Raw genomic sequence first — 72,089 nt, 5'->3', positions numbered from 1 at the left:
TGTTCCAGACGTTTTCATTGTTAACACTCTTTCTGCAAAATCATTCAGTTAGAACTGAGTGGCTGGATGGAGACATCATCTTGTTGTGCCAGACTTACAGAAACAAAAAAACTGCAGCAGCATATTTAGCTGCACCTGTCAATTGCTTCAACTTCCTCACTGACTCAAAATTATGTTCAGAGATGTTTCAGTCTAGTCTGGGTGTTTTTCATGAGGTAAATAACTGCCTGTCCAAACAAAAAAATGACTAATGGGAACACAATCCCAGACTGGACAGTGACGTCAGAAACTAAAAGGTTATTCGGTCTGAACTCCCTCAGTTTAGAGAGCTTTTTTCACTCTTTTTGTTCCATTAAGTTTTTTCTCGTTAACGCCAAAGAGAGGCAAACTCTCAACATTTAAGTGTGAATACAATACAGTCTTTTGAATTCAGTCAAATGTTCCTCTCCCTCAGAGACCTGACTCAAAGACTGGTGAGGTTGATGACTGGCCTGTGTCAAATCAAACACAATTATATTGTTTATAGTCTGACATGAAAACTGTGTTTGTTGTCACACAATATTAAGATTCATGGATGCAGTGAAAGAGGACATGTACATGGTTGGTGTGACAGAGAAGTTTATAAAGCGCAGGGTGAGATGGAGGCAGACGATCTGCTGTGGTGACCCCTAAAGGGAGCAGAAGAAGGAAAAGATTTATCAATTCATTGAAGAAAGTGTGAGAGGGGCTTTTTTCTCCCTTCCCCGCCACCACAACAAATCCAGTCGTATTCTGTGGGAAACACTGGGATGTTGTCACAAATCATGTGATGAAAGTTTCTTATTTATGAGTTACATCACACAAGTCAAATCACTATTTGCGTGTCTGTGTGACCATGTTTTGCGAGATACTTGTGTTTTTCCTGTGCCTGAAGACAGCTCTTAATGACTCTGGTTGCATGTTTGGGCACACTGTCATGTTGCAAAATGAAGTGGGGACGGATCACCTCCCTGATGGTATTGCATGATGGATGGGAATCTAAACATGGGCCTGAACCTTTTGTGAGTTTTTGGCTTTTTTCTTCTCCTGAATGACGTCTTGTAGCAATGCTGCTGTATTCCCAGAGCTCACCACGCCGGTGCACCTTTTTGCACATTTTCCATGTGTGCTGCAAGAGTTTGTCTTGCCATAGCAAAGGTGATAATAATAACATTAGCAATGATTCGGTTCTATTTGATGTTCCAATGAATAGATCCTGACAACCCTTAAAGTGGAATGCATGTAATGCTATAAAGTACACCTGTACTTCTTCTGTTAAGACAAGTTGAAATGTCTGCAGGATTTATAATTAGCAACAAGAGTGTCGATTATGGCTACTGAAATAAAAACTGTCCTCTCACAAAGCCAACTGTTTATTTTCAGCTGCTGTATACCATGAGAAAACTCACTCCGCTTCTGCTATTGGAAACATGAAGGATGACAGAAAACCTCTGGTATACAATAATGACAGGTTGAAAAATATAACTGTCATTTGGAGTCATTTCACCAGCCAATGACAATGCAGTGAGTTGAATTAGAACAGCAACCAAAGCCTATAATCTACATGTTCTCTTTGCATCTGACCTAGATCTGTTCTTTATTGGTTAACCACATGTGCTACAATGGCCAAACCACATGTAAGAGACTGTATCAATAAGAGCAAGTCATCAATCAAGCCTGAACGCTCAGCATCGTGTTTGCTGAGGTTTCCATGCCTTCAAATGAAAGGCGGGATCATTGGCTGACGAGGCAGTGATAGCTTGAAAAACATCAGAGCTTTTTTTTTTCTTCTTAAGTCTGAAAGGGGTGGATGAGCAGTCAACTGTGACACGATATGCCAAACAATACGGCTAATATTTAGAGCAACTCATCTCCCCTGAGGATCACAAAGCGATGTGGCACACTGAAAATAGGTGGGTTTGTATTTCATTCAGCGATCTCTTTTCATATCTGTTGAAATCTGTGTTGTCAAATTTGACAAGATATATGTAAATTCATACCAGTGATATACTAAAGAGTAGAGAACTCCAATGGAGAGCAAAGACGTGATAAAAATATCATTCTCCCCACAGTTTCCTCCCACAGGATTCCCAGTGATAGGTAGTGGATGGGAAGGAAGACTAAATGGACACAAAACAACCACAATAAGACAAAAAAAAAACTACATGAAGGTACTGAAGGGCTGTATAGAAATTCAGAATCACCAAACAAATGAAAAATGACCGCATTCAGAGGCAAGACAATCAAAGAGAGATGCAAAATGACCACAAAGAAACACAAACTGTCAAGAAAGAAACAGAAAATTGCCACATTGGGAGAAACAAAAAAACTTGATTTAAAAAAGACCACAAAGAGATCGCAAAACCATACCTAGAAGGAACAAAAAATCGTGTTTTCCTGTCTTAATTTTTAATTATTGATTTATTTTTTAACTTTTAATATCTTGTTTCTATGTGTGAAGGACAAGGAAGACTTTCTTTCGGAGTCTATCCAAATCCATATCCGTATTTGGATCCAGGGATTTTTGGAAGGATTATTTACCATAGCAAAACTGGCCCAAACTTGACAAACACAATGAAACTTAAGTAAGAAAAATAGGGAGTCATCATCTTGAAGTTCTTTTGGAAATATCACAAATGGATCCAGCTGCAGGGCTCCTCATGGAACCGAGACTTAATTCATGCACAGTGTGGAAGGAATTTTCAGCAGCGTTATAATCTCAGCTTGAATCTTTCGAATTTTAATGTTAAAATTTCAAGAATCTATATAGATCAGTGAATTGAACCCTTAATGTGATTCTCCAGCCCCTGAGTTACACCAGCCTTTTATAGCCATATCCTCTACATCCTGATCCAAACACTGAGCTCTGAAGTGTCTGGACAATATTTGTGTATGAAGAACTACCCAGGTTGACGGCTAGATAATAACCTACCCCCATTACCCTCATCGAACACACACTTTAGACCCTCGATGTGTGCTGTCAGCACACATTGAATAGGACGGATTAAACCCCTCTTTCATCCCCTTCTTACGGGTTTTATGTTGGTTCTATGGGTCGCCAGATCCAGCTGGGAGTCTTCACTTTGCCCAGAACGCCTCCCTGTGTTGTGACACAAACAAAGTACACACTGAGGAATCAAACTGCTGAGCTACTTTGAAGATCAGCAGCTATTATTCCTCAAGTACCCACATTGTTCTATGCTTGAATTAGTGCACCTGAATCCACTAATCGATGGCTGTTAGTTCTCTGTGCACATGAATGACATGTGAGGGCTGTTAAGTGATCTTTGAGTGCTTCACAAGGAAAGGCTGTCTGTGTGTCAGTGGACCACGATGCCCATCTGAAGTTAAACAAATCCATGACAATATATTTTGGAAGCCGTGACTTTGGGCTCTCTTATCTTTTTCTTGAGCTAACGAAAACCAAAAACTTTCCAGTGAAGCAGAAATTTTAGTCTGCAAAGTTCCTTCCAACATTTCAGGACTGACTAAAGGCCATTTTACCAGTGTGTATGGAAATACCCAAGAATGGGGGAATTTGTGCTCCTGGCCTCTGTCCAGAGGGATATAAAATTGAGGTCAGAGAACACATCTTTAACATCAAATTACCAGTACACCAATTATTTAGCAATGACTTAAGGTCTCGTTGTTTTCCCTTGGAAAAAATGACTCAAAGGATCTTTGTGTATTATATAGATCTATCCTTTATTTATCCAGCTAAAATGTCTAATTGGAGAGATCTAGCCTAGAGGGCAAGAAGTATAACAAACATAACATAAGAAACAAAAAGCACCCACCATTCAGTACAGGCCAGTGGACACAAACATAGAAATCAAAGATAAACCAATGACAATAATCAATTAATTTGAGATTACACTTTTGCAACAGACCTTCGGTTTTTCACATGAACCTTTTACTTTAACCAAAGCTTTCTCAAACAGTCTCAGTCAATACTATATGGACTACAAGTGGCCCACAAAAGGAAGATTAGTCCTTTTTTTTTTTTTTGCTCTTCAGCCTAAATGAGCTTGGTGAAACATGAAAAGCTCTCCCCCTGCTGCAGGATCCAGCTGGATCGAGCAGCAAGTTAAAGGTTTGAAGATCTGGAGTCTTAGTACTGCTGGCTTGCATGTTTACAGTGTTTAAAGATTCAAGATTCAAGAGCTTTATTGTCAATACAGTAGTATACACAGTATACAGTGTACCGAAATGCTGTTTCAAAGTTTATCATTGTAGAGATCTAAGACTCCTGAGGCTAGCCTTTGCAGAAACAGCCGTGAAACTGCAGTTTCACAGAACTCAAAGCTACTATGAAAAATATCTGAAACCCAAGCAAATCATTCACTGACAGTTTGATGGGTGTTCTTCCCGTGAAGCAGAATGCCACACACGTCTTTTCTTCTAAAACAAGTGTGAGGAAAAAAGGGATCATCTTCAAGCCACCTGTCACATCTACTAAATTTAGCACATGTAGCAGCAGAAAACAACTTTTACCAGAAAATGCAGTCCTGCTCATTCTAACTAATATACTTACAGAATTTTGAATGTTAATGTAATTTTTACTCAAATAAAGAGACACAGTTCTGTTGTACACAACAAACTATAAAAGAGCCCCAGCATACTGAACATGGCCACAGATGAGTGTTTGCTTGGGTTATTTGTTACGTCCACTAAGCGTGTTTTCTGCAGGATAAGGCAAAGTTTCTGGCAGGTCAGAAAACACGTTTAGTAAAGGTAAAAAAAAATACTTTAATGTAAAAAAAAAAAGCATTGACACATACCTCGGTCTGTATAAAAGTTGCACACTTTGCTGACAGACCGCACTGACTTCTGTGTGTTATGTCATGTAATTTCTGCCTTCAGGAGGACAGTAATTACCATTATGACAGTCAGAGGGTGTTTTCAGGAAAGCGTCAACACACTGTCGCTCATATTATGTGTTTGAACAAATGACTGGTGTGGCTGTTTTTGTCTGTGAACAACTGAGCTCATAACGTTAACGTTACATTAGAGCTTGAGGGTTTTTCCTATCAAACTTTGCAGAAATATTTCAGAAGGAAACTAAAAATTTAATGAACTATCAGGTCAGGTTTGGAGTTCATGCTAACATATGGCAGGAACAATGCTGGTGAATGTTAAATAAATATCCTTGGCCAGTAAAGGCTTTGGAGAGATCAGCAGGCAGGACCCTGCGGCCTCGCTGAGTAATGGACAGTTACAAATCTTTTCCATGGGGATCGAGTGAGGAAGGGCTAGAGACAGACATATACTGGGGAAAGTGTGGGGGAATCATTTGGTCGCACACCTGCACCAAGACTGGGTTGTGGTTTGTGATCCCTCCTGAGGGGACGATGAAAACCGCGGACTCCCAGTGAGATGTATGATAAACTGTTTCATGGTACTGTTCAATGATATGGGAAATTATGAGGTGACAGCGGCGCAGCGTGAGAAAGGTCAGGCAAACTAATTTTCCCTTGCGAGTTCTTTTCCTCTTCTTTTACTAATTCATCCTTGCAGTTTTGTTGCATCACTGCCCAGAAAGTAATAACATATCAGACCTTTGAACAATGAAATGTCTGTTTTGCTTTCGCTGATTCAGCCTACATCATGAAAGTGTTCCTCAGAAATGCAGTGGCGCATTTAAAGAAGATATCCATGTCTTTGCAAGGGATTTAAGTGGCATTACTTACCTAAAAACAGCCACAGATCAGTACAGGTTTTTCAGCATAAGTCTGTAATCAGTCATTTTGCTTTGTGGTTTTTACGATACTCTGCAGACTTTTGTTCACTGACTTCAGCCTTTAAGGCAGTGCCTTCTCCCAAGGCAACTGATGTACCCCTAAGAATCACAGCTCTTGCGGAAAATATCTCCTCTTTCAATTATCTCAACCGAGAGATACCCCAGTGCAATTTTGAGGTTGGAGGGTTTTAGCTGGATAACTCAGAGGTTAGAGAAATTTATGTTTAGCTTCACTCTTGCTATTTTACTTTCAGTTTCACTCACTGGCTGGGTTTATGTACTAATAAAATAAAAATTCAAAAAACATGGATGGATAGTGCTGTCTAGTTAATCGTATTAAAATGATGTTAACGCCATAACCGCATTAACATGGTAAATCTCTATTAACGAGTTAACGCGGCGCTAACGTGTTAACTGTGCCAACGGGTCGGTGAAGCTGATCAATGAATGATCTGATAAACAGAGTGAAGATGACCCGTCAGTCGTATAGATGTATGTGAGGATCCGAGGAGGCATCATACCAGCAATCGTGGGTTTGTGAACGAACTCATTTTCTGTCACATGACCTTTTTTTTCCAATCTAATACAAGAGTAACTCACACCTGAAATGAACAAATGATAAATGAGCTCTCTTCAAAATCTCCCTGCTCAAAACTGGTTTATAATAAAAAAAAATGATGAACTGACTCATTTGTTGACATCAGAAGTAAGGCCTAAATTATTTTTTCCAGTCTTGTTACGACACGTTGTAAATGAGGTCATGTTAAGGATCGCCTTTTTTCCACAGAAGGAAACGTGAGACACAATCATCTCTTCCCTAAATGCATTTGCACTGGCGATGTCTAACAAAACAACTATTGTAGGCTACCTCCTGCACTTAAAATAAAAAGCTAATAGAGGCAGCAAGAGATAAAACGCATAGATTGTTTATTCATTTCTTGAAAGGTGATGTAGCAGAGTGAGGACTGTATGGCAGGCTCCATGAAAAGTGTAATCTCATAAAATAACATTTAAGGATTAGCTTTAATGTGAGGTTATGCCCAGCACACAGCAGCGTCTGTCATCAGAGGCTTGACTAGTGTTGGCTTGAAGGCAGCTTTGGATGATCCACACTGCTATTAGATGATGATACAAGCGTGATTTAAGGTTCTAGAAAAATCTGATTCCTTTAAAAAAATTCAGAATTCTTTTCTGAAACATTTGTACACATTTTTTTATATATTCACTTCAAGTGAACATAATGTCTGCTCTTGTGTACCAAAATGCTTTGGCTATGTTAGATTTTTATGAAACTGGTAGCAGCCTTTTAGTTTAAAGAGGAGCTCATTTCAAAGACTTTCTTTCTCACGAACCCTCTGAGGTTTAAGTCATCATCTGTGACCCCAACCTGAGCCACGAATCCTCACCATATGTTTTGGAGACAAGCAAAAAGAACTTTACGGGGGGGACGACGACATGTAAACAAGTTTTTTATGTATGTAACTTAAAACTATATTTTTTCTCCCTGATTGCCACAACTTGGGTTGACTTTCTAATTTTGGAATTGAGCCAAACTCAAATACAACATCTTATTGTTTGAAAGTCAAGACAACATATAGTTTGTTTGGTTTAAGACGCTTTCCAACAATGGAGAAATTCCGCAATGCAAGAAAACATTCTTGCATTGTTTTCCACATAACACTGTCAGAAATTAAGCCTCTATTAACCTATTTGGCTTTCATCCATTTTGCATCCTTGTCAGAGCTACGAGTTTCCTCATCCCCATTTACTTGGACTTAAACTACAGCAAATATCAGCCTGCTCCCATTCTCAGACTGTCATAGTGCCATTTCTCACAGATATGCTAAGGTGTCCTTTGGCAAGGGACCTTGACACACAGAGTTATGTTATTAGTTAGACACGCATGGTTGCAGCTGTGATATTTAACCCAAACCACAGTCACATTTCACTGCGTGAAAACAAAAGCAAAAAGTGAGAAAAAAGCAAAAAAAGGTATGAAACAGAATCAAAACAGCAAGTAATCCATGTCTCGTGGTTGACAAACATGTGACACCCTTCTACTATCCTAATGAGGACTTTGTAGTGTCTGAAATGTCATCTTTTAGCAGCTCACTGCTCAAGAAAACTGAAGGAACATTTTGAAAACACATTAGATGGTAAATGGCCTGCATTTGTATAGCGCTTTACTTGGTCCCTAAGGATGCCAAAGTGCTTTACACTATATTCAGTCATTCACACACTGGTGATGGCAAGCTACATTGTAGCCACAGCTGCCCTGGGGCACACTGACAGAGGCGAGGCTGCCGGGCACTGGCGCCACTAGTGACCACCACCAGTAGGCAAACATGGGGTTAGTATCTTGCCCAAAGATATTTGACATGCTGCCTGGAGCAGCCTGGGATCAAACTACCGACCTTCTGGTTCGTGGCTGACCTGCTCTGCCACCTGAGGCACAACCACCCCAGATCTCAATAGGCAAGAAAAAAAATCACGCTGGACGTCATTATTGATATTGACTGGATAAGGCTACATTGTTCAGTGGAAATGAAAGTTATTGACCTACAGAGGAATTCAAAGAAACCCTGAAAATCCAAATGAAAAAATGATGCAAGTAGTCCATTTTGAAGAAATTACATTGCAGCAATTATATTCATTACTTCATTTGACTCCCATGTGCCTGTATGGATGCCTGAGAACATCAGGGCATTCTCCTAATATGAGAGCAGATGGTGTCCTGGGGGATCTCCTCCCAGATCTGGACTAGTTGCTCACTGAGCTCCTGGAAAGTCTGATTTGCAAAATAGTGACATCAGATGGACCAAAACACGATGTTCCAAACATGATTGTAATTAGGTCTGGTGACTGTGGGAGCCAGTCAGTGCTACCACTTCCTAGGGATGTTGTTACATGTGCTACAAAGAGTTTTCAGGTATCGGTGCGCTAGAAAGGGGAAAAAAATATAACAAAAGTGCTTTTTTCTTTTTGCGCACTTGTGCTGCCATCAGCTGGTTTCAGTTTGTGTGCAGGAGGAGGAAAACGGTGGTGAAAATGGTGGACAGAAATACAACTTTTGATGAGTATAATTATGGTCATCGCTTTTATTTTTATTCCACAAAGCACAAGACTGCAATGCCAAAGCGGAAATTGCATCCAAGACAGAAAGAGCCACATTATATTGCTAACAGACTCTTAGCACAAAGCTAGCCAAGAACAAAGCGTGATTTTAAAGCTTAATGCATGTCAACCCCAGCCCAACAGCCAAAGCCTGATTTTCAACATGTAAAAAAAGCAGTGACAAGCAGTCACGGTTGAAGCTTCAGTTTCTGCTTGTTCATTTTTTTTTTAAGTGGAGCCCCTGTGCAGATCACTTTAAAGTCTCTTTGGGCTTGTTTGGGCTTTCATACATGTTCATACGTAAAAACTAAAAGAAAGATGGTATGTGTGTCCTCATTAGGATAGAGATTTGTGTTTGTTTGTGGGATTGGAGCCTTATAGGTTTTATTGTTAACTAGTATTTGTGTGACAGTGCGTCTGAGGTCACTTTACAGAGTAATGAGAAAGTTTCGTAAGGTAAGTAAGGTAACAAATTACCTACGGCGTAAGGTCTGACAATAAGTCCAAGGATTTTATACTGATATTGAATGGCAGTCAGGGAACCCTGGCCTAGCCTGTAGAGGCCTGTGCGTCCCTCCAAACCGGTCATGCCACACAATGTAAAAGACAGTATACATAGCGTTCATCAGAGCCTTTCTCAGGGTGAATGCACTCTCATTTGTTAAAAGCACAGGGCCCCAGTAGTGGACCTATCAATTCTGTTATTCTATGGTAAATGCAGATAGAGCTCCACGGTGCTGGACAGTGAGCCCAGTACGTCAGGCCCTCGGGCCACCCTCATGAAGTCTATTTCTGATTGTTTGGTGGCCTGCTGGAGGTCATTTTGTAGGTCTGTGGCGGTGCTCATCCCGTTCGTCCTTGCACTAAAGAGCAGATAAGAGGAAATTTCCAATTTCAAAAACCTTGTAGATCAGATGTTCTGTCAGACATCCCAGTGACCCTGTGACAACATTTTTTGAACCCTGCACTGCATTCTAGACCCAACTGGATTCATACAGATTATTTCAAAGATGGAGCAACTGTGGCTCAGAAGGTAGGCAGGTTATTTACCAATTGGAAGGTTGGTGGTTCTGTCCCCAGCTCCTCTAGTCTGCATGTTGAATCAGGTACACTTATACTATACAACTAATACGCTTATACTCTGAATCTATCAGTGTATAAGTGTATAAAGGGTTAGGTAGGTCAAGTTTATGCTTAGATAAAGCTTTTCTACACTACTTGACAACTTGTACGACATTCTTACTGCAAGCCTCATTCACCTATGCACTTTCTTCTATTTACAAAAGCCCAATTTATCTACAACAAACAAAATATGAATCTTTGCTGAGACTGCAGCACTTGGTGTGCGATGCTATCAGTGTAAGTGTCCTGAGACTGGAACTTTTTTCCACAGCATGTTTATTACTGTGACATGGAGGAAAATCCCCAAACAGACCACACTACTTCATCCAAATATATGTAATGTAATATAGCGGTGGTAACAAATTTACAACATCAGCACAAACACTCAAAGAGCTTTAATGTATATATGAATGTGTATGCTGACCCTTCCAGCTAAAGGGCAGTGCGTGAGGTGTTCCCAGCTTGTTCTCACTGTCTCTGTGCCAGCCCTAAAGCTATGTAAACAGTCATTACAAAATTACAATCCCTAACCCAAACATTAGGGCTTGGATTTAAACACAGAAATCAGCTGGAACATACTCGAGCAACACTTTGCTTTCTCTTGACGTGACATATCGATGAGTGCCTGAGAGTGGGAATTTTTTCCCCCCCTGTAAACTATAAACTCTGTACCAGATGAGCCTGTTCACAGTAATGTCGCAACACAAAAACAATGACTTTTGTGTCATTCAAAGCCCATGAGAAAACAGCAGGCTTAAAGGCTGGCACTCAGATTTACACAAGGCAACAATAGAGGCATTATGTTTAAAATTGGTCATGGGAGCAGGAAAACACCAGTGTCCATCAACATCAGTAATATTTTCATGTATCAGAGTCTATTCAATTCTGTTCCAATTCTGTTTCCCATCATCACAAAAGACAATAAAGGCCAGCACAAAGCAAAAGCAGATTGTTCTTCCTCATCCACCAAAATAATCAAAGGATGATACAACAAGGAAGCTAAGCGCTTGCCACATTCCTAAAGCCAATTATGGCCTGTGGCCAGGGTTCATTTGTTTACTGTGAACACACATAAATATCTTTAAATTTGTTTGTTTGGGCTTCTATTGTGGGCTTTGATAATTGAGCCTAATCATCAGAAGATTGCACGCTGAGAGCATTTCCTCTGATTTAGGTTTCGATATTAAATTTGCACAGGAACTGCTGAAGACGACAAGTTGAAGCAGCGGAGATGAGGAGCTAAACAAACTTTAAATTAAGAGTTTGGTGGATGTTTCCTGTTTGTAGCCGCTTCTCACACTCATCTCATGCCAAGTTTTCCTACAGCTCTACCCATTAGCTCAACCCTACTGCAACCACTGTTACACGGCTACATTCACACATGGCTCTGCTTAATATTTGCAAAGGTTCAAGTAGAGTGCTGTGATTTACTGTATGCTGATACACACCTGACAAAGGTCAGTTATATAATCTCGAAAGAACTGAAGTCAGGACAGGTTCATGCAAGCATCAAACAGTAAACCCCCAACGCTTTAAAAGGTATTTATTGTATGTACTACTTTCTTGCCTCTTTACTCTATCTTTACTCTTCAAAGAATTTAAAGATATGCAAGCACTGAAGAGCGTAACATCAACCAGGTAGCCGGTAACTTGTTGAGGGTGATGATGAGGTACATTTTTAACCCTCACACTCATAAAATTTTCAGCTATTTGGTGTTCCTCAGTGGAGAGCATGTAGAACTTTAATGTCACAATGCTTGTAAAACACTTTAAAGGATCTTCTAGTTTCTGTTTTTTCAATTCCAATTTTACCCTCTCAAGGCAGGCGTTGCTGATTTGCAACAGTTAAAAACTAACAACCTGATTACCCCACATACATATTTTATGAGTTTTTTTTACTCAGAAGTACCACTGCAGGACTTGGTTGTGCATTAGCAACAAAAAGTTTAATTTGAGCCTGAGAGGGTTAAAACATGAAGGGGGAAAAAGAAATATATTAATATATACTTTTCGTAACCACTTATCCGATTCAGAGTCACGGGGTCTGGAGCATATGGCAGCTGTCATAGGGTAAGAGGCCCGGGGAGAGCATATAACCTCCATACAGAAAGGCTCCAGATAGCTGGCAGGTTCAAACCAGGGACCTTCTTGCTGTCAGATGATCAATGGTAAATGGCCTGTATTTATATAGCGCTTTTACTAGTCCCTAAGGACCCCAAAGCGCTTTACATATCCAGTCATCCACCCATTCACACACACATTCACACACACTGGTGATGGCAGCTACATTGTAGCCACAGCCACCCTGGGGCGCACTGACAGAGGCGAGGCTGCCGGACACTGGCGCCACCGGGCTCTCTGACCACCACCAGTAGGCAACAGGTGAAGTGTCTTGCCCAAGGACACAACGACCGCACAACGATCAATGCCAGCCAGTGTACCACGATACAACCCAAAGCTGTATTTTTTACAGTGTTTGACACTTTGTAACTAATAGGATTTGTTTTACAACTCACAAAGTGTCAAACAGGACAAAAACCATAGTCTACTAGCAAACATGTGAGTTTCTCTTTCCCTGCCCCTGAAAACTCCAAATTTAGACTGAGTCATTCTTTAAAGGGGAGTGTTTTGGAGCATTTTTAATCCAATTAAATAACAAATAATACACTGACTGTGATGGACTGGTCACCTGCAAAGGGTTACAGACTAGGCTCCAGCTCTCCGTTCACCCCATGTAACTCCTCCCACTTGATGCCATTTTTTTCTGATTGGCTGCCCCTCATGACCAAGAAAGACTCTGTGAAACTGATGTTCAGAGCAGTCTGAAGCACGAGCTTTCATTGTGTTGTGTCTCTGTCTCCTCATGTGTGTTTTAGGACTAGTTATTGTAATAATTGGCATGACATAAACAGAATAAAACCCAAACATGTGCATCTCCTGTGTCTCAAGGCACAATAAGATTAGCTGCTCAGCATGAAAGGTATAACTGTTTAACCTAAAGTTTTTGCAAACATATAATCTGTATAATAATTTGTTATGAAGACAGTGGGACAATTGTAAACTGAGTAGCCGCAAAAAGAAAGATCCATGTACGATATTCAGCCTGAGGGATTCCCTCGTTTGGCAGGAGCAGCATGCCTGAGAGACTGTGCACAGGGAAACATAAACCACATTGACGAGAACAAAGGTCATGACTCAGAGACTAAGGTGTAAACCCCCCACTCTATTCAGCCATGGTCTTCATCTTGCTTGCTCTTTGGCAGCCACTGATCCTAACCAACTCTCAGCTACAAGGTCGAGAAGCTAGAAACTGCCCCCCGTCCCCCCACTCGCTGTTCCTGCCTGCCTGCATAACTGAAAACTCTCAGCATAGGCTATGCCCTCCACATGTCACTGCCTGGGCCATGAGTAGTGGTGTAACAATGCCAAATGTATGCCAAATGTTTGTCTTTAATGGCGGGTAATTTATAGACACTGGCAGGAGCAAATTTGGACTTGTGGCCAAAGGTGTTGATTACCCTTTTTATCTGGCCGTTTGTTTGGGAGCGTGATCAAAGCCTCCCGTTAGCGATCATGCGCTTTTCTTCCCCCCACAACTCTGCCCCCCTCTGCTAAAACTCTGGCACACGGCCATGCATCAGCCTACTTTGCTTTGTTTTATTACTTCAAAAGGTTAGCGCCTCACCCCATTCATCACACAACACTGCTCCTGTCGAAGCTGTAACAGAGTCAAATTGTTCAGGCATTTGGGCATCTAACAAAGCATGGTGAGCATCTCAGAATCTGATGTAATTCAAGGAGGGATAATTCAACACTCCCAGAGTCATCTTTGATCTGTGATCTGTGCCATATCTGCACCCACAGTCACCCGTGGCTTGTATTATCATGCTTTGTTACTCTTTTGATATTTCATCTGGCCTAACCCATTTGAGCATATCACCACAAATTAGCACTGAGATGTGGAATACTCCTTGATGATGCCTTTGTTTTTCAGTCCCTCTTTGGAATAACTTTGATATAGATGCATCCTTGTTTATGCTTTTTTTTCTGTTTTGAAGAAAGGACAAAGAATGGAAAACATCCAGAAGAGCTCATGGCAGGGTGGAGAGTTTAGCAGTGTTCCCTCTCCTCCAGGCTTTCTTTCAAGCCGAGCTGTGGCTGCCGGATGGATTTGAGCTTATTTATCTTCCCGTTCAGGCCTGTGTTTGTGCAAAAGTTGGCTGTGGAGGGAAGGCACATGAGACAGAGGAAGCCACTCTGCTGCTTTCAGAGGCACCCTGCCCCTATCTTGAGGCCTAATCCGATGAGCTCACACTCAGCATGTTCCTCTCGTGAGTTCTGCATGACTTACGCTGCCCCCAGAGATAAAGGCTAGATGGGGTGCTGCTGTCCTCATGGGGAGGCCAGTGTGTGCGTGTGTGTGCGAATATGTGTGTATGTTGGGGGGTGGTGTTACAAGAAGGTGGGAGGGAGGGAGTGGGTGAAGAGTTAGGTTTAGATTGTGGGGAAAGGGGTAAGGGAGGGGCTGTCTCATCATCACCCAGCACCTCTCCTGCCCTCGGACACTGGCCTCGTTGTAAGATTCATATTAAAAACTAAGACTAATCCTGTGACCTCCAGCGCATTAGAGTGACCGTTAGTGGACATGGCAAGAACAGTCTGTCATTTTGGAATCCCCTTGGAAGGATGGCAATGTGTGTGCGAGTGGTCAGTACTTGTCAGGCCACAAGTACAAGGTGGGGTGTGGGGTCTGTTGGGGAATTGGGCTATTACAGGGGCCCACAACCAGACTAATGTGATGTGGTTGTTACGCACGCCTCACTGAGCCAGCATGTATGCTTCTTCTTATCATCCTTATTAACCCCTGAGCATCCACCAGGTCACCGGCGACCTGCATAGTGTTAGGGTTAGGTTGGTGTCTGCTGCTTCATTAATAATTATCACCTATTTTTAGACAGTGAAATGGATAGAAAGAGCTGTAAGGCCAAAATGCGTGTAAATTATTTGATTTAAAGGTGATATCATCCAGATTATGAAACAACTGTAACTTTAAGCAGTTTGCCAGGATTGTGGTGGATGTTCAATCCAAAAAAAAACAAACAAAAAAACAGTTTTAACTGCAGCAACTTCCTGGTATGTTAAGCATCGTCTTTGTTTGATCCATGGTCTGGTAATCCATGGCAGTTTGAACCTGTCCAAACCTTGGGTTTCAACAGATTTCTTAAACTGTGTGTTGGATTTAGTTTGCACAGTTTGGAAAATATCCCACGTGTCCTATCTCTGTTGTCCTTTGGCCAGCTTCCACATTTGTGATACATAAAACACTGGGAAATATTTAGTGTCCATTGAATTAAAATGTTGCAACAGTTTATCAAAACTAGCTTTGTTGTTGAAATTCCCCCAAAAGTCTGAACAACAGCCCAGTCATGCAGGGGCGTCATTTGGAAAAACCCTTGTGTTGTTCTTTCATTTCTGCTTGCCTACATGAACCGACATGAGAGAACCCTTTATAGCTTCCGAAGTCTGAAACCACCTGACCATTTGGCTGGTAATATTCAATAGCGGCTCAAAGCACCGACTTGTTGTCTCTGGGACCTGTGGACATCTTCTGAAGCTCTTGGAAGCAACTTTATGTGGTGATAAAAAAAAAAAGGGCCCAATAAAGCCTTCTCACCACCGGCAGATCCTCCCAGTCCAGCAGTCCTTGTTAATCACAGTAAACAGTTGGAGATCCTTTCAAAGGGGATTAGATCAGGGTCAGGAGCGTTTGGACCTTAATTACCCTTGACATAATGTTTGACCATTCTGTTACCACTGGGGAGGGCAACACTTATTAAGGAGACATGGGTCTAGGGGTCAACAAGGTTACTCAGGTCAACAACACAGCCCATCCCAACCCCCCAGCCAGCTTCTTCCATGTTACATAGGAGGATCCCTCTGCAACAGTGATGGGTGATGATCCCAGGAAGGAATCTGCTTACTTAAGTTAAACGGTGTTAAACGATGGGGATTGGGCACCAGTGTTGGCTGTTGTCTTCAGCTGGGATGGACCATGTATTGCAGGGCTGAGCCATGACGTGCGGACATATGCTCTGAGAGAGGGCAACTGCAGCCAAAGGGTTAGAGGTCACTGGCTCTAATCCTCAGACTATCAGAGTATATCTGTACTTTAGGATATTGCATCTTTGCTGTAATTGCTTCAGCATCCTGTGTTTTTTCTGTTTGCAATAGGAGTAGCACACCATGTGCTTCTGTTTAGTGTACCTATAGTGTCCAGTGTGTTTGCTCCTGGAGTAATGTGAGAAAGAATGTGTCCAGATTTAGCTCAAACTCTCAGCTCCACTGTTTTCTGTTACTAAAAGAACCTAAACATGAGGTGTCTGAGTCAAGTCTCTACTAGGAATACATATATACTTGTGCCCTGATGCTTTTCTGCTACTCTTGTAGATAACTACTGAAGATTCTCCCAGAATGTATGATGTTAATTCTTTCAGATATCCTTGCAGACTTTCGAAGTCTGTAAAATATAACTATGTCTGGGCGTAATCCACAAACAAGGACACTGAAGACCAGCATGGGAGCTTCTATCGCTTTGTGTGCTGACTACGCAGCATGCACAAGTCAGTAGACACAACCAGAATGTGAAGCAGATAATATATAACGAGGATGCATGGTATGCAGTCAAAAGCATCCAATCTCTGGGTGGCTACAGACTGTATACATTCTGTCAAGGATGTCTACAGAACCGAGAACATTTCCATGTAAACACACAATGCTGTGCTGTGTATCACGGGCATTTTTAGCTTGTTTTTTGAAGAAATATAAACGTCTGTGGGCAGCTGAATTGTAGCAAGAGCGTTTGACCTTGAAATCATACTCTGCTACGATATTTGCACTCCAGTTTTCACCAAAACCAAACCTTAAATAGAAAGAGGATATAAAACCTCCTCTTTGAGACGTCTTGCTGTTTGCCTCCCAGGCTGATGTGTCTTCACTGATTATATGGGGCCCCACAGCATTTGCACAAGTTCAATAATTTACCCAGAGTAAACAGTCTTTTGTCCAGCATCATGCTTCACTGGGAAAGCACAATATCCACCATCAACACATGCACACAACACAAAATCCCCACTACCACAAAATGATGTCTTTCTGTCAACTTCATGCTCTCGTCTGTCAAACTAAAAGTGTATGACAACATGTGTCTGTGAATGTAAAATAAAAACAATCTCCTCTGAGCTGACATGAGGGGGAGCACATAATTGAAGGAGTTACTGTAGCTGTAAGGGGGATTGAGGAAGGATTATGGAAAGGTAGGGAGGGCTGGGAAGGAGGGGGAGGCAGGGAGGGGGTAATCTGTAATTAGTTTGTAATTGCATCTTAGATGGTTCGAATTGCCTTTGTGCCATGATCCATGACTGACAGAGGGCATGAAGAAACTTAGTCACATAGAGTTTTTGCATAAACATGGAAAGAACCCATGACATATGACAGGAGAGCCATTAAGATCCATCACTTTACAGCTGCTTTTAAGCTTCCATAATAATTAACAAGACTGCGTGATGGATTTTGTTCACTCCATTTACTTACTCACCTTTTCATTTTAGAGTAGACACTCTGGAGCGCTGTATGTGTTGTGACAACAAGGTCAAAATCTTTCACGCAATGTCGCAGCCTTCCCTGAATTGTTGGGAACAAGCTAACGCAACCCAAGCCTGATGTTGGAATTATAAAGTTTATTTGTTGTAATATCATGTTCTTTACATAACCTTGACTATACTCTTGTCGAGAAAAACACATTAATTTGTGAATTATTGCATTTCATTGACTGGTTGTCGTAAAGTTGTAACTGGACTCAAACCGCTCGCTGCAGCCTTCAGTTCATACACAAATAAGCTGCCCGTCATCCTTGCTTTATAATGTGTTTTTTAAGATTTAAGGCAGGTTTTGAAAACAATTATAACAGCATAACTTACGATAATTATGTCTGTACTGGAGTAGCAGCGCAAATGTATCTTTTTTTCCAACAAGCTTATTGGTCGTTATGCTGAATGTGACTGTGAGCTACACAGTGTACTGTATATCCAGTCTGGCTCCTGCCTGAGAAGTGCGCAGTCTAAGATTAATATCACCAAATGAATGCTGGAACATACTGCAAACAAGTATGACAGACAGCTGTCTGTGTCCTTAAAAAGGGGAACAGTCGCATGATGCTGGAGTCAACCTCAGACATTTGTCAGGGAATCAAAATGAATAAAGGTTTGTATTAACCGCGCAATCACCAACAGGAAAACACTTGTAACCTTTATGGTGGTGCCACGGGGGATGTTGTTAACATACAAGGCATTCACTGGAGCCTCAAGAGCGTCTGTAGAAAAACATTTTCCCCTAATGAAAATGACAAAAGTGTTAGACGTGTACAGTGAGGTGCTGTTTTAGAAGCTGCTTTATGGCCTCCCTTGAGTTTTACATGAGACATGGTGGCTAGGCTGCACAATGAAATAATGAACAGATACTGGGACTGCATTTAAACTGAAACTTTGCCAAGACAAGAGTGGAGCTTTCACTCCTGTCCTCATAAATCTATCACTGGATCTATTAAATGATCCTAAAACGGGCACAGGCGTTTTGTTTGTTTTTTGCTGTAGGTTACAGTAGTTGATGATGCTCGCAAGTAGCAATTTGAGAGCGGCATAAATTGGGGAATTTTATGGACTCAGGTCTGCATGGTTTTATTGCAAGAGTGTAAATAAGCATGGCAATGTTTCCAATGCTACATTCTTCACAGGGTCACAGTGATGAAACACGCCACATCACAAATATTAATCTGTGTATGAATTAAATCCTGATGAGCTTTGGGAGAGCCAGAGGTGCATGGACGAAATCATGTTTTGTCATCAGGTTTTCACCAATAAAATAATAAAAAATAGCATTAAGAAGAATTAACATACTCTCTGCCAGCTCGGCAGTCACTGCAAAAAGATATTTGTTAGGGAGAAAAATCCCGCTTATGGTGAAATTCCACACGTGCTCTAAATCAAACATTTAAAAGGTAATCCACAGATGCAGCAGATACTATACAGGCAGTACTTTGTACTTAACAAAAGCCTGAACATAATGCAACCCTGCAAGATCCTATCACATATTATCCTGCTATTGTACTCTACAGAACCAGTACACAATACCTGACATACTTTCATCTGCTCTTTATTTCTTTCATGTGTGTGCACGCAAGCATGCACGTGTCTTTACGAATTAGAAGATGCACTATATTATACTGAGCATACATATATATAAAAAAAAAAAAAAACCCAGCACGCCCCTGCGGGCGGTTTTATCCTTCAAGCTCGGGTCCTCTACCAGAGGCCTGGGAGCTTGAGGGTCCTGCGCAGTATCTTAGCTGTTCCCAGGACTGCGCTCTTCTGGACAGAGATCTCCGATGTTGTTCCCGGGATCTGCTGGAGCCACTCGCCTAGCTTGGGAGTCACCGCACCTAGTGCTCCGATTACCACGGGGACCACTGTTACCTTCACCCTCCACATCCTCTCGAGCTCTTCTCTGAGACCTTGGTATTTCTCCAGCTTCTCGTGTTCCTTCTTCCTGATGTTGCTGTCATTTGGAACCGCTACATCGATCACTACGGCCGTCTTCTTCTGTTTGTCTACCACCACTATGTCCGGTTGGTTAGCCACCACCATTTTGTCCGTCTGTATCTGGAAGTCCCACAGGATCTTAGCTCGGTCAGCTCGGTCAACCCCAGCGGAAGGGGCTACATGAATAGGATGAGGGACCTATGGATATATATATATATATATATATATATATATATATATATATATATATATATATTAGGGGTGCAACGATACACAAAATTCACGGTTCGGTTCGATACTTTGGTGTCACGGTTCGATATTTTTTCGATACAAAAAAATGTTCATGCATTTTTAATTTGTCATTTATTAAAATTATAAATATATATTTTAACTCAAAAGTACAGTTTTTAAATTTAACCCTAACCCTTGTGCGTGTTTTTTATTTTGACAGCGAATGCACACCTGCGGGCCACTTATGTGCAGCCCTGGTTATTTAGCTCATCATATTGCAGCCACAGAAATTCTTTTGTCCATGAAACCATAAAGCTGCACTTTCTTTTTGCCTTATAGTCTGATTTGTCATAACTTCTCCGTTTTGTGGTAAGCTTTTCTTTGGCTGTCACTTCTTCACCCTGACCTGTCTTATTTGGCTCAGCAGAACTGAAATGCTTTTACACACTCACTCACATAAGCTCAGCGATTCTCTGCGCGATCAACCTCTCACATGTTTAAGCTGCGGGAGATTTCACTTGTCATGTTTGCATAGTAAGCTAACGATTAATAAGACGATGTCAGAGGAATTGGTGCACAAATTATCATCACTCACAGATCAGTGCTGTCGCTCTCTATACACAGTTCGCACGATTGCAAAGTGAAAGCAAAAAAACAAGCGCAAATTCAAACGCGACTTCAATATGTCACATATTGACAGTGGCTCACCGATGCCAATGACATAATTACCCAGCTACATTTCCGAAAGAATGCAAAAGCATTGACATATATTTTTCCTACAATAGCCCGACGGGCAGGGAAGAGATAGATTTTGGTAGCCCGACTGAAAAAATCGCTAGCTCCGGGACGTCGGGCTAGTGATATTGCAAGCCCTGTATCTGATTGAGGAATCACTCATCTTTGGAAAAGAGAGTTTATTACAGAGAAATGTCTCTTTCCAAAATAAAAGCTATACTATCCGCTTCTTCTGGGCTATATTCTCAGCAGCATAAGGAGAATCATGTGCTAACAGCTGTCTAAATGACTCGGCTAAAGTTAGTAGCATGCTTGCTTTTTTTTGTCTGCTTCCACTTGTCTTTGCACTACAATGATGTCGGTGTAAATGTGCAGTCATATTCGTTGTGTTCCCACTAGTGCTTTCAGGTTAATCTCGTTGAAATGACCTTAACGCCACAACACGGCAAATCTCCGTTAACGAGCTACCGCCGATCACTCCATGCATGGGGCTAGACGGCCAACACGTTAACGAGCTAACTGCGCTAACACACTAGTTCACACCAATGTAATTGAGCATTGCATGGCACATTCAACATACTGTTTTACTTTAGTCCATGACTCGCTTACCTTCAGGGTCATACGTCACATGAAAACCAAAATAATTCCAAACGCCAGATCTGAATGACGTTCAATTTGCCTGTTGCAAGGAGAGCTTAACTTCTGTCTCGCTAGCTTGCCCTGCGCTCTTCCTTCTGACTATGCTGTCTGTGTTGAGCGCTCAGTGGATCTGCGCTCGACAGTGCAGCCTAGGCGGAGTAGTCGAACACAGATTCACTGAGCGCTCAACACAGACAGCATCGTCAGAAGGAAAATTGATAAAATAAATTACAAATGTTGTATTGTTCGATACATATGCGTACCGAACCGAAAGCACTGTATCGAACGGTTCAATATCGATACGAATATCGTTGCACCCCTAATATATATATATGTTCAGTATGATGTCCTATAGACAATATTATGCTGAAATCAATACTTTTTGACTTTACACACAAGATTTGGCAGGTAGTATTTTCCATAGAGACTTGGTTTTGCTAATTGTGAGTCAGCTCCACAAATCTGCCAGTGGTTAGCTTGGAATGTTAGCTGATAAAGGGACAACTACAATTCAAAAGAAAGACCACTCAGCATTGGATTTATTCCCAAAAACCACATGACCTCCATGAATCAAGTGCACAAATGAACCTCTATATGCAGGATTATATGGAGGCTATTATACAGAACCAGTGAGGGCTCATAACTACCCATAGATCAGTCTAATGCTTTACTTTAGTTTCTACATTCTGATCCAAGCAATGAGCGGAAATATCATTCCAGATTCTCACTCATTTGTTAGTAACTAAGCAGTTTTTCATATCCCTAATAGTAAAATGTGAAACAGACTTGTATTGCCATCACAGTGTGAAGGCGCTGAAGCAAGAAGCAGCCTGTATCACACTTTATCAGCAGCCAAACTGAATTCGAACAACTTCATGCAGTCATTCTCTTATTTACTTCACTGCAACTCCAATCAGTAAATAAATCCTATCAATAGATAAAGACATACTCAATCTCCACTCGATATGCAGCTGCAATAACGATCAAAAACATCCATCACGTGCACTCAAGACATCTCTGTTATCTCCACACAGTGACTTAGACACTCGACCGGTGCAACAATTTGCCAGAGCCTTATTTATCCCAGCTGCATTCCTAATACTATAGATTTCTAAACAGTTTTTAAAAAGAATATCTGAAATCTATTTACTGAGGTTCTGCTTCCACCTTGTTTCAGGCGCTTAGGGGCTTCCTGCGTGTTGTTGCACGTACATTATATAACTATTTCACAGCTCACTTTAAATGTCAGTAAATAACATGCAGCTCTGTGCTGATCCCAAAGCTTCCAACGATACCAAATATGTCAGGCAGAATAATGATGATTTCGATGCAAAAAAAAAAAATGTTTTGAGTGTGAATGCCAAAAACGTCTTGTACATTCCTGACAGTAAAAGTGTGCTCTGAAGTACAACAAGATAAATCACTCAAAGTGGAAAAGGCGGCACTCCATGAAGGCATGTTTGTGAGTATTTAATTATAATTCCAGGGCTGGATCGAGCTCCTACAGCCACACAGTAAAGAATATGATGATTTTAATGAGCCTGAAGCAAGTTACAGGGAATTAAATTTTGAAATAGTAGAAAGGGAGCCTTTTTTTTTGGGGGGGGGGGGGGGGGTATGCAGAAAGAACATCAACTCCAGCCTATTTCAACACAGCTATTAGAGTCAATTTAATACTTAAGACTTATATAAGGAAAATGAACATGTGTTAGAAGGCATGAGACAAGTACAGCTGAAACAACCAGTGCCACCTTAAAGTGATTTTTCATATTTGTTTAATTTACAAAAAATCAACATCATAATGATTTTTAAACAAATGTAATGAGCAATTATACATAGACAGCATTTTAACAGAGCATTTTATGGTGTGGCATGTATACTTTCACATAATAGATCTTCCTATTTCTATTACTTTGGACTTGAATTAAAAAGAAACTAAGTAACTTCAGTAAAGAAAGACACGTTGTAGTAAAAGTCAGTAGGTGTACTTACTAACTGACAACTTGTGTAATGTGAAACTGTTATGAATGGTGGGAGGAGCCAGAGATGCTGATCATACCAGCACCACAAACTGTATAAAAGATGGGAGCAGCTTGCTGATTTAAAAAGAGAAGCCAAACCAGAATACCTCCATTCTCTCTAAAGGTCAGCAGGGGGCGGCTCCTCTGACTACAAAAAAAAACACTTCCTGTTGTATAGACATCTATTTGAAATTGGCTCTCAGCTCCCTTGCTTTGTGACCTCAGTAAGCACTGTTGACTTCACTGGCTCATTCACCACTTTCAGTTCATAATAAAAACTTGACATGCTAATCGTTAGGCTCAGAAGGAGAATCATCTAGGGCTTGTGGTTTGCTCAGTTTCACAGTTTGACAGTAACCACTGACACGTCACATCCAGCTTAAAAAACACCAAGAAGGTGACAGTGAAAATGCTCAGCTCAAGGCTTCATAACCAATGGGTGACCTCACTGTGGCTACGTCCATGTTATTTATGGTCAACACTAGAGAGTGAGCCATTAATGAAGCTGTAAAGAGGTGAGCATGCAGAGCAAAAATATAACTTGCAGGGAAAAAATACTAAAACATTTTAAACATTATTTTTCTAGCAAAATGTTTCTATCAAAATTTTACTGAAGCAATAAGAAAGAACAAAGTGTTGATCACAGATTACATACAATTTTTTTATATAGAGACAATTCACAACGTCTTCAGACACTTTATCAAACCTATGAGAAGCATTTGCAGTGGTGTGGAAAAAAAACTCCCTTTTAACAAGAAGAAATCTCCAAAAGAAGCAGGCACAAGGAGGGGCAGCAGTCTGCTGTGGTTGAATGTGCGGTGAGGTAAAAGAGAAGAGAAAAAAGGAGAGTATAGGGAGACTAAAACAAAAGAACTATAACAGAGAGAAGACAAAATTTAATGGCATGTAAAAGTGGCAGATTAACAGATTAGCAGATTAGAGAATAAGAAGAAGGGGTGAAGGAGAAGTGTTCAGTGCTTCATGCGATTAATCTACATGCTCAGCAATCACCCAAATGAAAATAACAGGGAGGACAGGACTCCCGGAGTCATTCCCCATGTTGGAGCAGAGCTAGTGGATATGTGATAGAAACTTCAACACGCTGTGGACATCCAGAGGGACAATGTGAGGGTCTGAAAGACAGAGAGAAAAATTCATGTTGATATTTAAAGAACCAGGTCCAAGAACAGGGTCAAAGATCAGTGGACAATCACAGCAATGCTGAAATTGTGAATGAAATGATTTTGACAGCGTGTGAAAGGGAAAGTGATGATGCACTGAAAACAGCTGGATAAGGGCAGAATCTTCCTGCCTGAACGTCTGCTTTGTGGTAGAGGTCAGACACAGGCCAGAGAGCATGCACAACCGGACTGATATACTCAACATGTCACATCAGGCACAGGTGAGCCCCGAGACAAAAGGACAGGGAGGAATTCTGAATTGGAAAGTGAGCAGGAAAGAGAGGGAGATTGAGAGAAAGCCCTATTTTTCTTTCCATGGTTTCCATAAAGGCAAGCTCTCTGATTGCCTGTGTCAAAGTGACAGAGTCTTTTATGAGCACTTGGCGGGTCCCCGCCCTGGTTTGTATTGCTGGGCAGTGATAGCAGCGGCCATTGTTGGACTAAGGAGAGAGGAGCGGCCCCGTGCTATTGAGAGGGGAGGAGCCCAGCCCCACTTGCCCGTCCGAGGCAGTGTGTTGGTTGAATAGGCAGCTAAGGTGTCCATGCCCCCCAGTGCCCTTCAGTGTGGGAAAGCCAGTGCAGAAAGCACCTGCAGCACCTTGACAGCAGCTGACACAGGATTGCGTGCTAGTTCTGGACGCACAGGCCACGTGACCTGACACTCCATGCTGACGGGTACACTAGGAGTGTCACACTCCCATGCCGTGTTAACATCTCTGGTCAGAGATCAAACGGATCAAGTTCACACACACCATAACATAGGATACACACTGCATTGTGCATGCTCATAGAGATATAGTATAGAATACACCAGCAGTGTAACCAGACACTCTTTGTGGTACAGTAGATATACAATTGCTCTTATACAATTATTGCAGTGCACATGTATACAAGTTATCCAGGAACAAATTACAGCACATAATGCGGCACGCTTCAAAGCCACTCAGAAAAATGTGCTTGAAATGGTGCTAAAAAGGCTTTTGTTTTTAAAAAATGAATATCCGAATAATCAGCCGATCTGATGCTTTTAGATGTTCCCAGGTATAAATTAAAGACAAAGGGAGAGAGGGCGTTTGCTGTGGCTGCACCCTGACTGTGGAACAGTTTACCTCCTCACGTCAGATTCTCCAAAAGCCTAGAAACTTTTAAAACTGCTCTTAAAACTCACCTCTTTTCATTGGCTTTTAGAAAGGTTTAATTTATTTGTTTATTTATTTTTTATTTGATCAGCGAGGTGTTTTTATGAAATTGTGTTCTATTGTATTTTTATCTGTATTTACTGTACAGCACTTTGGTCAGCCTTGGTTGTTTTTAAATGTGCTCTATAAATAAACTTGACTTGACTTGACTTGACTAGAAGAGACACATGCAAGGAGAACATTCACAACCATGACACTAAAGTTGGAGGAAGCCATGAACACTCCTAACGACAGAGTTCCTGGAGTTGATTGGGTGATTTTATTGAAAGTAAATTGGGTGATTTACTGTAACCATAGCCTGCTCAGAGGAGGATTTCTACCAATTAACTCATTAAATAGGGAGCAGTGAATGAGTATAGCTAGAGTGAAAATATCCTACATACCTAACATTTCTAAACTATCTGACAATATGAGAGTCAACGCAGGCAGTAAAATAAAAGTGACTCAAGGAACTTTAGTCACTGTCCGTGGAACATCAGCTGGATTGGACTGCTTTGGGAAAGTAACACAAGAGATGATGTCATTTTCCAAATGTAGTCATTTCTGTCGAATGTACGACCTCCATCTAGGCTCAGAATCACCAACAATATTTTATACTGATTTCAGTCAGAGCGTCAGTCATTCTCAGTCATGTGTTCCCTGTAAGGTTTCTGTACTGCAGACTTGACATTCTTCACATTCCTCCCTACGATGCACAAATGGGACCTCACAGAAAGGCAGAAAGACCGTAAACCAAGACGACATTCCTTTCAGCTGCACTCGATACTGTAGGTAAGCACTGCAGGAGAAAAGATGGCCATCTTGAAGGCAGTGTTGCATAATCTTTTAAAGAAAAAAAATGTCAGTATTACAGTTCACAGGTGTGCAAAGCACGAGAGAAAAAAAATAAGAGAAGGTACAAGCAACTTTTCTTATTTTGAAAATATACTAGGTAAAGTTAATCTGTACTAATTTGGCCGTGCATATTTGGATATTTTAGAAACAAGGAGTTCACAATAAGGAGATGATGACACACGTAAAGAAAAAAAACAACTAAATAATTAATTAGTAGATCACCTTCAATCACTTATTTTAACTCATTCAGATCTGGAATACTCATTTTTTTCTCAACACTTTGAGAAGGAAGAAAAAGGAAGAAAAACATCTGACAATAAATCTGTGCTGCTAAAATAAATGCATGACTTAATTTAAAATGTAACATCTTCACATTTTCCTATATGTGCTTATTTAGCACAAAACTCAACACTAATCCTACCTCTAACCTTGAGAAAGTTGTGGGTTTGAGTTTAAGGTCATATTTAAAGAGAAATCAGCCTCTCCCCCCAGGTGTCCTTTGGCACATCTGTTTAGTTAGTTAGCCATCTTTCAGTGACAACCTTTTTCTACTTTTTCTACTTTTCTATTCATCCAAAAAAAGGCCTTGTATTGGTATGCTTGTGTTGAGGACCATAGGCAGAGCCTGATGAAGCTCTCTCCAGTAATGTTGCCTTCATGCCCAGACCACTCTTGAAAAGCAGGGTTTGTTTTTTTTATTTCAGTGAGACTTTTAGCTGGAGAAATAAAGGATCCATTATATATTATTTATTCTGAAAGTGTTCACATACCCAGAGAGTAAGATGGCAGATTGAGAGCTATGCTCCTCCAGCATAAAGGTTTACCATTATCATGGCATGCTTTCATGTGAGGGGTAATAGAGAACTGAGCAATGTTTTCCCACAAAAACATTGTCCATGCTTTTGTGCTTCTCCACTGAACTGGATAACTGGTATCTGCCATCTCTCCCATCTTTTCTTTATTTGTTGTGTAGTGTTTAGACTATGGATGCCGCTCCTCTTTACCATGCGTCTCAGATGGGTCTTTGAAAAGTTCCTTATCGATGTATTATTGTAGGGTCTTTACCTTTTAAAATACAGTAACGCACCTTGAGGTGACTGTTGTTGGGATTGTATGATGTAATTAAAACAAAATTCAATTTCATTGGTTCACTGACTTCTCTGATTTCTCTCCTTTTCCCTGTAGTAACTTTACATTTTGATAAGTTTTTTTTAGAGAATTTGTCTTATTTCCTGTATGATATTTAACCATTAATCGCTGTTAGAGGGAAACCCCTGCAAATGTTGGCAAAATGGACAAAAAAAAAAAATCAGCTGACATTTCTGAAATTTCTCTTTTATGTAGGATTAATATTATCAGTCATTCTTTCTTAGAGATGACTCCTGATTGGTCGCCGCTGTTTCCTGGGACAACAAGCGGCAAAGCCATTTGACACATGACAAGCAGCTTGAACTAACTTGTTTTCTGATGGGAGGGGGGACTCAACTGGGTTCACGGCAGTGTGGCTGTTGTTCCAGCACAGAAGGATTACAATTAACCAGCCACTCCTGTTGGGCTTAATGACCGAGCACGGCAAAAGCCAGCAGCAGGGACACTTCCTGAACAGCGCCGGGTTAGCCCTAATTGGTTCTGGCACAGCAATCCTCACTGCTTATCTCATAGCCAGCTGAGAAAAATCAGCAGTGAAGTGTGAATCAAAACATGTTGATTGCAGGAAATTCAGCAGCATACCTGATGAAAAGGCTTCTTTTTATGGCATCATGAATAGTCACACTTCCTCAGTTTTGTTTTTTCAGACTGCTGCATTCCGATTGTGTGTTTATGTATAATTATTATTTACATGAAGTATGGAGAACTTATTTTAGATATGTACTGTAGAGGGCTTTAGAAACAAATAAAGCCATAAATTGCATATGACAGGGACTCCCGGAGTCATTATTTTAATATAATAGGGACCCTGTCAACACATGTCCAAGCTCAGAGTCAAATGGGGCTGGGGGGCTTTGGATGGGAGGTCCAGGGGATTTGGGTAAACCATCTGTTGACCAAAGCTTTTGGGAAAGAGCACTAATATGGATTTAGGATATTATTCTCTCTGCAGGTGGGATGGTTAAAAACCCCTGTGGATTTCTCTGTGAGGAGGGGGGGAGCCTTAAGAATAAAAAAAAGATTTCAAAAGAAGGACAAGGCAGCATAAGACCAGACAAAGGCACTGCATTACTGAGGTTTTCCTTAAACCCTACAACATGCTGGAAGCGGAGTCAAGTAAGAGCTGGATCAAATGGGATGGAACAAAAAAAATGGAAGAACAATAAAATACTTCACTGCAAATATTTGATTATTTTTGAGGTGAAGTTTCTTTCCTACTTTCAAATCCTGGCCAGAATAGCAGCAGCAACATTTGGAGCATCTGGGTGGATACCCATATAAGCCAAGACCTTGGACTTTGGTAAACCCAGAGACCCTAGTGTTGGGTCAGGATCTCTTTGGTTCACTTGCCGCCTGGGGTTATTCCAAACGCATCCGTCTTTACTGGGCTTAACTGTGATTTGCCCCCTTTTGCTTACTTGTTTGTTTATCAGGATTGAACTCCAGAGCTTTAAGCTGCCAGGTGCTTTCACTCTATCTCCGGCAGGAAAGATGCACAGCTGCTCGCATCTGCATCGAGATAGCAGCAACAGGACTGTACTTCCTGTGGCCACAAATAGGCCGGATGGCTGTTACAAGTTTAAATATAATCATAATCTCCTTAAACTCCCAGACTCCCAGTAAACTGGCTTCCATGTGACTCTAAATATTACTTCTTTCTGCAACCTGCAGCTTCTAGCCTATGTCAAAACAAATCATTAATGGTATTTGCTACAAATGCTTAACTGAAGACTTAACAAACTGTAAGCCTTGAGGGAAAAAAAGGATTTTCGAGTCACGTAACGCCCAGTAACAAAACATGACTTATAGAGCAAGGTTGAATTCAAGATGAAAATGTGAAATATCTTCAAGATTGTGCCATATGGTCTGTTTTTTTCCTGACACTAATATTAGACACTGAGCTGAACAAGATTGCCAAGCTATAGCATGTACCATCATGCTATAGCTCAACATTAAAGCAAAACACTTCTAAGAATTCAAATCACCAAAGAAAAAAAAAGGTGGTGATAATGTGAAGCTCTTTCCCAGCTCTCAGTCAGTAAATTACAGCTTCACTCTAATCCAGCTCTGATCCCATCTCTCCCTCCCTGGCATCCTCCCTCCCACCACTCCATTCCCCAATCTGAGATACTGAGTGAATTGATTCCGGGAAAATGTCTATTTCAGGAACAGATTGTGGCATTGTTGTTGACACAGTGTGTTAATGTAGAAGTAGACATAGCTAACACACTGGGGTACTTTAATGATTAATGAGACAGAAACACATCTGTCATGTTGGCTTTCCTCTTCTGACCTAATCATATTTAAGGCATTTTAAAGCAGATCTTTAAAACATTGGTCATCAGAAAAACTCGGGAAAGCTTGGTTGGATTAGAGATGAACTTTGTACAGACATTTATCAAGTAATTGATGGATTCCTGTGGAAATTTAAAGCAGATTAATTTACTGTTTTGCATTTTGTAGCCTTAACTTGACCATTACTATGACCATGTCTTGCCTTAGCACACCACACTCTGCTATATGTGGTGTGCTACACTTCTGGCCCCATAAGCAAAGCTAGCCGGGTAATGCTAGCTAGCTTAGTTTTCAAGCTACATCAGTAGACTGTATGGGTGTTTCGCAAAGACACAAATATCTGCTAATTTGTGCTTAGTAACATCCAAATAAAATCCTAGTATTTCACTCACCAAAACTGGAGCTCAGACTTCTTGACTGGTTTTTGAGTACAATTAACTCCATAGCTAGTCCAGAGGTCCAGTTCAGGAACTCTAGCTGAAGTGAAGCTGACAGGTAGCAGCTACAAATGTAATCATCTACCTGACAGTCAAAGAGGCCACACCCCCAAAAATATTAATCTTAGACTTTAATAAAATATTTCCCCAAAATACATTTACAAGAAAACTACTCTGTATAGGGAATTAAGTGCAGAGACCAAAACTTATTTATTATTGAATGCTCAGATGAGACATTTTAAATATGGAGGTCTATGGATTAACATCCAGTGGTTATTTGAGTGTGTCAGCATTGGGCAAACTGAAATTTTGACCTTAAAAAGTACATTCATCATGATCTGTGTTCCAATTTCCAAATAGACAGTCTAAAAGCTAATATTTTACTCAAATCTGTCAATCACCTCACACTGGTACCAGAGTAATATGTACATCAAATGCCAGTCAGTCCAGTAGATTTTGGGGTATTTTACAGGATAAATACAAACAGTAATACAAGATTACCAAAGTATTTAAAGGTTTCATGTCAATCAATTTAAATACTGTAATTATTATAGTTTAGATCACAGTGGTGGACATGTCTTAAAAACACATCCTTGAAGTGACATCTTTCATGTAGGTAAAAATACTAAAATTCTAAAGTCAAAACAGCGAACATTAGAGGGGTCTGTCAAAAATGGAGAAAGAAAGCTCTTAGATGGATTAATTGCTCCATCATTAAGCCATTAAACACCCATCTCGGTCAAGTTATGTGTGGGGGGCCTTGGAATTAATTCATGGTCAATAAAGATGACTTAAAGCCTGATTAGTGGACTTTAACCCTGCTAGATACAGGATCTGACTGAGGTGAACCCATAAGGATACGTGAATCCAGCCACTTAGGGGTCTCTGCGGTTTAGGGTTGATTAGTTTTGCGGATGTCCTTCCTGATGCTTTGGGGATATCCTGCTGCTTTCTGGTAAACATTTCTGGTTATACAGTGCAAGAACAAAAACGTTTCCCAGCAAGCAGTTTGATCAAAACTGCATATGATCTTATAACCCAGATTTCAAAAGATTTTGCAGCTCAACATAAGACATAAAACTCTCTAAAAATGATTTTATTGACAACATTTTGAACTGCACAGTAGACTCATTTGGCTCTCTGGAAAGTGGCCAGACAGAATATTTTGAAAGCTCCACGTTACCCATTAGAAAAGGAAGAGCACGTCAAAGTAGAATGTGAGCTTGATTAACCACAAGTGATGTGCTGATCAGGGACACATGAGACACTGTGTCAAGGAAACAAGACAAGGAAATACAATCTCTTAAACTGTAATTCAGAATAATAGGCTAACTTCCTCTTGGAATGGTTCTGTTTGATAGTTTAATTGTTTGCAGACATGGGAGTGAGCTAAGTGGAATCTGGCAAGATTTTTCTCTCCGGGATTAATAAAAAGCATGTTTGGAGGAAGCCCAAGAAGGTCTTACAATCTAAAACCAGTCATTACAGCAGAAAAACGATTGGCATCCCATTGAACTAAGGAATACACACATTAAATTCTTCCAACTTAGATCAAAAATACCTATCAATACTTCAGGTGAGTATATATGCATTGTGTATATGTGCAATTCTTACAGTTTTTTTTATATTTTAATGTCAGTGTTAGTTTTTAATCCCCTTGTTTAAAGCCATTTTAATCTCTACCTACCAACCTTCATTTAAAATAGCCTTTCAGTAACAACATTAACATCAGAGGTATGCTTGCTTTTAATTCTGTGTTTGAGATAGCTGCCTCTCTTATCCCGTATCCTTTTAAAGTGTTAGCTACCCGTTGATCCATTTTCTTACACTTGTCCAATTCATGGTTGCCCACGGCCTGGTGCCTATCCCACCTGCTAAAGGGTGAGATAAATCATGGACAGATCCCCACTCTATCTGAGGATTAGCACATAAAGACAGACCACCCTTTACACTCAACACATGCAAATCCAGGCAATGCCAACCTCCACAACACTACTGTTCCCAGAGTCAATCTGTGACTTTATAAATTAATGCAATGTGATGGAGTCCATAGGCACAATACCAGACAGGATAGCAAAAAGTTTGCCAAGTTATAAATATATCTCTAAAAAAATATCTGGCAAGAGCTCAGTACTATTTTAGGAATTGACACAAAAACCTCCAAAATTACATGGAAGCAAATCCTAAAAGATTAGGTCCATGCAACACTACAGGATGGAAAAAGGAGTGGGAATAGTGTCTGAATTATGTGCAGTGTTCAGTCATCAGACTCCTGTGGTAGCTGGTGATTCAGAACTATGAATTAAAATTGAGCACATATGGGTCTGATATCTCAGATTAGGTCCAAACGTGGTGCCTAACTCAGAAACGTCTCTACTGGAATACAAAAACACAAGTGGTATGGAGGTTAGCTATATTTATGACACAGATGAATGTTTATGCAAACAGTGGTTAAAAAGTATATCTCCGGTTGAAGGCTTTGTTCCATCTGCACCCAAATCAGATCCTTAGGACAGGCTGCCCTCACTGACATTTGCAAGTGTCCTTGATTTGTGTCTAGCTAATTTGCATGTATTAACAATGGAGGCATCAGTAACTATGTAGCTATGCTGGTTTCTACTGCAGAAAAATGAGAAGTGAAAATCCACCAAACGTGCACTGTCGTGAAGCAGAAATATATTTTGGTTTGTCATCTGTCAACATACTGTCATCCTCCATGTTGTCCTCCATAGCCATATTCTAGTGGCAGCAAGTATTATGTTCAGTGCAATATGATGTCATCCTTTCATGTGCAGCCTGTTCTCATACATGGGACATCAATTAGTGGCATTTTGTCAAGGTTCAAGGTTCTTTAATTGTCACATGTGTAGCAGCATGTATGCAGCATGTTGTCTTCACTGGGTTATGGTTTTGTGAAGTGGGTCTGTCATTCACTCATTGTAATATTCTGGGTTGCTGCAGTTTTTTGTCCATAAACCCAACCAGTGAAAATGGAAGTGAAAAACGGTAAAACACAGTGGTCCCAATGTAGTATGAACCAGAGTCTCCTGGTTGACAGACCTGGAATTTATGTCACTCCTCAGCCTCCTAAAACAGACTTTGGACAGTGTCGTAAAAAATTTTCCCCTTCCTGATTTATTCGTTTATTAGTGCATATTTTTCACACTTAAACGTTTCAGATAAAACCAATAATACTGGTCAAAAATAATCCAAGAAGACACAAAATTCATTTTCAAATGATTATTTTGTTCATTAAAGGGAAACATCTTCAAATCTACCTAGCCCTATATGTGGAAAAAGTAGTTTCCACCTAAACCTAACCCAGAAAAACTTCTGAATGAAAAGCAATGCTGACAAAAAAAATAACACAAAAGACTCGTCTCACATTTGCCAAAAAAATATTTTGATCATCCCTAAGATTTTTGAGAAAATATTCTGTGGACCAAAGAGATAAAAGTTCATCTTTTTGGAGGATTTGAGTTCCATTATATCTGGTGCGAAAACTAACAGCATTTCATAAAAAGATCATTATGTCAACAGTCACTTTAGGACCTGGATGACTTGTTATAATTGATCCAACCATGAATTCTTCTCTCCACCAGAAAATCCTGAAGAAGAATTGGGTTATGCAGCAGGAGAACGATCATTGCCAGTTATAACAGACATGTGATTGCAGTTCTTGCTGCCAAGTGTGGCACAACCAGTTATTAAGGTTTAGGGGGCACTTGCTGTATTACACAGGACCAGATAGCTTTGGATGTCTTGATTAAGAAGGATTTGGGGGATTTTGAGTGCAATCACATTTCAAACAACCATCAAAGGCATTCTGAAGATGGTCCGAGTCTGTTTGTCCATCCATCCATATACTAAACTCCTCCTGTTCAGGATTACAGCTGCAGCCTCTCCCAGTTAGGATAAATCAATAAGCAGGGTACACCCTGGACAGGTTGCCAAACCAGTGATGAATTTCTGTAGGAATTTCTGTGTAAGTTTGAGAGAATTCGATTTTGAATTTTAGTCTGCTTAAATGCCAAATTGTGTGTTTTTAAATTAAAACATATATACTTGTATGTGTATTGCTCCTCCTCAACCGTGAAAAATGATGGCGTTTTCTATAGTTGTGTGCAGTATTTAAAGACGGTGAGTGAAATCAACTTCACATTACAGTATGGGAGCTCTACCTTATTTCAAAGTTAAAGCACTTTATACAACATTAGTTTAGCAAACATTATAATAAATAGACTCCAAAAATATCACAATAAGGGGCCTAGTTTTTTGTTTTGTTTTTTTAGACATATTGTTCTTGGTGTGTCCCATACACCACACAGTCACAGTAACACTGGTTTTAATAACAAATGTACTACAACTCTGGACATAAGAACTGACTGGGAGTCAATAAATCACAGCAGCCTGTTATTGGCTAAACATTGACATTGTTCTTGGCCACACAGTCACTGTAAACTGTTTTAATATTTTAATAAATAATGATCTCAAAATGGGGCAGCAAGGTGGCACGGTGGTTAGCACTGTTGCCGCACAGCAAGAAGGTCCTGAGTTAAATTCCACCATCAGGCCGGGGTCTTTCTGTGTGGAGTTTGCATGTTCTCCCCGTGTTTGCGTGGGTTCTCTCGGGTATTCCGGCTTCCTCCCACTCTCCAAAGACATGCAACTTGTGGGGATAGGTTAATTGGATAATCCAAATTGCCACTAGGTATGAATGTGCAAGTGAAAGTGAGTGCGAATGGTTGTCTGTCCCTGTGTGTTGGCTCTGTGACAGACTGGCGACCTGTCCAAGGGTGTACCCTGCCTCTCGCCCTATGACAGCTGGGATAGGCTCCAGCGCCCTCCGCGACCCTGAAAAGGATAAGCGGAAGCGAATGGATGATCTCAAAATGTATTAAAGGACTTTAAGGTAAACAGTCTTTTTCACTTGCCACAGCAGTGTTCCACACCTGAAATGCATTCACAATTAGTAAATGAAACAAGTCTCACAACTACAATCCTCAGTATGCTGATAAAAATGACAGTATCATAAGGAATACCTCAATATTAGCAAGTAAAATCACAAGGGCTTTGTTTCCATTTACAGTGTAAAAAGAGTGATGAAAAAGCCAAGACAGAAGAAACTGGAAGAATAAAATGAGAACATGAAATAACTGTATCGAGTAGTTGTATCCAGAATAATATATTTCCAGTGTCAGAGTTTCACTGCAGCTCTAATATTAGCAGACCACAGTGGAATGACAATGCTGATCTGAGGGCAGTACATCAGACAGAACCACTTCAACACTAAACTGACAGAGCAGCATGTCTGTCCCCTTTGTTAACACTAATATGCTTTATGATATATACACGCACAGTATATCAGGCTTAAGTACAAGCACTATTCCTGCTTCCTGCTCGTTGTAATGGAAGATTGGAGCCAGTAGTGTGCTTCTTTGCAGCTGTACTAACCATTCAAATATTCCTGGTTAGCAGTCATTCACCTTCATTTCTAGTCAATTTAATTCAAGTGCCCATTCACAGCAGTTGCCTCCAGGCTCTTTGCATTGTAAGATTAAGATTTTAGTGTATTGGAGACAAAACCCCAGAAATCCGGTTCAGGCTAACCTGATCCAGTCCTAAGGAAAGCTTTATCAAAAGGAAAGTTGTAAGCCTAATCTTAAAAGTTGAGCGCGTGTTGGTCTCCTGAATCCAAACAGGGAGCTGGTTCCATAGAAGAGGGGCTTGATAGCTGAAGGCTCTCCCATCCATTTTATTTTCAGAAACTCTATTAGGATAATAAGGTGGTATGAGGTATTTAAGATATGATGGAGCCTGATTATCCAAGACTTTGTATGTGAGAAGAAGGATTTTAAATTCAATTGTGGCTGTAAAAGGGAGTCAATGAGGAGACGCTAATATGCAAGAAATATGTTCTCTCATTCCAGTTCCACTTAGTACTCCCACTGCAGTATTATGGATCAACTGAAGGCTTTTTGTGTAGATGTTAGAGTGATCTCATAATAATGGATTACAATAGTCAAGCCTAGAAGTAATAAATGCATGAACTGACACTTCAGCATCACTCTGAAAAATTATGCTTTTAGAGATATTACACAGATGAAAGAAAGCCGACCTACATATTTGTTTAATATGCACATTGAGGGACATACCCTGGTCAAAAATAACTCCAAGAGTCCTCGTGGTGTTACTGGCTGCCAAGGTAATTAAAGCTAAAAAATATGTTGGTCCTGGCACAGAACCCTGTAGAATTCCACAACTAACTTTGCAAGCGAAGAAATTGGAGTCTATCTGATAGATATGATCCAAACCACTGTACCACATTTCCTTTAATATCCACTGTGTTTTAATCTCTGTGGCGAGAGTGCAGTCAGCGATATTAAATGCTGCACTGAGGTCTAACAGGACAAGCACAGAGATGAGTCTACTGTCAGAGGCCGAAGATCATTGGTACTTACTGGTTGTAACACTTCACTGCCACTGCTTCGGTGCTATGCTGAAAAATACATCTTGACTGAAATTCTTCAAATAAAAATGAGACTAATAATGTAAACAAATCAGCAATAAGAAACTTTTTAGCAAGTTTGACATAAGCAAGCATTCCTGTATTTAATACTCAGTTCACGAAATCCCTGCTTTTTGCAGCGCACAAATTCTGACAGGATAATGTCTGCAATCTGTTAACAGAACGCAGCTGACCTGTAACTACAGTATCTGCTCATATCTTACTTACGTATTTTTGTTTGTTTTGCTGGATTACAACATAATTATAATACCATACAGGAGACAAGAAGGAACAAATCTTCTTATCAAAATAACTGTGCAGTCAAACATGGCATGCAGATGGAAAATATGCTTCTATAAATATGGCAGTTTATCTAATCAGGTGACGGTGACATGATAGCTCATAACAAACTGAACATAAATACGGGTGTTTTCAAATTATATCATGCTAACTTGAAATCAAATAAGTCGGAAAAGATGAAGCGCAATCTTTGGTTTTGTTATAAAAAACAAATACTTTTGAACTTCGTTTTAAGAAATCACAGAACTTTTCCCACCTTTTGTAGTGAATGTGTTATGTGATCTATGGGAAAAGCATTGAGGATAGAACTACAAAGAAACTTTGAAATGGGAATTCACAGAAAAGAAAATACTTTTAGAAATTCCCGTTGTGTAGCTCTTCTTTCATGTTCACCACAGTACCCTTATCAAGTCTTCCTTCAAGCTCACACAGAAGTATCTCAGGGAATCAAGGGAAATTCTATTTGCCACCCAAAACTGCCAGGTGTGGCTGTATGCTGCTGGGAATGCATTACATACAGTTAGGTGCATAAATATTTGGACAGAGCCCATTGGTTCTGTACATCACCACAATGAATTTTAAATGAAACAGCTCAGATGCAGTTGAAATACAGACTTTCAACTTTAATTTTGTTCACTGAACAAAAAGGTTGCATAAAAATGTGAGGAACTAAAGCATTTTTCTTTGTGTTAAAGTGTAATGGAAAAGTAGGAATAAAAGTCCCTGTCTATAGGTGACATACATACAGAGGATTTTTTTGTTCATTTTTATGCCTCAGTGGTAATTGAGATTTAACCATAACCAAGCTAACGTCAAAGAAAAATGTATTTTGGATGAACCATTTAATCAAAGAAGTGCTCTGTCCAAGTCCAGGTGGAGGTCAAAGCACCCGGGATGGGTGTTCCTGCCCCCATCCAGCAATAACATTATCTCAAACCACTGAAACACCCTACTGGACTGATTGTAGCGCACATAATGTCCTCTTCCTGACATTGTACAAAGGTACATTACCACAATGAATTTTAAATGAAGTTGAAGTGCAGACTTTCAGCTTTAATTTTGTTCGCTAACAAAAAGATTGCATAAAAATGTGAGGAACTAAAGCATTTTAAACACACACACACAATCCATTCATTTCAGGGGCTCAAAAAAAATTTAAATAAGTGAAAAAAATGTTCATTTCTATTACTTGGTTGGAAACCCTTTGCTTGCAATGACAGCCTGAAGTCTTGAACGTCACCAGAAGCTGGGTTTGTTCCTTTTGAATGCTGTGCCAGGCCTTTACTGCAGTGCTACCTGGCATGCATACGCAATCCATCACACTGCCTCCGCCGTGTTTTCCATATGATGTGGTATGATGTGGATCATGAGCTGTTCCACGCCTCCAGGTCTTTTTGCGTTGCCGAGTTCACCGGTGCTTTCTCGCTTTCTTTCTCAGGATGTACCAAACTGTAGATTTTGCCACTCTTAATATTGCAGCAATTTATTTTATGTTTTTCTGTTTTCGCAGCTTAAGGGTGGCCTGTTTCACCTGGATTGAGAGCTCCTTTGACCGTAAATCTTCCAAATGAAAGCACCACACCTCACATCAACTCCAGGCCTTTTATCTGCTTAATTGATAATGGCATAACAAAGGAATTGCCCATACCTACCCATGAAATACCCCCTTGAATCATTTGTCCAATTACTTTCAGTCTCTTTCTCTTTCAAAACAAATTTCCCACGTGTGGGACTAATAAAGGTTATCTTATCTTATCTTATCTTATCTTTCAAAAAAAGGACTGCACATGTTAAGGACCTGAAACTCCCAAATCCTTTATCCAATTTGAATGTGGATACCCACAAAAGGTGAGTCTACACATTACTTTTTTATATAACTGTAATCAAAATATGTTTCAGTAAACGGGTAAAAAAAAAAAAAAAGCTTGTGTCAGTGTCCAAATATATATGGTTGAGGAGGAACAATATATATGGACTGTAGTGCTCTGAACATGTGTTTGACTATGAAACTCTTGATCTTGTAAGTGAGCCATGGATCTAAAGAACCTTGGTACCCTATCAAGTTTGCCATTAAACTTTATATGATAACAACTACTGAATCATGAGTTGGTTATCGTGGTTACAGTCTGAGGTAACCCATCACTATAACCCTATTTTGTAACACTCGCTCATAACTCCACACACGACATTAAAATTCTACTGAGGCAACATGTTAACTTTGTTACCTGTGGTGTTAACACAAAAGCCTTGACCCAGAGTGTATGCCAATTCTAACCAAGCAGCCAACGCTTGATATTCAAAAGCTATCAAAACAGATGAACATCCATTTATTCGGTCACAATAATCTCGGTTAAGATCACAAACTGAAAAAATAGTCAAAATCAAGTTAATTTATATGGCACGAAGTCAAAACTACAGTCAATTCAAGGAGCTAAAGTGACTTCATCAAAGTTTATTAAAAAAGAAACATGTCTTTTTATTTGATTTGATTTTATATATTTAATTTTAATCACAATTCAACTGATCATTCAATCAATACACTGAATGAAAATGAAGTGAATTGAGATACACTGTCTTTCAAGGAAAAGTGGAGGAAAACAGAATGCAGCAGCATGGCAAAGGACACCTATGAAAGCAGCTTTGGTGAAACTGTAGTAGTTTATGTCCAGTCCCAGGATTGGACCAGTTTTATATAAATTAAAAACAAACAATATTTGCACTGAAGTCTTTCAGATTTGGTTGTTATTAGCTTTGATTTGTTCTCGTATATGTGGACTTAATTCAGCTCAGGGAAAAGTCCTGTACTGTCACATTATGCTGTCTATTCAGCTCGTGGCAGGCCTTTGAACAGCACCTGGGATGAGGCTACACTCAGAGCTATAAAGAAAACACCTGGTATGCCTCTGTCCTGAATAACATCACACACGTAGATGTTGTCATTGGACTGCATCAGGCCAGCTGGTACAATAGTACTGTTGTCACCATATAAAAGGCAGCTTATCTTCTTTCACTTTATTCAATCACAGCAACAAATCTCAGCTGAACCTTAGCTGAACAATCACACCAACAAAGTGGATTAGAGCTGGTCCAGAAACAGTGTGATGGCATTTGAATTAAAGCGCATTTCATCTACTCTTTAGTGTTATACAAACATCTTTACACTCCAGAAGAACAAGTGCAAACATCTGCGTGGAAACAGAGAATTTATTGCTCCTTTATTTACACTGTTGCTCATTACATCGACATGTATAGTTTTACAGTACATGGATGTGAGTCACGTGTTTGTCCATGAGGACATCACCTGGTAGCTTGCTTTTCTCTGACAGGACGTGTTCTCACTTGTCGGCTATCCCCTGAGTTTTGGTTACGCCCTTGCAGATCTATCTGGAAGGGTTTCCTCGCTTTGAGCCCTCTGGAAGTAAACACACAAATATGCAGTTTGTGAAAAAATAGAGAGAGAGGGGACATCCAAACACAGCACTGGGAGCTTAATCATATGATGAAAAAAAGAGATGTCAGCCCTTGGGCCTCTCACTCTGGAATATTCAAAAATGGCAAATGCTGCTGCTTGACTACAGAAAATCACACTAAATAGAACATGCTTCTACCTAGCAACAGTCTTAGTCATGATTCAAACTTCAAATCAAAAGGTATTTTGTGGAAGAAAATGTAAATGTTTTAATGTGATTCATTTTTTGCAGAAAAACTGCATGTTTTGATAGTCAAGGGTGAGGTTAAGCACAGATAGTGATAGAGAACTCAAAAAGTCCTTAATCTCCTTTTCTGATCCTTGACTTGGTGTATACGTGCACCAAGTGGCGACAAAATTGAGAGCTAAAGAATGTCAGTGTGATGGTGGAAAAAACTGTAGATGCTGTATTGTCCACTTGAGGCTGTCTCAATCGTCAATCCAGGTCATCGGCGGCTAAATTAGAGTTAGACTGATTAACATCCAGCTTCGTGGGTAAATCAAAGAAAGGTGGATGCCAAAATTTGTGTGACTTCATTTGAAATCTTTCTTTTAGTTACTGAAAATTGTTTATTTTATCTTTAAATGCCCAACTTGCATAGAGATATTAGATATCAGTCTCTGTACCTGTACTGAGTTTTAAAGCAGATTAGTATTTATGGTCACGAAGAAACATTTAATTTTAAATGATCTTAAAGCTTAAAAGTAGCCAGGAGGACTTTAAATCAGAGACTCTTTCATCACTGAAACTGCAGAAGTATTTCTTTGTGTTAAAGTGTAATGGAAAAGTAGGAATAACAACCATTGTCCATAGATGACATTTTCCTAAGAGAAAAGCATCTGTGTTGGATCAAGTTTTTACATACAGAGGATTTTTTCTGTTTATTTTTATGCCTCAGTGGTAATTGAGATTTAACCATAACCAAGCTAACGTCAAAGAAAAATTTATTTTGGATGAACCATTTAATCCAAGAAGTGCTCTGTCCAAGTCCAGGTGGAGGTCAAAGTACCCAGGATGGCTTTAAAGTTCCTGCCCAAATCCAGCAATAACATTATCTCAAACCACTGAAACACTCCACTAGACTGGCTGCAGGGCACATAATGTCCTCTTCCTGACATTGTACAAAGGTATATCCCCAGGTCTGCTGTGCAAACATTTCTTTTGTGTAACATTTCCCTCAACCTTTGCTTTTAGGAGGAAATGTTATCCTGTTAGAAGCAATCTGCAAAAACAATAACATTGGGACAATTATATTGTTTTTAAGATTGTGTGTTTAAGATTCAACTTTATTAATAGGAAGAAATCCCAGTTTTCCAAGAAAAGAGATATGGATTCAAAATAATAATATTTTAAATGTTTGGAAACATTCCCTCAGACCTTTGAGACAGCAAATAAATGATTGCTGGGATATTTCCTGTATAAAAGTCTAATGGGCTAACAGTTCAAAATGAGAACATAAAGACACCAACGGCTATGCTGTAGAATCTAAGAAGTACTGTTTCTATGAAATGTGTACATGCTCGTTAAAATAGCCACAGTGGAAAGCAAATGGAAGAACCAGCTGTCAGAGAGAGCAGGGAGGTGCGGTTAGGTTTATAAAGAGAGCCCAGTGGGTACATATTGAGGAAGACAAAAACCACAGAAACTATTGTGAGCTGCACCACATTTATTCTCAACAGCAACCTCAATCCATCGTGTAACATGGAAGTGTCACATATTGCATTTCCTCTGATGTCCACTTTAGATTGTGGCAGTGAGTCACTCCCCTTAGGCTACCTTTTTAGACTGCCACAAAAAAGTACCAAACAAGTTTTTTTTATTTTCAACACATGCAACTCAATTATTTGGATACTCGTAAAGCTCAGAGACTGCAGTACTAATGGCGGTGGCCTCTTTGACTGACAGGTGGATTTTGACAAAGGCAGCTGTAGCTGCTAACTGTTTCCTAGGCTTCACTTCAACACAGCTTTGCCTTGATGTAATTATCTGACCATTAATATGGCTGCTGTGGTGCCTTGTACTAACATTACACATACACAAGATGTTTGGCAGTTTTGGCAGTTTCGAGTGATTCACTTGTTGTATTAGTATTCAGTTGCTTAGCATTACTTAGCTGTTATCGGCCTCTGTCCATGCATGCTGTTTGATAACCAAGATATCCAGTAAGTTAGCACTCTACCCTATCATTCAATTCAATTCAATATATATATTTTATTTATTGCAAATATAAACAGCAGTCTCCGCAAGCTAGCGTAGCTTAACTGTAGATATTTTTTACTTCCCTTAATGAGAATGATCAGAGGGGACTTTTACATTAATCTGTCATTTAGGTGTTAATACATTTCAGCCATTATGGAGGTGACTGAAAGTAGAGATGCATGTTTTTCATTTTGCATGACATCGAAGTTTTAGTTCTGCTGTGGAAGCTTTGCAAACACTGTTTAAACAGCAGGTAGGTATATACTGGGCATCATATCCAAGAGTAAAAAAAGTTCACTAATCACTAATACTCAAAAGCTCACTTCGTGTTGAATTGTCAAAGCTGCTGTTTTGCTCTTGTAACTACAAGGTGTCAGATGATCAATGATCAGGTTTGATACTAAAGCTTAAACCCAAGTCACAATCTTTTCTTAATCCTAACCAAGTTATTTTTAGTGCTTAAACCTAACTAGCCAATAAAAGCAAAGACAAAAAAACATGTTATATACTACTTTTGTAGTATATTTGATTTTTAAATTTAGATGCTTTCAATGGAAACATCCCCACTGTAAGGTAAGGTAATGTAAGGTCTGCATAACTAGCCATTATATTATGTAGTATTTATAGTAATGTTCCCTGCTTTAAGTTTTAATATGACTCAGGAGGCTGTGACAACATTGAAGCCTGGTCTGAAGGTCACCGTATGCTGCCATGTGGGCACAGGTAGCACTCTAAAAAATGTATGAAGTAAAGCATGGTGCATTCCCAAACTAAATCTCTTTCTTCTTTTTTTCCTTTTTCCTTTTTTTAACAGCCAAACTCATAAACAAAGTCAGCTCACAGGCATAAATGCCACTGCTGCTGTTCTTCTCACTCAAAGCTCACATTTATGAGCATGCAGTTAATTTCCTCAGAGCAGATTTTCCCTCCACTTTGAAGTGGAAACAATATAATTTTTTGTGCATTCCTAATAACATCACATCTAGTTTGGTGACTTTACATAAAAGGTGTTTGTGTACACAGCACCGTGCGGCAGGAGGCCCTTTTTATGGCAGAATAAAACAGGCTTGGCCTTCATGGTTTTTACAGCTGAAGGCTGATCCCGAAACCCGGTGTTTCAAAGCTTCTTGAGCCCTCCACAACCCCCCCCACCTCAACTACTTCTCCTCTACAGGGCTGATTACAACAGGGCCCCATTTGTGCTATCTTCTTTTAAACACCACTAAAATCTTTTACATTTCCTCAGCAGGTTCTTGAAATTCAGCTGAGTACAGTGCATTCCCCCAGAGTCTCCTTCTGTCAGGTTTTCAGATGGTGACCTCTCTGCTTTCACTTTTTTAGCCTTGCTTTAACGCTAGCTAACCTTGAGGAGATAACCAAAGAGAAAATAAGCTTTGGTTACCTTGTTTGTTTTACTGGGTTCCCTTTTGGCTCTTTTTGACATATAATAAGGGTGCCTTTATGTAGAAACTGTTACGAGCACACGTCCCAGTTGCCTGAAATGTATGTATGTTGAACTACCTCCATCCTATTTCCAACCTCTTATTACCTCCATGTGCCTTCTTCAACATCCCTACATTGCTTCTCTTCTTGCCACTTATAGCTCCATACCACCCTCTCATTCCTTTTCTCAGTCCGTTCCTTCCCTCTCTACTTATTTCCTCTTCTTTTCTACCCTTCACTCATTCCCTACATTCTTCCCTTCTGCCTCTCCCTCTTTCACTCTCTTTTTGCAATTCAGTCAATCTTCAGTCCCCTCCACCCCACAGTACACCACCCTCTTCTGACATACTCCCTCCCCTGCCCTCTGTCCCATTTTCTATATTTTCTCCTCCAGTTCTGGCCTCCGCACCCACATGACCAACATCATGAGAAAACACTCATGACAGTACGCTCTGCCAACTCTGCCATCCTGTTACACCCCAGGAGCAAAGAACAGTTTTTGCACAAAGCTTCACTGGTGAGTATTGTCTAACCTCAGTTCACTCTGAAAGAAAATACAGCTTGCTTCCAGCAGGATCTTTTCAAAGATCATTTTATGGGGATCCAGATCTTCAGCTGCACGTTTTTCCCAAGGAGCTAGAATTCAGTTTCGCAACTACAGGTCAATGAACTGTCCAAAAATTCGCTATTTACTATGACAAATAAAGAGTTTACTGAGCCAGTCTACTGTGTATCAGTTGTGAACAAGGCGTCCATTGCAGCAATGTGCGATGATGTCACTCCCAACTTGTCATTTTTCAGTATGAACAGCCAGCTTTGTGGAAGGGCATATTTTAAGACAAACTCCAGTCCTTTCCTAACCCTAACCAACTACTTTAGGTCCTTAGTCTTAGTATGAGAACATCACAAAAATCAAAGGCAAGGGAAACCTGGCTAATAAACTTAGCTCATGCTGTCACAATCATTCAACTTCCTACCACAGACTTTGTAGGTCTGTAACACGGACCGTTATCCCTCAGTGGCTAATATGGATACAGCTGGTACTAAGGCACAGACACCAGAATATACCTTGTACACAATGGTGAGATGCCCTGTGTTGAAAAAATTTTGTTTGACTTGATTTGCAGGATATAGATCAGACAGGCAGCAGTGCAGTAGTTAGCAACAAGGTTCCAGGTTTAAACCCTGGGTTCAGATCCAGCCTGGGGCCATTCTGTGCAGAGTTTGCATGATCTGAGATCAGTGTGAGTTCTCTCTTGGTACTGTCATGTCAAGACATGTATGGAGTTATGTTAGCTGGTGAATTTTAAATTGACCGTAGGTTTGAATGTTTATAGATTTGTGTCCAGATATACCGGTTATATTCCAATATAAAGGTTCTGTTTAGAATCTGAATGTAACTAGTTAATGTGAATTACTGTGCTCATAGATAGCAAGAGATTTGCAAGTTTCACAGATTTATCACAGTTAACTGTTGTATTATCACAAACAGATTGTGTGTAATTGCCTGCTTGCCCTATTTAATCTCAAACTGATAGTGTAGCAATATAAGAATTGCTACATGAAGTGTGAATTTTAAACTCCATAGAGAGAGAGATAGATAGATAGATAGATAGATAGATAGATAGATAGATAGATAGATAGATAGATAGATAGATAGATAGATAGATAGATAGATAGATAGATAGATAGATAGATAGATAGATAGATAGATAGATAGATAGATAGACAGATGAAAAACTTCAAAATGCAATCAAATTACTCAATTCTACGCCACACAGAGCTAAAAATAAATCGCCTTTTTTATAGTATTCATCATGATAATAAAAGGCCACCATTCACACATTTTATTGCCTTTTCAGCCCAGTTATTATCATCAGTATTAAGAGTGTTAAGTGCTCCAAGTACAAGGGTGCAAGTTCTGACAACGGTCTCTCAAAAGGTGTGACAGAATTTGATACAGCACTGTTCAGAGGCGTGGGTGTTAACCACTGCACACTGTGAGGCATTTCTAGCATGAATGCAGCCTACCATTAGCCTAGCAGTGAAGATAATACAACTTCCTCTATCCACATGTTAGAACCTGACAGCCAATTGGAGTCATAAAAGTCCAGAAGGTTCCCATAGCCAACAGTTCACACCAGGAAGACTGTTGTTAATGTTAATGAGGTGTGATGGCAGGCTGCTTGGTTGTCAAGGTCAAGGCTAGCGCTGCTAACAACACACAGCAGCAGTAGTATCAGGGTATGAGACAATACACCTCGATATAACAGAGGTCAAACTGATTCCGCTAATGATGACTTTAATAAAAACAATAAAAAGACCAGAAAAAAATGACTGAAGACTATTTTAAATCACTTTCTTTGGTCTTTTATCAGAATCAGAATCAGAATCAGAATACTTTATTGATCCCTGGGGGAATTATTTTTTGTTACAGTGCTCCATTTTAAACCAACATTAAGACAAGACAGACAATACGCTAACTAAGAATAGTACAATATATACATATATATACATACATACATACATAAGTCACTTATAAATAAATATTTGGAAAAGAAACATGTGTAGTTGTAGCAGCAAACAGTGTGTTAAGTGGATGCGTTGTACAGGGAGATGGCCACAGGCAGGAATGATTTCCTGTGTCGTTCAGTGGTGCTTTTCGGTAATCTCAGTCTCTCACTGAACGAGCTCCTGTGTTATTGTATCAAATGAATGCTTCAAATGACCTGTTTACACCGGCTGTTGCTCACCTTTCTAGATTTCCTTCTTTCTACAACGAGATTAAAATCAGGTTTTTCTTGTAGGACTGAAGGGGAGAACACTAAGGTGAACATGCATAACTTCTGCAGTAAAGGATGAAAGGTCTGCATGCACGTCTTTATTGCTCTGAAGCAGCTTATACCTATATAAATTACTGTATATATACTGTATATAGTATGTATACTGTAAATGTGACTGTGTACTTACTATCCTGCCTGTTTCTATTAGAGTTTTCAACAACTTTAAGAAGAGCTTGTTTATTTTGTCTGTGTTATAAAATCCAAATCTCACACTTTCACTCTATCATATCATATATGGCAAAGAAATAGTAAGAAAAAAGTAGAGGCAGTCACTGCCTATTTTTTGTAGCATATTTAACGCATGTGTATCCTGGTACATTCTATATTTTTATCCAGTTAATTATTACTGTATTTTGTGGGATTTTTTTGTTTTTGTAACTGAACATCATAAAGTTGTATTTGTGTTTTGTCACTATAAACATTTAAATGAGGGATAAGATTTGGGAATGATCAAAAGCAATAAACTCTATGTGCAGCAGATCATTTTCATGCTCTGTCTAAGACCCAGAAATGATCGGTCTTCTCAACACATCTCCCATGGGGGAGACTTGCTTATGGAAGAACGTTACTAGCGGCTGGTGGCCAACAAGAGTTTCATGCATTGAGTTTGCAGGAAGGTTGCAGTATTGACCAAAAGAGGAAACAGAAGGGACAAGAGTAACTACCCTAAAACCATATGGAGAAAGCTAACTGTGGTTTACATGCTTTTAGACAGACATGTATTCACATATTATCTATATATATGTATATACACTGTGGAGATAAGTGCTGTGGGAGTTCCATAGCAGACTGATGATATTTATATATATACTCAGGAGGCCAACACAGTCCAGGTTCCTGATGTGGCTTCAGAAAAATCACAGGGCCTGGGCAGCAGTGTAGTCTTATCTTTCGTCACGGCAACCCCACGACACATCCTGACAAGGTCAGGTCACATATTTAACCTCTGACCCCTCCACTACTGTTGAGTTTTGCTGAGAACCACTCCAGAAAGGATAGAGGGATACCCAGAGCGGATAGCACAGAGGCAGAGAGTGTGTTTATGTCCGTCCCAGTCCAGTGTAAACTGCTTGGATGCTGTCTGTCACTACAGCCCAGTAACACGGTTGTCCTGTTTTTACTGTGCCATTTGTAGCTGTTATGAAACTGCTTTTAGAGGACGGGGCTATGAAAACTTCCCATATACTGAAGCAGGACCCGGGAGATTTACGGTGCTCTGAAGAGATGGAGGTAGCTTGTGAAATTACATCTGTTTGTAGGAGGAAACAACACTGCATGTTTACTAGAGGCCAGAGATTCTCCAGACTGATAGAACTGATAGGAAGTGTTCTCCTTGCTGACAATGAAGATATCTCTTGCTCTTCCAGATGGACAGTGGAGGCTGCTCTCTAGCAGGTGCTGAAAGGCCAAAACCCTCCTTTTAAGCACTATACAGCCTTGGCTTTCAAACCATTAAAAACTTCATTTATCAGTGCCTTACTCACTGCTAAAACTAGAGTGGTTAATTGATTCAGAGTGCCTTTAAGTAGGCCATCAAGTTTTACAATTAATAGATTGAAATTCTGCAAATCAGCATAAATAATGAGAGCTGAAGAAAAACTATAACGAATCCTGAAAGGGAAAAGTTTATTTGAAAGTAAGTGGACAATATAAAGCAATGTTGGATACATGCTCAAAGGTTCAAAAGATACGTTCTCTCAATCACACCACCACACAGTACTGACCCACACATATGGTTCTTACACACACACTGGACTTTCTGGACTTTGGTTTTGCACAACACTGGTCACTATATTCTTCATTTCCGGTTAATACTTGTACAGCTGCTGTTATTGTGTATATATTTATTTATATTTAGATTTCTTCATACATTCTTATATAGTTCTATATTGTGTATTGTGTATTTTGTTGTACAGTTATTTTATTTTCAACTTTAATTTATATATTTATCTTTATCTTATTCTTCCCAGTTAAATTTACCCTTCATTCTAATTTGTGTTGTACAGTTATTTCATTTTTAACCTTAATTTATATTTTATTCCTTCCTAGTTAAATTTACCCTTTTTAATTTTTCATATTTATTTCCTATCTTATTCATAGCCTTTTCCTTTTTGTTTTCTTTAGGTCACGAGCAGTTGTCCAAGCATTTCACTACATATCGTACTGTGTATGACTGTGTACGTGACAAATAAAATTTGAATTTGAATTTGAATTTAAAATATTCAAGTAGGTGAGTAAGTTGGACACTACCTGAAAGGTCATGACCTCAGGATCAAAAACAAAGCTCTGCTAGTCAGCTGTTTGAAATAAATATTTTATGTATTAAAATGTGCAACAGAGTGTGAAGAAAATGAAACATAAACTGAATTCAATTTATTAAACTTGCACATTAACATTATTTTTCATTTCACAATAAAAGCTAATCATTTAAAATCAAGTATTTATATGATCTAAGAGTTAGGAAAAGTCAGTGATCCACTGTGAATACAAGCGATTTTACTCGTGCATAGAATGAAGTAAAGGTATGAGCAAAACTTGACAGGTATCCTCATCATCGGTACAACAGCTGTATCGCTCCTCAGACTGCACCACTAAATGTGTCAGGGTCATGTCCTATTTTACGCTCCAAACGTCCTCATTGAGCTTGAGAAAATGTTTCATCTAGTTTAGTCTGCTGCTGCGCTGCTTATTGCCGTACGCACATTGTATAAATAAAGTGAAATATCGCTCACGATATCACTTGAGCCTGTCAAAGGTAAAGATTATAAAAGCAATGGGTTTAGCAGACGTCTGTAGCCCACCCCTCATATCTGTGTCCTTGTCAGAGGCCTGAGTCCTGACGTCAAATATCATTGCTTTACATATCTGTAGTTTTTGCAGCCACAATATTATCCATCCCACGAGCTGGCTGACTGAGATAACCCTGCTGACATAATCAGTTATTTTCCCATGCTCAAAGCTGTCCCAAAGCCTCACAAGATATTTACATTAGTTTCCAAAAGCTAAATACTTCTGTGAGTTACAACTTATCACACATTTATGAGTAAAATCTGAAACATTAGAATTGTTTATGCAAACGGTTACAGTAAGAAACAGTAACAGTATGATTCCTTCGGTCTTTTCCTCAAACAGTATTAGATGTCATCTCAACTGGAGTCTGAAGCTGACTCCTGATATTAGAGACATTTGCAAGAGTGAGAATCAAGGAACTTGAATGGACTGGTGCACTAAAATTCCAGTTTGTATGCCCACATGCACAGCAACATCAGTTTACAATGACCAACAATAGTGAGAGTGACTGATGGGGAAAGTGAATTCTTTGATGATGCATAGCTGTGTACCATGTGCAGAGCAGTGAAAGTGACTGACAGAGCACTAGTGACCTGTTTAACATTAAAGTTAGGTTCATATGCTGTTGTCACCTATTTGGCATAAATACCTGAAGTCTTAAAACACACAAAAACATTAAAAAAAAACACATGAAAGTTCATTTGGAACGTAGCATCTTGAGCATTTGGTGAAAATACAACCTAACCCTAACCATGGCTAAGCCCTTATGCAACTGCAAGACTATACAACAAGTTCCACTCATCACAGAGAGAGTAATCGATTAAGAGGCACTGAGGTTTATTTTGCACACTATCTGTGTGGAGAGGTGTGTAGATGATAAACATGATTGTCTGACAGGTTTGGTGGAGAGGATCTAATATTGATGGTAATGTTGGTAATGGTTTTCTGCTATAAAGGCATCTCTGGAACTGAAAAAAAATGATTATATTTTTTTAAATAAAATCATCTTATGAATGTTTTTCTTAGATTTAGTTTAGGAAATAATTCAAGTCTGACTTAAAAGACTTGAATCGTGGCGATCGTGGCTCAAGAGTTGGGAGTTCACCTTGTAATTGGAAGGTTGCTGGTTCGAGCCCCAGCTCGGACAGTCTCGGTCGTTGTGTCCTTGGGCAAGACATTTCACCCGTTGCCTACTGGTGGCGGTCAGAGGGTCCGGTGGCGCCAGTGTCCGGCAGCCTCGCCTCTGTCAGTGCACCCCAGGGTGGCTGTGGCTACAATGTAGCTTGCCATCACCAGTGTGTGTGTGAATGGGTGGATGACTGAACGTGTAAAGCACTTTGGGGTCCTTAGGGACTAATAAGGCGCTATACAAATACAGGCCATTTACCATTTAAAAGAAGCCCCATAAAAACATTAACTACACGTTCAAAGTACAAGTATCCCCCCAAAACATCATATGTTCTAATTTTACAATCTTAATGTTAAGAATGATCTGCTGTGGATTTCTACAGTGGACTGAATTCAATTACTGACACTGTGTCGAGTGACTTTCTGTCCACCCTTCAGATGTCTTCAGATTTTCTTTCTCTGAAACACACTTCATGTGTTTCTCATTTCCAAATCACCTCACAGTATACACAGTGCATACCTTCCAACTTACCACAGTCGGTTGCATCATTCATATCCTATGTGTTTTTGCATTCATGTCATCCTGTAACCAGTTTTATTCAGACCTCTGCTACCTACACCTGTCAGCATGTCCAGCTGCCTGGAAGCTTACAACTGCTTATTTCTCCATTTTTTATTCTATTTTTTTAATATATGTATCATACGCTCCCACTCTCACAAAAGTTAAGATGCTCTGTAAAATTTAAATAACAACATAATGCAGTGGTTTACATTGCAAGTCTTTTTTTAAATTCAGAACATAAGAAACACATCAAATGTTTAAACTGAGAAAATGTACCATTTTAACAAAAATATGAGCTAATTTTGTACTTGATGCTAGACATTTTTCCCACTGTCTAGCATCCTTCCGTTAACAACGTCTGGGAACTGAGGAGACCAGCTGCTGGACTTTTGGGAGAAGAATGTTTTCTTATTCCTTTTGAAAATTCCCAACGGAGAATTCAAGCTGCTCAATAGTCTTGGGTCTTCTTTGTCATACGTTTAATTCCATGGTGTTCCAAATGTTTTCCGTTGGTGAAAGGTCTGGACTGCAGGCGGGCCCATTCATGAGCCTTGAGTCTTCTACAAAAGGTATGCTGTTGCAATAGGTCCAGTATGTGATTTAGCATTGTCCTGCTGAAATATCCAAGCTCTTCCCTGAAAAAGACTTCATCTGGAGCGGAGGATATGATGCTCTAAAACCTTTGTATGCCTTTCAGCGCTGATGATGCCCTTCCAGAAGCACAATGTGCGGTTCTCTACTGCATATGGAATTGGTAGGGAACAGTTCTCTACTTTACTCATGAGGTTTAGCACAGAGAAAATGGCAGTTTCATTTTTGCGTGATAGTACGGTGGCCCTGAAGGGCTAAACGGACTACAACTCAAGAAAACACCAGCAATAAGAAAAATGCTGCAAAAGCACACAATACACAGAAATAGGAAAAACAAAAACGGAAAAAGGAAAAAAGAAAACAGAAATAGGAAAAACAGAAATAGGAAAAAACAGATTTTCAAAAGCACAAGGGAAGTGTTTCTGGCGAGACAATAACATGACGGACCAGTTGCAGGAACCAAAATATGCTAAGAATTGCGCTAGGAGACACTTAAACGAAGTGGAGGATCAATGGGTTTTGTGAGGAAAGATAAGATGAGAGGTAAGTGTGTTAGCCTAACTATTAGCCTAAAAATCAGTATTATATGAATCATGAGATTAAAACACACTTACCTAGCATGTTTTGGTTCCTGCAACTGGTCCGTCGGGTTATTGTCTCCCCAGAAACACTTCCCTTGTTCTTTTGGAAATCTGTTTTTTTCTATTTCCATTTTTGTTTTTTCTATTTCTCATTTCTTTTTCTCTATTTACATTTTCTTTTGTACCATTTCCGTTGTGTTTTGTGTGCTTTTGCAGCGTTTTCCTTATTGCTGGTGTTTTCTTAAGTTGCAGTCCGTTTGGCCTCTCAGGGCCACCGTATGATAGAGCTTTAAACTGTATTTGTGGATAGCAACAGTGTTCACAGACAGTGATTTCATAAGTGTTTCTGGGCCCATGCAATGATTTCCATAACAGAATCATGCCTGTTTTTAATGGAGCGCAGCATTATTCTGAAAATGTTGCACAATTTGTAGACTTGCAAGTCATTGCATTCTGTGTTCATATATATTTTAAACAGCATCTCAACTTATTGGAGTTGGGGTTATACTAGTTCTCTATATTTGACTCCTAATACTTCTACTCTTGATGCAACATTGACTTGAATCTGGGCTGTCTTGTTGATTAGTAGTGCATTACATACATTTGGTTTATAGATGAGCTTCACTTTCTCCCTTTTTCACTTTCTCCCTTTCTCTCCACCAGGTTTTCTTCAGCATCACCTCAAATTTTCATTGTTTGTATCTGCAGCCAGTAGATTTTCCCCCCATTCAATATTTTTATATCTGACAGCTGCCAAAGCCTTTCTAGAACCAAACCCAAAAAAATGAAGTAAAGCAGAGAAACGTCTGAAAACACAAGGTCCGTGCCCATGTCATTCTTCTGAACTCCAGATTAATCGTCCAAAGAAAACACGTTCCACTTCTCTCTTCATCATCTCAAATCTCACAGCCAAAGAATGTTCAGTTGTTTATATCATCATTTCTAAGTGATGAAACTTGTAAACTGGAGCACATTCTTTGCTAACACACTCACATTCAGAAATAATATTATGAGAAGAAATATGCTCTAGGTACTCTCCTAACCAAGTACTGGTGGAAAGTAAATTCTTTTGTAGCTTCAAAGGTTCTATGATATGCTGCCTGACAAATAAATTCCCTGTGGTATGCTTCACTTTTTAATCTTTTCAATGATACTCATGAATATTTATTACAGGCATTAGTGCAAAGTGAGACATGTGCTATGATATTATACATAGAGTCAGATTTCTCTATCATGTCTCTCTCACTCTGCGGTAAACTGAGTTTGAGTTTGTAGGCTGTGGGAACAGAAATGAATGTCTGTCTCTATGTGTGTTAGCCATGCTCCACAATACAACCACTTGGCAACCATTTGTTTTGAGTCTTCCTATCACAGACGAGTTATGCTCATTGGTGCAGAATGATTAAGACTGACTGTGACATGTTGACAATTTGTTTGTGTTTATAAATTAGACGACAACTACTTGCAAACCTTCACCAACACCAATCTGTCTACAAATGACCCCAGTTTGTAGACAGTGGTCTGAGGTGGACCACAATTGTTTGGAGACAAGTTGCCTTCAACCAGGCACCTTCTGCATTTGCCTTCAGGTTAAAAGCAGTTGAGGGTGTTGCATGCTGAGCAACCAGGTTGTGACTGCAACTACTTGCAATCGGTTGCTGAATCCAGAAGGATAGTTACAGGGTGGATGCTGTCCTTGTATTACTTTAGTGTGAAAGAGCAAAAAGTGGGAGAAAATTGAAGGTAGGTAAATTTTCTTGAGTATATAGTTATTTAACATGAATATGAAATTACTCCCAGCTCTGCAACCTTTTCCCAAAAAAGTTCCCTTAGAACTAAAAAGTAAAACAGGTTTCTCTGTCAGCACAGAGTGTTTGTGTCTTGGTGCACTTCTAGCAACAATAGTGAGACTGGTGTCACTTTCAAGTCACATACAGAAACTTGACATCACAGTGTATCACACCGGGTACACCTATAAGCATGCTTTTACTGCCTGAATCTAACCACAAACAGCAAGTGAAAGTTAAGTAGCAAAGCATGGCATAAACCGCAGTCTGCAGGTTCTCACTATCAGTTATAATTATTATAATTGTCAGTTGCAACTTCATAGTATTCATAGAATATTCATGGATGGTTTTCAAATTAAGTAAACCTACCAGATCATCGGCTTGGTTAATGTCAAGCTTTTTGAAGAAGAAGAAGAAGAAGAAGAAGAAGAAGAATTTTCTACTGAAAAGACGAATGAGACTTTATTTGAAATGTAATGTAATGTAAATGTTATGAAAACGTGTCTATTTAGTATGTCCTAACCCAGTTAAGGAAATTGGCATGCTATTCACGATCGCAGCCTGAGTTGGGTGGGTTTTGTACTTCCTTTTTTACTTCGGTACCATGCAGCACCATCTTCCACATTTTCCTAAAGGGACTTCCAATGTGTCCAAGTGTAACACTATGGGTTCCTTACCAGGCAAAAGAGTTGAAAGATGGTGTGAGTAAGAATGCGTTGGCTCAACATGTCTTGCTCTTCTCTGAAGACATCAGTCTTTCAGCTATGCTAGCCCCCAAGTCAGGTGCCAGGCAGACTGTTCATCCAGGCCAAGTTACACTCATTGCTCCTCTACTAACACATTCCAGTTTAAAGTCCGGGCAACGTTCAAAGGAACCAGGCAATTACAGTGCAGCCGCCTGCGTCACTTTTTTGTTTACTTCCAAAATGTTCTGAAGTCTTTAAGCCTTTTGAAGTATTTTCCTTGTGCTAGGGGCTCCTATTTCTCTCAGGGTAGGAAACTAGCTGTGAGCAATGTGCAAAGGTCCAGATGTGTGCCATATTACCAACTCACTCCTGACTGGGCTGCAGTTTCCATTACAGTCACCTTGACAGAGGGATCATACAATGGTCACATGTGTTGAGCGTGTGAGAACTGTTGAAATCTGTTTTCACACAGATTTTATCCCCCAAAAATCACAAAGGTAAGAAAAAAACAATAAAAAGAAAATGCAATTAAGCTGCTGGAGTACTATAGTGATTTATGGTAAGTATAAAAAACAGTGATGTTTGCACTACAAATGTTTCTGTCCTGCAGAGGTGTTTGGCAGTCTACTGAGGTTACCCTACTGTGGATTATTATGTGATCAAACAGTTCTGGGAACAAGTCCATAAAAATAAAAAGCCTTGCCCGATTTAAATTTGGCCAGTCTTCTGTTCAAAGGTCATCTTTATGGAATGTCCAGACAGCTTCCAGCACATCTGTACCTTTAGATCTCTCCCTGGCAGTCCCGTCCTGACCACATGCACCGTGGCCTCTGAGATTTCACCACAGACCTCAAAGTTGTGCAGAAATCAACCAACTTTTCTCTAAGACTAGTCTGAATTTCATGTAGTGGATCATTACTGATGGTGAGAGTTTGCAAATTTTGCAGGTGGTCAACCAAGCACTCTTTAGATAAGGATTTTTCAAGCCAGAACACAGCATGTCACAGGGAAGACTGAGACCAGAAGTATACTCTTCATTATTTTCTTCTCGACGTATATTGGTTGGCGCACTGTGAATCCTTCCTCTTAGGGTCAGGCAGTGCCAAGCTTTCCCACCAACCTAATACATCAGATTTGCTTCTCAGTGACTTTTTTAAACTTTCTCAAAATCAAATTCAAGTTGAAGAACACAAAAGAAGAGATTCACTGCGATATAACACCAGAGAGCAGGACAACCACTACAAATATAAAAATTGTCCAGAGGTCAATGTGAAGATGAGCTTGAATTAGAACGTTAAGTTTTTTTTATTTTTATGGGTTTATTCTTCAAATACTTGTGCAAATGAAATATGAGTCTGTATGAGTTGATTTAGTTGAACTAGATATTTTATTAATTTATTATAAATGAGGTCGGTATACCCAGATAAATCAGCAGATGTACTTTGCAAATTATTACAATTTCAGATTTTTCAGGAATCATTGAGTTACTTCTATTGAATACACACAAAAACTTGCATTTTGCTCCAGCACAGTTATGTACTCAAATACAAGTATAACCAATTTTCTTCTGAATCTCAAATACAGTGCTTTAAGGCTAATAAAGGTAGCCTTAATGTTCCTCCAAATGGCACTATGCATTTATTGGTTTAAGCTTCCTCCCAGCTGGACATGCTTGCGCTACTTCCTCATCAAGGCTGCCAGGAAGGATGCTAATTAGGTGCCCATCCAAACTCAACAGGTTGCTTATTGTAAAAGCAGCATATATTCCTTCCTTGCTCACAACCTTTCCTGTTCTCGGGACAGGCAGACCGTCTGTGAATAAACATCATGATCGAATTCTCACTCCCTAGACCTCATCACCATGACAAAGCTGGAACATACTGTAGACCTGGTGATAAACTAAAGAGGAGCTATTCTACTTTTCTCGATTCTCTTCATAGATCTATTGTTCAAATGATCATATTACACATGATCAAAGCTTTCAGTAAGTTAACAGACTGCTCCAAACATTCAGTTTATCTCAGTTTTTTCTAGTTTTGGATGCATGTGATGTCATAATCAGAATCAGAATCAGAATGGGTTTATTGCCAGATGTTGAGGTTTACAACATTAGGAATTTGCTGCGGTGCTTCAGTGCAAACAATAAGAATTAAAGTGCCATGTAGAAAGAAAGATATGTGCATGAGATATACATTAGATATATACATGAGAATAAGAATTAAGAGTGCTACGTAGAAGGATATATACATGAGTGCAGGTGGTGATCAGTGCCAGACATAGATAGAGGATATTCCTCGTATGGCCATTTCAGCCACATAAGCAACACCTTCCTGCAATTCTTTTTTTCTTGAGAAAGAGAAAAATATTCACATAGAGCACAGTTCATAGATTGTCTTGAGGCAGAAATTACTAAACACTGAAAGCCACAATCACATCATTTACAAGAGGCAGTCACATCTCTGGTGTTTCTGGTTGTGGGTAACAGTATCAGCAGGCTATGCAAGATAGCCCAGATGCCTTTGTCTGTTATGGGAATGCTTTAGGAACTTATGGCAAATTATATAATCTAGCTATTGTGTTCTACTCCTGTCCCAGGGTCTACAGGTAGTTCCTTTCACCTTAGGTATCCAGGAGCCATCTACAGTGGTTGCTACAAGTATGTTTACCAAATCAAGCATAACATTAGTTCAGACATGCCACAAAGTGAAACTCAACTGTAATTTCAGCAAATCAGCCGATACCCTCCTACACATAAAGTTGTCGCATCTCATTCAGTGTGCGCCATTTAACTTTCCATACCTGCAGTTTCTACACCCCAGGTCATATACAGAGGTCTCAACGATTCTGTCTTGGCCTTAAAAACAAAAAACAAAAACTAATTTTATGTTCCTTTTACATATTTCATGCCCTGCAAAAAAACGAAATAAACAAAAGTGATATGGCTTCTTTGAGTAATTTGATCTAGACGATTACTTTTTGGAAAAACATTGCTATGTCACTTTTTTCCACCAGACACTATTTGTTGTTTGTTTTTTGGTCTGCACATAATTGCTGAACATTATGTGCAGCAACCCATCCCCACCCTAGCTCTTCCTTTCATCTTGTGTCTGAATCGGTGTCATATCTGTTATCACTGATGCCTGCACATGGAAGGGTGCAGAGGTGTGGTCTGCTCTCCTTTGCTTTCCATGTCTGCACGTGAGAAGGTGGAGAGGTCACCAGAACTGAGTCATAATATCAAACATGAATTACTGCAGAGGGTTTTTTTTTTTACTTTTGATCTCAGATATGAAGAAGACAGATGCTTCTTCTGCTGATAAGCAACACAAGCACAAAAGGTTTTACTCTGCTTACAGGTCGCTTCAGCTGAAAGAATTATTTTCTCCCATGATAACTCTTCTTTCTCCTGTGAGGTGACAGACATTTGCTCATAAACACTTTGTTAGCCTATAGGAGGCCCCCCGCCCCTGGCCAGTTCAGGCTAGCTGCTCTCAGCGAATGAAACCAGAGAAATGGCAATGCTCATGGGAGCAGGGTTAGTGACTCAAAGACAACCATTCACGAAGAACACACTCCTCTCAAGGGTGTAAGTCATACAAGTAGCACACATTCTCTGTTGTTACCTACATGGAGTTATTACTATGGACACTTTGATTGATTATTTTAGAAAGCTTAGTAAACAATACCTGACTTTTATTGACTTTTGAGAGGCTGCAGTTTGTTTAAAATGTCATGCATTCATCATTTTTGGACATTGGCTGCATTTTCCCTCATATTCAGTCCAGTCCATTCCTGACCATTTTCAAAGGAATGTTTTTTTGTTCATTAAGCCACTTAACACTGACCTATGAATCATTCATGTATAAAAAAGCCTCGTAACTCAATAGATGAACAAGATAAACTTTTAAATAGCTGCTATCAGCATGTCCTAAAAACACATCATTTGTTCTATTATTTATTTTATTTATTCATATAGCGCCAAACCACAACAACAGTCGCCTCAAGGCACTTAATCCTATTAGGTAGACCCTACAGTAATGCATACAGAGAAAAACACAACAATCATATGACCCCCCATGAGCAAGCACTTTGGCGACAATGGGAAGGAAAAACTTCCTTTTAACAGGAAGAAACCTCCAGTAGAACCAGTTTCAGAGAGGGGCGGCCACCTGCACTCATTACTTTAGTTGAATGGTACCTAAAACTAAACAGTTTGACAGGAATAAAATAATATTTTTGCGCTTACAAGGTGATTCCCAAAGAGCTATTGGCGCAAAACTTGACATATATCAACATGGTGTGCAGTGAGTGCTTGGAAAAATATAAGTAAACTGGAGAAGTGGAGAACAAAAGCTTCAGGTTTTAAAAAAATATCTACAGTGCCGTAAGTTTTCAGCATGACGATGATCCCAAACACACTTCCAATGCTATAAAAGTAACTGTAAACAACACTATCAGTCATGGATTGGCCTCCCCAGAGCCTGGACCTCGACATTATTGAAGCGGTGTGAGATCATCTTGGCAGAGAACAGATCAAAATGCAGCCAACATCAACAGAAAAGCTTTAAATTTCCTTTAAGACACCTGGAAAACTATTCCTGAAGACTACTTACAAAAATTACAGGCTTGGCTGAGAGAGTTCAGTTCATGTTTCAATAAATCACTGCACCCATTTCCCATTTCCTAGGGTATATCAAGACTTTTAAACTGTAATGCATAAAGTTCTGTTATATACCATTTGAGTACCACACACACATATTAATGAAATACTTAAATTCAATAATTGTATAAAAATAAAAATTATATAGTTAACCATCAGCTGTTCCATAAAATAATTTATTAAAACTGCAAGTCTAAATTTTCCTTTTAAAATCCTCTTTCTCGCCTGTCTATTCAGATAATGGCTCAGCTATTGTTGTGGCTACAGCAAATCATGTAAAGGCCTTAATCTAGCTATTATCATAATCTGGATTTTCACCGCAATCAAGTTGTTTGTGAATGTCCCGTGTGAATACTGCTTTTAAGCAATATTCTCATGTTCGACTGAAATAACCCCGCCGCCTGCTGCCTGTCCCCTGCTGCCCTTCCAAAATAACATCACACACTAATCAATATGAATGCTAAAACACCATAATCTCCACCACCACTCCCTCCCTCCCTCTCTCTCTCTCTGAGTGCTTTCTCTGGGCATCCAGTGCTCACTTGTCAATGTCCTGCACCTCACGTGGTCGTTTAGCACACATTTAACACATTAAACAATTAGGCTCTAACAGAGGCTGACACCCCCTCACTCCCCCTCCACCCATGTTCAACAGTGGAAAAGCACATATGTCAGAGTGCACGCGGGCAGAAAAGGAAGCAACAGCATGCTGAACATAACCATGGTAGATGGTTAAAGGCAAACATACATGCACAATGCCCACAGTTTATGAGCATTAAATTTACCAAACAAAGTGGGAACAGGCAGGCCTGGGGACAGGTGCAAAGGGGTGGGGTTGGCTTGGTGGAGGAGAGGGAGGATGAGGAGAAGGGAATAAGCTCTCAAAAAATATTTAAATTGTACATTAGCTTCAAGTCTATTCACTATAATGAGTGGAATTAATTATAGCTGTCATAAAAACACACACTGGCTTCAATAAAATTAGCCAAAGCACAATGTGTGTCGTAAAATGCCAGAGATGTACTGTTTCTGCATATTTTAAACACACAAAAATAAAGTCTTAATGCTTTCATGATACAGTTTCTCATTAATATGCTCCTCTTTTGCAGTGCGGATGGCGTCCGAGCTTCTGGTCCCACCAGCTGCCAGCAGTGTCACAGGGTTAGTGGGCCCTTGAGCCACACAGATAATCAGCTTTATTAGTGCTGCCGCTAAAACCAATTTAAGAGCAGACTAGAGGGATCAGACGGGCCAGCTGTCCACACCAGCGCCTCGGCAGGCACCCTGGCCCCGGCCCACAGAAAACACCAAAACAACAACAACTGCGAGCGCTGCCAATTCAACTGTGTGAACAGGCTTATTACCATATTTGCAACCCTGGCCCAGATCATGAAAATAAAGCCACACACATGACAAATTCTGTTATTCTCGATACATTTTGGTCAATGCTTATTTAAAGTGTGATTATTTTGGTTGATTTTTTTATATTCCAGGTTTTTCTGGTTTCAGTTTGGCCACGATTCAACCCATTTTATTCTCTCACACATCGAGTCAGTGTTCCTGGTATTTCCACACGGCACCTGAGTCATCAACACAGCAAAACATCCTCACCTCATTAACGACCCTCTGACCCCTACAGGGACCAGCCTCATTACCTCATTGCGTTTCCTGTCTACCTACAGTCTATCTCCCAACTTGCCTTCACTGCTAATTACAGAGTGGCGAAAGGAGGCTAACTCCATATTAGTCAGGCCAACACGCTTTACAACACGCTCCAGGCACGATTTTAGCCTTACATCACGTTTGTGTCTGGGTTGACGAAGAGACAGAGGACGTTAATCTGGCCTGGTCACAGTTTTAGTCACAGTTGCATCCTTTACACAGCCCCAGATCTCGTCTGTTCAGACAGAGGTTTCAAGACCAGATTAGCCGCAAAATAACAAGTGAAAACAGGAAGAAGAAATAGATGGTCTTGCCAATAGCAGGGCACCAGGACAGTAGAGAGACTCTCTCACAAGTGCCTCAGTAATCTGTTTCAGTCAAAATCAATCATGAAAAATTCTTGGTAAATCTGGGATATTAACAGGTTGTCTAGTGTTTAGAAACCTGTGCTGTCTTTCTTAAATTTGTCTTTAGAAATGACCATAACATCACCATTAAACATTAGGTTAAGTGCTTTAGGTTTCAGATTGTGTGTCATAGAAGATGTTCACTAGCTTAAATGAATTCTGTACACTCAGGCAATTAGCATTACTTGTGTTTCTATTCATGAATGAAGCAACCCCTCCCCAGCTAAGCTGAAGGTGACACCTAATTCCTAGTCCTGAAAAGATCTGTTTTGCCAAATGTAAGTGTGTATGGTAAAAAATGTTCTAATGTTTTAATCAGTGGACAGATGCTTTACAATTAATGCTACTCCTGCTTTTGTTAAGGATCTGCAGAAAATAAATGTGAAATTTGCATCTCGGTTCAATGGTAATATAAGCTGCTTTGATATTAGAGTTGAAATTACAATTGATATAAGAGCTGATGTCAGTTTAAAGGCAGTAAAATGTAGGTTTTTTCCAAAGATTTTTGAAAAGGTGTGAAAAATACAGACAATTCCACACCCACTATACACCGTAAAAAAATAAAAAAATCCCAAAAAAACCCAGTAATATTCCGGCAGCTGGGGCGCCAAAATAATACCAGAAAATGACTCCATCCTGGTACTAGCAAGTTGTACTTAATAAAGTAAGTGTAGCTGACGTTTTACTTTGTTTACTTTGCTTTGTGACAATCCTTCAATATCTGCCAAAGTAAGCACTATGTTACAGTTTTTCTCAGTCGCTTTGGTGCGTTTCTCAGAACACCATTAACATTTGCAATTAGTGCAAACTGCAAAACCTAGTGGATAGCCTGCAAAAGCACGTCACATGCACAGAATTGATTATCCATACCTCAAAAGCAAGTATCCATGTCAACGAAACTGTCAGTGCCATCAAAATGAAAAGTCTTGACACCATCTTTATGAACAAGATAGTCAAATGGCATTGTCATGTTTCCACTATGACAGTTTATAATTTCAGTGTTTCCCATTGCAAAAACAATTGGTGACACCTGAAAATGCTGACGACAGCACTATGGCCTACCTGTACAGCCATCTGAAATGTGCAGTAAAGTCACTGTAGATGTTATGGGAGTCTTGGGAGTAACTAAGACACTGAATACGTACGTTTCACATTTCCATTGTGTAGAAGTGTTTGTAATCCTACAGAATTGTGCAAAAGAAAAATATGCTACAGTCACTTGTTCACTGTAGAATACATGTAAACATAAAATCACCCATTTGGTAGAGCCTCCTCATGAGTGACAGCTGTAATTCACCTGAGATCAATTGTTCAATTTCGGAGACATTTCCAGGAAAAATGATACAGAAAGGTATAGGATTTGCTTGACAGATGGCCAATATTTGGCATGTGATAACTAGTTCAACAATTTTGTGTGTGATGACTTAAGCAATGGATGTATGACTATTCGTTTTATTGGGAATGACTATTTAGCATCCATAGGTATGATTACTTTTGACTGACATGACATAAGCAAATGGAAATGTCAGAAAGCAGCAGGGAAATGTATGGAAGCAACTGATTCATGTCCAAAATCATTTGCAGTTTGTTCAGAGAGAGGAGAAATTGCTACTATGATGCGCACAAATGACTGAGTGTTGTGGAGGTTGAACTAATAGTTATGAGAATTTCAATTCTGATCTGAGAAACGCACCAAAGCGACTGAGAAAAACTGTATATGCATATCTGTCAGGAACCCACAGGAATCTACAACTTCAGTTACATATGAACACCTGATAAGTCCCAGAAGGAATGCAGCATTGCATGGCATCATGTGAATGATCTACGTGTGGGTCCATGCACACACACAGAGAAGCCTGTTTTTCAGTGTGTGTCTGTGTGGATGTGTAATTCTGCATGTCCAAGCATGCGGACTTTTCTTCAGCTGCAAGTGTGCATGGCATATATTTAAATATATATATATATATATATATATATATATATATATATATATATATATATATATATATATATATACATACATAGATAGGTGTGTGTGTGTGTGTGTGTGTGTGTGTGTGTGTGTGTGTGTGTGTGTGTGTGTGAGAGAGAGAGAGAGAGAGAGAGAGAGAGTGATCTGTGTGTGATCAAGAGCATAGATCGCACTTAATGTGCAATTAACGGCTGTTTAAACAGCCTCCGTAAATGTTTAATGGTGCAGCCTGTACACGATTGAAAGAGAAGCATTGAAAGAGAATGCAAAAACAGGCCACCAGGGGCCTCAAGGGCCCCCCCTTGACTTACATTTAATGTATGGAAGAAGGCAGTCATTATCAGCCTTACAATGACACAATTCACTCTGGTTGTGTGTCCAATATCCCATTTGGATTGTATCAGGGCCCCAGTCCTGCCGATGGCTATCTAATTGGAAGAGTTAATCAAGAGCTAAAGTCAGAAGAATTGAAGTGTTTGTGCCTTTTCTTTCAAAGACTGATTCCTCTACAAATCCAGTGGAGCAGAGCCAGAAGAAAGGTTATGTTCAGACTGGATCTAACAGAAAAAACAGAAGATGGGGTTTTTGGTTAAATCTTTGGTATGACTCTTTCCATTTTGAGCTAATATTTCTGTGCTTTAGCTTTTCCTCCCCATCATAGCTCAGAAGTAGTCTGATAAATTGTTTCCAGAAAAATTAAGAGAATGCATGTATGATGTGTTTTTTATTTATTTTATTTTTGTTATTTTAATGATCTTGACCTGCAAAGTGTGAAGCACAATGTTTCAAATTTTTATGTTCAGATAAGCTAAGGCTAGAAACAGCTTTAAATGCTTTAAATGTTTAACTTTAAACATGGTTTTGAGGTCAAGACAACTTCTTTCCATATGAGTGTTTTAGACAATTTTCTGAAATAATCTTCATGTATCTTAATACATCAGTAAACATGTAACATTTGTGTTTACTATTTTGTAATCATTTAGTCTATCTAGTAGCCCTTAAATATTTACTGCCAAAAGCTACCAAGAGAACCTGTTTGTCCAAGGCACTACTGATAGCTGGAATTCAAGAAAAGCATGATATTTTTGGAAGTAACCAAGAAGCACTGAGATTTCTCTCCCTTCTCTCCCAGCTCTCACCTCTCTTCCTGTGTCTAAATAAAGGTGAACTTGAATCATACAACTTCGGCTGCATGCAAACAGCAATAACCTTGTCCTTCATTTGTCATTATCACTGGGAATTTGTGTGGCTGTTAAGTCTGACATCATTAGCCATTTACAGCTCCAAACGCTCTTTCAGTTCCCAAAGGTAAACACTGACGTACCATGCATCCATCTATTGACTTTCTTAACTGCTTGGGCAGGAACCTACCCCAGCTGACATAGGTAGCTGCACCCTGAACAGTTTGCCAGTCTACCGCAGACCCAATACACAAGGACAAATCCCCATTCACACCTACAGCACATTTCACATCAACAGTTAACCTAAGAAGCATGGATTCATATTGTGCAAGGAAGTAAACATACCTGGAGATAACACAAGTGTTTGAGTCACGAGTTTGAGCCATTACACTGCCATCCCATTAAAATAATTTCTGTTCCAATTAAATGATCACTGAGGTCTAAACAAAGACACAAAAGCTAAATAGCAAAGTTGTTTTGTGAAGTTGGGTTGGTTTACAGTATAATGATGTGCTATTGCTATAAAGGTTACTTTCTGCTGCTCCCTTGACACTAGGGGTCACCACAGCAGGTAGCCCTGCATGTTTATGCTGGAAGACTTTTACATCAGCTAGCCTTGCCGACATGACCCCATGTTTCTGTTTGGAGCAAACCACCAACATTTCACTTGCCGCTTCACTATGGAGCACCAAACATACACTTAAGGACATCGCTATGGTAACTCTAATATAAACACATTAGCACAGTTATAAAGGGAATGAGGGTTAAATGCTGAGGATCCCTGATGAACAGAGACAAACGGCATCATGTAACAGAAAGAAGATTCTCAAGAACTGAGCAAACTTCAGCCAAGAAAACATCTGATAGTGAGTAATTTCAGCCACAGAGTGTGACTCAAGATCCTGATGCTAATTTTAATTTTCACAATGAAGCCTTGGTCTGTGGAAGATTTATTTATTTATTTAAAACTGAGCTTATACTATGCACATTAACAGTGCTGATAGAAAGCTGGTGATGCTGAAAATGACCAATCAATAGTTTTAGGGGTATCAAAAAAAGATGAGAGTGCGATCCATCACAGGAGACTGTCAGACCGTAAATGGGTCGATACATCAGCGTGCAGAAACCTTGCTGTGTGCTCAACACGCCACAACTTTCTTATAAGCTGTGAATGCAAATTAAATTAAACAGTCTTGTCATTATTGTCAGATATAGTACAAAAATGTATTTTAATTCAGATTCCCACAGGTGCCAGCGTTCACTCTATGTAAACTTTGTCATCAATACAGGGATACTATTTATACTTCTTAATACCAGTTGTTTCGTACAACATGAAAGTAAAAATAGGCCCTCTGGCCATTGCTTCTGAGCACAAACACACACAGGGCCAGTAGTGTGTGGAGCACAGTGACTGGTGCATTTAAGAGGGCAGGACTCCCTCCACTCAGCGCTCTAGGGGAGCACAGTGATTTACTGTTCCTCTCAGCGGTGCTATAAACGCTGCTCCATTCCTTAATGAGCCACTGACATGCCGCATGTTTCCAGCGTGTTTTCCTTTGGCTCAGTGGGGACGGCTGCCTGATTGCTGGCCCCATTAAGAGGGCATTCCCACTGACACCAGCGCATGCTTTCAGCCATACGCACTCAGGCATTACAAGCAATCAACTAAGGCTGGGTAATAAGGGGTGTCTATACAGCACCTGCTGTGCCACTGGTTGAAAACAGAGCCAGAAGGTGATGCATGCATTCAGACAACTTAGCATTATTAACAGTGTATTCCAGTCATAAGAGGCCAGAAAGGCACTTAGTCTAGCAACAGTAACCAACTTATATCTCCTATAATGACATGATTTGATGGCTCGTTTCAATTTTTTTAATTTATTTTTTTCTGTAGAATCAATGCAGTGGCTCAGGTCTGCATTGGTCAAACCAGCACTTAACACACTATGCATACTGCTATGAAAAGAATTCCACTCACCGGGTATGTGTTGAAACCCTAAGTGCTGCTGCTCCAGTGTTTTTTATAATCCGGTGGAGTTGAAAAATAGCTAAAGGAAAAGAAAAAATCTTCCTTGTGAAACCTGCCTCCAAACACACACAGTCCAAGAACTTGCCACACAGCCACTCTAGAAGCCAATCCAGCAGAAAGACAGGTGGTGACTGACTAGCAGCTGCCAACACAACAGCTGATACCCAATATCTGCTCACCGCAAGTTGCAGCTGGACCAATGGGATGTAGCAACAACCGTTGCTGGGTCAGCTCAGGTTTATGCTAAAGCCCAAGACTTCACTCTGAGGACCACAGATCCCAGTGTGCTCCAGTTTGTCACTCCTGCGTGACCAAATCCTCTCTCTAGGTCTGTCTGGACCTGCCATGCAGAGCCGCCAGTCCCAAGGATGCTGTCCAGACAGCATACGACTCTCGCTCACGCTCTCCTCATAAGGCTGGATTACTCTTTAACCACCTGGCCAGAAGCAAAGCACACTGAGCAAGTTTAAAATCTGTCTACTGTGAATGTAGTCTATTCGAGAAACACATTTTCTATAAATCTGAAAACTAAAGAGCATTCCCTATAAATATATTATGTGTACAGTAATTTGTGTTATATTTATATGTGAATATCTCAGGTTTTCCTAGTATCACACTTGTATGCACTTTATGTATATCAGCTTTTTCTAGCCTATGCAAATAAAAAAGTGTAATTAAATAAAGCTATTAAAAGCAATAACTAAAAAAAAGGAACACAGGGCACATGAATTGTTGTTTACTATGATGCAGAATTGGTAAAATGTAAAAATCAACTGAACAAGCATTAAGAGACAGAGAGCAGGGTTTTTGCCTTTGCGCTCACAGTACATGAGCTAATCCACCCTTTTACAGACGGGCTGCTGCTTTGTCTATTTTACCTTTACATATTTTAGAGTTAAACAGCTCACCACGCAAGCCTGTGACACCTTTTCAAAAGTTCTGAAGCTACATTTTTGTCCCTCAGAGAGATTTAATCACACTTATGATGTCTCTCCCCCAGAAGGACAGATGTTGGATCTCTTCCCACTGTGCATCTTTAGGAACCACATTTAAATTAATAAAACCCAGCAGGAAAACATCTTCTGACTCTGGTCAATAAAATATGATGTGCAGCTGTTTACACTGAAACAAGTACTGTTCAGGTTCAGTAGAAAGCAATAGCAATAATCAGCTGCAACTGGGCATCTGTCACAGACGTTTTAACAAAGTAAACTTTTGTTTGCAACTTGAAATCTTCTGCCCGGTTTGTGTAAATGTAGTTAGTAACATACTCAAAAAGTCAGACTTCACAGAAGTTTTAGATTTTTCCTCTATTAAACATTTTTTTATGTTTAAATTGGTTAGAATGTATCTAAATGTTAACCAGATGTTAATGTGAACGACTCAAGATGAATTAATTAAAAAGAAAAAAGAAAGAAAGCAAAGAAATCAAAGAATGTGAAGTTGGTGCGCCAAATGCTTCAGTGTCTCCTATCAAGAAAACCGCCAGTATGTCACAAACTACACATACAGACAAATAAGGAAGACTGATATGGCTTCACATATGATTTAAATAGAGACCACATTAGAGAGAAAGCAAAACAAATAATGTGTCTCAATTCGCATGCTTCCGTTGGTATGCTTTCATGTTGTACAGTACATGGCTTTTGGTAGTGTTGCCTTTCATCCAACATTGTCAAGACGACCTGCTGAAGTTCAAAGCAAGCATCAGAATGGGGAATAATGGCGATTTAAGTTACTTTGAACATAGCATGGTTGTTGGAGCCAGATGGACTGGTTTGAGTATTTCAGAAACTGCTGATCTGCTGTGATTTTCCCACACAATCATTTCTACATACATACCTTCTGATGGCTGCTTCCACCAGGATAACATATTTGCTTGGTCTCCCCTGTCTTTCTGCTATGTAGTTAAGATGGCAACCACTGGGAGTGCAAAACGTGTACAGTACTACAGTGTCAGCGTTTTGAGTACACAATCTGGGTGCTTGTAGATCACTTCATGTTATCTTATTTAATAGTGTGAATGTACAGGGTGGGCCATTTATATGGATACACCGTAATAAAATGGGAATGTTTGGTGATATTAAAGTCCTGTTTGTGGCACATTAGTATATGTGAGGGGGCAAACTCCTCAAAATGGGTGGTGACCATGGTGGCCATTTAGAAGTTGGCCATCTTGGATACAACTTTTGTTTTTTCAATAGGAAGAGGGCCATGTGACACATCAAACTTATTGGTAATGTCACAAGAAAAACAATGGTGTGCTTGGTTTCAACGTAACTTTATTCTTTCATGAGTTATTTACAAGTTTCTGACCACTTATAAAATGTGTTCAATGTGCTGCCCATTGTGTTGGATTGTCAATGCAACCCTTTTCTCCCACTCTTCACACACTGATAGCAACACCGCAGGAGAAATGCCAGCACAGGCATCCAGTATCCGTAATTTCAGGTGCTGCACATCTCGTATCGTCACACCATAGACAATTGCCTTCAGATGACCCCAAAGATAAAAGTCTAAGGGGGTCAGATCGGGAGACCTTGGGGGCCATTCAACTGGCCCATGATGACCAATCAACTTTCCAGGAAACTGTTCATCTAGGAATGCTCGGACCTGGCACCCATAATGTGGTGGTCCCAGGGAACGTGCCAGCTTCAGTGCATAAAGAGGGAAACACATCATCATGTAGCAATTTCAAATGTCCAGTGGCCTTGAGGTTACCATTGATGAAGAATGGACCCACTATCGTTGTACCCCATATACCACACCAAACCATCACTTTTGTTGTTCCAACAGTCTTGGAGGGATCCATCCAATGTGGGTTAGTGTCAGACCAATAGCGGTGGTTTTGTTTGTTAACTTCACCATTCACATAAAAGTTTGCCTCGTCACTGAACAAAATCTTGTGCGTGAACTGAGGGTCCTGTTCCAATTTTTGTTTTGCCCATTCTGCAAATTCTGTGCGCTGATCTGGGTCACCCTCATTGAGATGCTGCAGTAGCTGGAGTTTGTAAGGGTGCCATTTGTGAGTAGCTAATATCCGCCGAAGGGATGTTCGACTAATGCCACTCTCCAGTGACATGCGGCGAGTGCTACGCTGTGGGCTCTTGCTACGCTGTGGGCTCTTGCTACGCTGTGGGCTCTTGCTGAATGAAGCTGGGACAGCCACTGATGTTTCTTCATTAGTGACAGTTTTCTTGTGTCCACATTTTGGCAAATCCAACACTGAACCAGTTTCACGAAACTTAGCAAGCAGTTTGCTAACTGTAGTATGGGAGATGGGTGGTCTCGTAGAGTGTCTTGCATTGAAATCTGCTGCAATGACCCGGTTACTGCATTCACCAGATATCAACACAATTTCGATCCGCTCCTCACGTGTTAACCTCTTCGACATGTCAATGGCTGTGAACAAAGAGAAACTTGTAAATAACTCATGAAAGAATAAAGTTACGTTGAAACCAAGCACACCATTGTTTTTCTTGTGACATTACCAATAAGTTTGATGTGTCACATGGCCCTCTTCCTATTGAAAAAACAAAAGTTGTATCCAAGATGGCCAACTTCTAAATGGCCACCATGGTCACCACCCATCTTGAGGAGTTTGCCCCCTCACATATACTAATGTGCCACAAACAGGACTTTAATATCACCAGCCATTCCCATTTTATTACGGTGTATCCATATAAATGGCCCACCCTGTATTTATGCTTTCAAATAAGCAAGTATGCAAACTGAGACACAGGAGATGGTTAGCTAGCGAGCTAGCAGCTTTGCTGGATGGCCAGCAACTGGTCTGCATTAAGGATGAGTACCGGTATCGGTTCTGACATAAACGGTAGTAACCAGACCGAAAAGCAGCACACATTTTGGTGCTTTATTTCTGTGCTTTTTTTTTCTTGAGACGTCATACACTTTGGATTCTAGCCAATCATTTTACCTTTCCAAGGATAGTAGGCAGGCCCAGGTACGTACGTTCTTTTAGAGCAGAGCTAAAGATTAAAAATGCCCAAGGCGAAGCAGTCAAAAGTCTGGCTGTACTTCACAGCAAAAGATGTAAACTCAGAAGCCTGCAACAAGTGCTTAAATGTGATACTGTGCAAAGGAGGTAACACCTCAAATTTGATTAAACACCTGGCAACGCATAGTGTTTTTTTTAAAAGCCGAGGAATGCACTGTATTTGATAGCTTGCTGCAAGAGCTCATACCGAGCACATCTACTGCAGGTGTGGTGCCTGTTATCGGACCCGGAGTTAGCAACATACCCCAAGAACCCGAAGAGGAGAGTCTTGGCCCCTAGCCCTGCCAGTGTAGCAGAAATGATGACGGATAATGATGGCAGCAGCAGCCGTTCTTCTCGGTGTGAATAGCTTAATGTTGTTCGTGTGTAATTTACATTGAGTAGGCTAACCACATTATTAAATTAAAGAATATTTTTTAATCACAGCCCGAGTGATTTTTTTATTAACCTGAGGACGACAAACTCAATTTTATCTAGTCTGGGCAAACATTAGGTTGACCGATGTTGCAAGTGTAAAACTAGTGTTAAGATTAGCATTCAGGGACCTTTGTTTGGTTTGGGGATCTTATACGAGGTACCACAATTTCATCCTAACCTCTAAACTCTAATTAAATCCGAACCTCTATGAGACAACGAGAAAATAGACACTTATAAAGTTATAGTGTGTGTGTGTGTGTGTGTGCATGAGTGCATGTGACCATCCATAAATGTAGTTATATGTGTTTGTACATAATAAAAGTGTGCATGGACTCTCCGTGTGACTGTGTGTGAAAGCTTACACCTGCTGGTCCTCAGGGGGGTAATAAACACTACCATGACACATGAGGAGTTACTGTGTATTGAAATCTGAAATATGTGTCACATCATAACCAAAACACAGAACAATGCCTTTATAATTCACATGTTATGGATACTACAGGGACACAAAGGAACAAGAAGCCAAATAATCACAATATAGGCGATA

General features: G+C 39.9%; 1 long non-coding RNA gene across 2 annotated transcripts; it reads right to left on the bottom strand.

Annotated features, from left to right (window-relative positions):
* Window positions 1-23,051: 23,051 nt before the first annotated feature.
* LOC113008262 (uncharacterized) lies at window positions 23,052-67,457 on the bottom strand. Of its 2 annotated transcripts, XR_003270000.1 has the most exons (3): window positions 67,057-67,457; window positions 40,418-40,528; window positions 23,052-24,346 (listed from the first exon to the last, which is right to left on the bottom strand). It is a non-coding gene; the product is annotated as an uncharacterized LOC113008262 (long non-coding RNA). The 2 variants fall into 2 exon arrangements; XR_003269999.1 differs by lacking the exon at window positions 23,052-24,346 and having other exon boundaries at window positions 40,303-40,528.
* Between the last annotated feature and the right edge of the window lie 4,632 nt (window positions 67,458-72,089).

This window comes from Astatotilapia calliptera, chromosome 16, assembly GCF_900246225.1.
Source record: "Astatotilapia calliptera chromosome 16, fAstCal1.2, whole genome shotgun sequence".
NCBI lineage: Eukaryota > Metazoa > Chordata > Actinopteri > Cichliformes > Cichlidae > Astatotilapia > Astatotilapia calliptera.
The sequence above is the reverse complement of the archived record's forward strand: the minus strand, read 5'-3'. Positions and strand labels throughout refer to the sequence as shown.